The sequence below is a fragment of the Zea mays genome, chromosome 3, assembly GCF_902167145.1.
Source record: "Zea mays cultivar B73 chromosome 3, Zm-B73-REFERENCE-NAM-5.0, whole genome shotgun sequence".
In the NCBI taxonomy this organism is placed as follows: domain Eukaryota; kingdom Viridiplantae; phylum Streptophyta; class Magnoliopsida; order Poales; family Poaceae; genus Zea; species Zea mays.
In genome coordinates, this window is record NC_050098.1 from 160952711 (window position 1) to 161013658 (window position 60948).

Here is a 60948-nt window from a genome sequence, read left to right on the forward strand (position 1 = left end):
AGGAGAACATCTTTTTCTCCCCAGTCATGTGGTTTGTGCACCCGCTATCAATAATCCAGCTTGAGCCCCCGGATGCATAAACCTACAAAATAAATTTAGGCCTTGTTCTTAGGTACCCAAACGGTCTTGGGTCCTTTGACATTAGAAACAATCACCTTGGGTACCCAAACACAAGTCTTTGACCCCTTGTGTTTGCCCCCAACATATTTAGCAACTACTTTGCCTGATTTGTTAGTGAGCACATAAGATGCATCAAAAGTCTTAAATGAAATATTAGGTTCATTTGATGCAATAGGAGTTTTCTTTTTAGGCAATTTAACATGAGTGGATTGCCTAGAACTAGATGCCTCACTCTTATACATAAAAGCATGATGAGAGCCAGAGTGAGACTTCCTAGAATGAATTCTCCTAATTTTGTGCTCGGGATAACCAGCAGGATATAAAATGTAACCCTCGTTATCTTGAGCCATGGGAGCCTTGCCCTTAACAAAGTTAGACAATCTTTTAGGGACATTAAGCTTGACATTGTCTCCCTTTTGGAAGCCAATGCCATCCTTAATGCCAAGGCGTCTCTCACTATAGAGCATACTTCTAGCAAATTAAAATTTTTCATTTTCTAAGTCATTCTAATTAATTTTGGCACTAAGTTGAGCTATGTGATCATTTTGTTGTTTAATTAAAGCTAGGTGATCATGAATAGCATAAACATTAATATCTCTACATCTAGTGCAAATAGTAACATGCTCAACGGTAGATGTAGAGGGTTTGCAAGTATTTAATTCAACAATCTTAGCATGTAAAATAGCATTATCATCTCTAAGATTGGAAATAGAAACATTGCAAACATTTAAATCTTTAGCCTTAGCAATTATTTTTTCATTCTCAATTTTAAGGCTAGAGAGAGATGCATTCAATTTGTCAATCTTAGCAATCAAATTAGCATTATCATTTCTAAGGTTGACAAGAGAATCATCACTATTATTTAATTTCTCAACCTTAGCAATCAATTTATCATTTTCAAATCTAAGGATGGAAATAGTGTCATGGCAAGTGCTTAGCTCACTAGTTAATTTTTCACATTTTTCTATCTCCTGAGCATAAGCATTTTTAACTTTAACATGCTTCTTATTTTCTTTAATAAGGAAGTCCTCTTGGCTATCCAAGAGTTCATCCTTCTCATGAATAGCACTAATCAATTCATTCAATTTTTCTTTTTGTTGCATGTTTAAGTTGGCAAAAAGGGTGAGCAAATCATCCTCATCATCACTAGAGCTAGCCTCATCACTAGATGTTGCATATTTAGTGGAAGCTCTAGATTTTACCTTCTTCTTTTTGCCGTCCTTTGCCATGAGGCACTTGTGGCCGACGTTGGGGAAGAGGAGGCCCTTGTTGACGGCGATGTTGGCGGCGTCCTCGTCAGAGGAGTCGGTGGAGCTCTTGTCGGAGTCCCACTCGCGGCATACATGGGCATCGTCGCCCTTCTTCTTGTAAAACTTCTTCTTCTCATTCCTTCTCCCCTTCTTGTCGTCGCCCCTGTCACTATCACTTGATAATGGACATTTAGCAATGAAATGACCGGGCTTACCACACTTGTAGCAAACTTTCTTGGAGCGGGGCTTGTAGTCTTTCCCCCTCCTTTGCTTGAGGATTTGGCGAAAGCTCTTGATGATGAGCGCCATCTCCTTGTTGTCGAGCTTGGAGGCGTCGATGGGGAGTCTACTTGATGTAGACTCTTCTTTCTGCTCCTTCGTCGCCTTGAATGCGACGGGTTGCATCTCGGGTGTGGAGGAGGCGCCTTGCTCGATGATTTTCTTGGAGCCTTTGATCATTAATTCAAAGCTCACAAATTTTCCTATAACCTCCTCAGGAGACATTAACTTGTATCTAGGATCACCACGAATTAATTGAACTTGTGTAGGATTAAGAAATACAAGTGATCTTAGAATAACCTTGACCATTTCATGGTCATCCCATTTGGTGCTCCCGAGGTTGCGCACTTGGTTCACCAAGGTTTTGAGCCGGTTGTACATTGCTTGTGGCTCCTCCCCTTGATGAAGCATGAAGCGACCGAGCTCCCCCTCGATCATTTCCCTCTTGGTGATTTTGGTCACCTCGTCTCCTTCGTGCGCGGTCTTCAGTACGTCCCAAATCTCTTTGGCACTCTTGAATCCTTGCACCTTATTATACTCCTCTCGACTTAGAGAGGCGAGGAGTATAGTGGTGGCTTGGGAGTTGAAATGTCGGATTTGGGCTACCTCGTCCGAGTCATAGCCTTCATCCCCCACGGATGGTTCCTGCGGACCAAATTCAACAATGTCCCAAATACTAGCGTGGAGTGAGGTTAGATGGTGCCTCATTTTATCACTCCACATACAATAATCTTCATCGTCAAAAATCGGTGGTTTGCCTAGTGGGACGGAAAGTAAAGGAGTGCGTTTGGAAATGCGAGGATGGCGTAAGGGGATCTTACTAAACTTCTTGCGCTCATGGCGCTTGGAAGTGACGGACGGTGCGTCAGAGCCGGAGGTGGAAGGCGATGAAGAATCAGTCTCGTAGTAGACCACTTTCTTCATTTTCTTCTTGTCGCCACTCCGGTGCGACTTGACACGGGGAGGTGATTCCTCCCTCTTCTTGTTGCTGGACTCTCCTGATGGAGCCTTCCCGTGGTTTGTGGCGGGCTTGTCGCCGGTCACCATCTCCTTCTTGGAGTGAGCTCCAGACATAACTTCGAGCGATTAGGCTCTAATGAAGTACCGGGCTCTGATACCAATTGAATGTCGCCTAGAGGGGGGTGAATAGGCAAATCTGAAATTTATAAAGTTTAAGCACAACTACAAGCCGGGGTTAGCGTTAGAAATATAATCGAGTCCGAAAGAGAGGGCAAAAACAAATCACAAGCAAATAAGACAGATGACACGGTGATTTGTTTTACCGAGGTTCAGTTCTTGCAAACCTACTCCCCGTTGAGGTGGTCACAAAGACCGGGTCTCTTTCAACCCTTTGCCTCTCTCAAACGGTCACTTAGACCGAGTGAGCTTCCTTCCTTGATTTCCCGGGTCACTTAGACCCCGCAAGGACCACCACACAATTGGTGTCTCTTGCTTTGCTTACAAGGCTTTGAGAGTAAGAATGAGAGAAAGAAGAAAGCCAACCAAGCAACAAGAACAACACAAGAACACAAGTCGATCTTCTCACAAGTCCTAAAAACTAGAGTTGAATTGTGGACTTTGATTTGATCGGAGGCTTTGATTTGTGTCTTGGAGTGTTGTGTATTGCTCTTGTATTGAATGAGGAGTAGTGAATGCTTGGGTGCCTTGAAGAGTGGTGGTTGGGGGTATTTATAGCCCCAACCACCAAAATGGCCGTTGGGGAACTCTGCTGTCGATGGGCGCACTGGATAGTCCGGTGCGCCACCGGACACTGTCCGGTGTGCCAGCCACGTCACCCAACCGTTAGGGTTCGACTGTTAGAGCTTCTGACATGTGGGCCACCAGACAGTCCGGTGGTGCACCCGACAGGTCATGTTCACTGTCCGGTGCGCCATCTACGTCTGCTCTGACTTCTGCGCGCGCAGTCCGCGCACTGTAGCGTTGTCAGTCGACCGTTGAACTCGACCGTTGCGTTGGCGACCGTTGCTCCGCTTGGCACACCGGACAGTCCGGTGAATTATAGCGGAGTGGCTTCCCAAGTTCCCGAAGGTAGCAAGTTTGGAGTTGATCTCCCTGGTGCACCGGACACTGTTCGGTGGCACACCGGACAGTCCGGTGCGCCAGACCAGGGCAGCCTTCGGTTGTCTTTTGCTCTTTTAATTTGAACCATTTCTTGGACTTTTTATTGGTTTATATTGAACCGTTGGCACCTGTAGAACTTATAATCTAGAGCAAACTAGTTAGTCCAATTATTTGTATTGGGCATTTCAACCACCAAAATAATTTAGGAAAAAGGTGTAAGCCTATTTTCCTTTCACATGTGGCTCGACTCGGCTCGTTAGGAAGCTCGAGCCAGCTCGTTAGGCTCACGAGCCATGTATATATTTATATAACCAAAAATCATATTTTAAGTACAAAGATCTAACTTTTAATATTAAATTAAATAACCAAATATGTATTAACTTATGGATTTACAAAACCCTTATTATAATAAGATAGCAACAAGTGTCATTGTAAAATAATTTATCATCCATTCCACAAACATATAACATTTCATTGCACAACACTAACATCATATGATGCTAGAAACAAAGTTCACAAAACCATAACCAATAATCAAATATTAAATATGCAATGTAGGAATGTAGCCATGCAATAATGCAAATATTTAAGCACATGGCACATCCACACATGTCCATACCACAGATCATAACTACGAGAAAACAAGACTACGAGAGATGAGACGACACCAACAACTAGACAAACTTTTGTTGTGGCTTGGCTCGTTTGGCTCGCGATATAGCTCACGAGCTAACCCGAGCTGGCTCATTAGAGAACCGAGCTAGAATGATAGTGTCGGCGTTTCGACCCCGAGGGGTCCCTAGACCGACGAGTAAATTGTCGCTGCGTGTCCCAGTCCAGATGGGTCGGCGCGAGACGGAACACAAGGGGGAAACAATAAGGGGAATCGCGGCCTCGTGATGTCCTGCGCCCAGGGCGGATGCGCTTGCAGTAGGGGGTTACAAGCGTTCGCGAGGGAGAGAGAGAGAGAGAGAGCCTGTGCGTCAGCCCGTCCTCCCGCGCGGCCACCTTTTCGTACGAGGGCCCTGGGCCTACCTTTTATAGATGTAAGGAGACGGTCCAGGTGTACAACAGGGAGCGTAGCAATGTGCTAACGTGTCTAGCAGGGAGGAGCCAGAGTCCTATGTACATGCCGACGTGGCTGTTGGAGAGGTGTTGCTGCCTTATTCATGTGATGTCGTGGCCATCGGAGGAGCGCTTGAGCCCTGTGGAAGCACAGCTGTCGGGTGCTGTCAGATCCTTGCTGACGTCTCCTTGCTTCCGTAAGGGGCTGAGAACTGCCGTCCTCATGGAGCACGCGGGGTGCCATCATTACTTGTTTACCGGGGCGAGCCAGATGGGACGCCGGTCTTGTTCCCCGTAGCCTCAGCTAGTTAGGGGTAGGGTAATGATGGGCCCCCTTGTAGCGTGGTCGGTCCGAGCCCAAGGTTGGGCAAGGCGGTGATTCCTCTGAGGTCGAGGCTGAGTCCGAGCCCTGGGGTCAGGCGAGGCGGAGACCGTCTTCCGAGGTCGAGGTGGAGTCCGAGCCCTGGGGTCGGGCGAGGCAGAGACCGTCTCCAGGTGTCGAGGTTGAGTCTGAGCCCTGGGGTCGGGCGCGGCGGAGACCGTCTCCCGGTGTCGAGGTTGAGTCCGAGCCCTGGGGTCGGGCGAGGTGGAGCTTCCTATGGCGCCCGAGGCTAGACTTGGCTGCTGTCAGTCTCACCCTAGCGGGTGGCACAGCAGTCGAAGCGGGGCAGGCGGTGCTGTTTTCCTATCAGGTCAGTCAGTGGACGAGCACACCTTGTCGACTGAGGAGCGCGCGTCAGGATAAGGTGTCAGGCGATCCTTGCATTGAATGCTCCTGCGATCCGGTCGGCTGGCGAGGCGATCTGGCCAAGGTTCCTTCTCCGTGAAGCCTGCCTGAGCTGGGCCTCGTGCGAGTCGAAGGTGTGCTCGTTGCTTGAGGGGACCCTCGAGCGAGACGTGAATCCTCCTGGGTCGGCTGTCTTTGCCCGAGGCTGGGCTCGGGCGAGGCGAGATCGTGTCCCTTGAGTGGACGGAGCCTTGACTTGAATTGCGCCCATCAGGCCTTTGCAGCTTTGTGCTGATGGGGGTTACCAGCTGAGATTAGGAGTCTTGGGGGTACCCCTAATTATGGTCCCCGACAGTAGCCCTCGAGCCTCGAAGGGAGTGTTGGTACTCGCTTGGAGGCTTTTGTCGCACTTTTTTGTAAGGGGACCGACCTTTCTCGGTTGTATTTCGTTCCGGTGGGTGCGCGCGAGCGCACCCACCGGGTGTAGCCCCCGAGGCCTCGGAGGAGTGGTTTGACTCCTCCGATGTCTTAGCGCTTTTCGTGACGCCTCGGTCGGTCTGGTTGTTCCCTCATGCGAACTGGTCGTTGCCCGGGTGCATAGTCAGGTTCCGAGTTCTCGGGCTGGTATGTTGACGCTGTCAACGGTTTGGCCGGAGCCGGGTTTGCGAGAGCAGCCCACGAGCCTCCGCACAGAGCGAGAGGATGGTCAAGGACTGACTCGGCTTTTATCACATGCCCCTTCGTCGCCTTTCCGCAAGGAGGAGGGGGGAAAGCGCCATGTTGCCCTCGGAGGGCGCCGAACATGGTGTCTCCAGTGAGTTGCTAACGGGTGATCCGAGTGGATGCCTGTGCTCCGTTCGATAAGGGTCAGCTAGTGGCCCAGAGGCGCGCTCCAAAAGTACCTGCAGGTGATTTGCCGGACCCGGTCCCGTTTGATTGGGTCCGAGGGCTCGATGCCTCCCTCTGATGGGATTCCGTTACAGAATCGCTCCTGCTGGTCTAGGAAATGTCCTAGGGTACCTCGGGAGCATAGCCCGAGCCTCGGCCATGTATCAGACGTACTCAGAGTCATCCCTCGCTCTGCGTGCTCTGAGGCGGCTATCGAACCCTTCGGGGGGCTAGCCTTCGAACCCCTGATTAGTAGTAGGCGCGGAGCCCGAGTGCCCTGAGGCGGCTGTCGAACCCTTCCGAGAGGCCAGCCTTCGAACCTCTGACCAGTAGTGGGCGCGGAGCTCAAGTGCTCTGAGGCGGCTGTCGAACCCTTCCGAGGGGCCAGCCTTCGAACCTCTGATCAGTAGGAAGGCTCGGGGCCCGCTTCCTTCGCGGAGAAGGATCCCTTTCGGAGTATCCCCTTTCCCGGTCCCTGTAGCAAGAGAGAGAAAGGGGAAGAGGAAAAGGATATGAAATTGAACGATGTGGCGCACCTTTTTTGACACGGTCATTATGGCGGAGGTGAAGCGTCGCCCGCTTCGCCTGCCAAAGGTGTCGCCTGCCCTGCCGTAGAGTTAATGTGATGGGACGAGTGGTTGGCGGGGCAGCCGTTGTGCGTGCGTGAGCCGTTCGAGGAACGGAACACGGGCACGTCGTCTTCACGCCGTGGGAGAGGGCTCTCTCGCTGTCCCAGGAGGGGACGTGAGCCTGCAGACGATTTGACTGCTGCTTCCGCCCGCCTGCCGCCGCCATTACTGCCGCCCACTTTTGGCCATATCGACCGTCGCGCCTTCTCCCGCGGCGGACTGACCCGTGACCGATGTGCTCGGTTGGCACTGTTGGGCCATGCGCAGGGTTGCCTCGAGTCGCGGCACCGGTTCCGCAGTCGAGAAGGCGCGGTACTGGCACAAGTGGTGGTGCAGTTGCTCGCACGTAGTAACCGGCGCGCCGGTTACATGACGTGTGGGCCTGGGCCCCATGCTGGACGCGTCGAAGTCGAAATGGTGCGTCCGCTTGGTGCAGTTGCATGCCGCCTGCATGGCGGTCTGCCCTTTCACCCGCTGGTCTGGGCGAAAATGGAGGAGTGCTCGTAACCGCTGGGCAGTTACGCGCTCCGCGCGCGGCGGTTTGACTTCTTCTATCCTGGGCCAACTTGCATGACGCGTGGGACCCAGCCCCCGTGTCGTAGGGGGAGGACCTTGGAGCGTGTTGGTGAAGACTCAGTCCGCGACGGCGGAGGACGCAAGTGGGGAGAGTCGACTTTAAAAAGGGGGCGACCCTCTTGGATGGCAGCCATGCCTTCGTACTCCCCTCATGCATTGCGCCCTTCCACCTTCCGAGCCTCCGGATGGGGAGCGCCCGCGTTGCTTTCGTCTTGTTGCTGTTGGAGGAGCGCAACTTCGCGGAAGTTGGTACCTTTCAGCCATCGCTCGGCTTCAAGGATTTTCATCAGGCAGCCCGGCTGCATCCCCTCGTCGATGGTCACCCAAGACGGTGACCACCAGTTTGATGGTGGGGAGAAGCAAGCCGGGCTGCGGCCTCTGCCCCGCCCTCAGCTTCAAGGATCTTCATCATCCTTGCTGGGGAGGAGGGCGAGGCGAGCCGGGGCCTGCCTTCGCGTGGGCTGGCGTCCCGCTTCTTCCTCCAGCTTCTGGGGGTGGAAACCATCCTCCAGCTCTGCGGAGGAGGCGCCCTCCAGTCATGTCGGGGAAGGCGATCTGCTGCTGCCCAGCCAGGGTGCAACATTCCGTCCTTTGTCCGGGCGACGGTGGCCAGCCGCACCGGGGGGTCTCCCAACACGTCGTACGCCGCGAGGGTGGTACTCATGTTCTGGGATGGTCCCATTCTCGTTTTTGTGGCGAGGACGGGAGTGAGGACCTGCCGGCGCCCGCTGGTGCGGTGTTGGTGGGCAGGTGGACGCCGCCGTCGGTGCTGAGGTGGTGGCAGCTGGAGAAAGCTTCTCCGCCGACGAGACCGTCAGCGCCACCCGCGGACCGACCTCTGGCTCTTTGGCTTTAATATCTGGTTCTCGTCCCTTGAGTGGGGACACGAACGAGAGCCTTCCGGCGGCAACGTCCGTCCTGGGACCACCACTGCTGCTGCAGAGGTCGCTGGCGAGTCACCCGGAGTTTGTCGTCCCGCAGGCTCTCCGATGTGGAGGTTGTTCATACCCGCGGGAGTGGAACCAAAGTTCCGTTTGTAATGGCACCTTGAGTGTCGGTGTCTGTTCATTGCAGCTGTCGGGGCCTGAACATCTAGGTATTTTAGGTGTAATACCATGTTTTTTCCTCATTTCGAGCACTAGGACTCGCCTGTCGGCTAGCTGAACCGCTTAACCAAGTGTGAGTTGCCCTGTGCGGAAGGTGACGAGTGAGGTATCCATATCCCGGAGGCGTAGGAGTCCCTCGGCTCGGTCGGCCTTGCCGCCCGAGGCTTCTCTTGCTTAGTTAAAGAAACCCTCGGCCGCTCTGCGATGAGCCGGAGCCGGAGGCAGCAGTGTCAGCATGGACATAGGCGGAGTTGGCTCGAAAAGAAGACTTCGTCGGCCTAGGAACAGGGGACTTCCCAGGACGAGGAGGCGTAGCAGCGGCGGCCGGAGCCTGGCCGGGTCGTTCACTGGCGGGACCAACCCTGGAGTCGGGCTGCCGAGGCCATGAGCCGGGTTGATGTCCTCGGGGGACAGCTGGCTGAGGCTACGGAGCGGCCGGTTCGACCGTCTGCTTGGGCCGGTTTCCTGGAGGAGGCCCTGGCGGCAATGACCCAGGCGCGGTACTGACATTTTCCTTCGAGATGGAGATCCTCCGATCGTGTCGCCGTCCGAGGCCGGGTTGGATTCCGCCGAAGGTGGAGTCGACGCCGAGGGTGCTGCTGCTCCCCCTACTGATGTCTGATCCTGCAGGAACAGTTTATCTGTAGTGTGCGTATGTTTTTTGCGGCCACCGAGGCCCTAACATACCGTCGTCGTGTTGTAAAGCTGCGTTTCTTTTCCCCTTGTTCCGAATATTAGGACTTGTTCGTCGGTAACAGAATTGTTTATCCGAGTGAGAGTTACTTATTGCGGAAGGTGATGAGTGAGGTATCCGTATCTCGGAGGCGTAGGAGTTCCTCGGCTCGGTCGGCCTTGCCGCTTACATGTACTCTTACTCATCCGTAGGATTCTGTTATCGATATAGTCGAGAAGGCACGAAAAATCGTTTCGGCAAAAAAGTTTTCGAGCGTTAAGACTTGTTCAATCAGCGGAATCGCTTATCCGAGCGTGAGTTACTTATCGGAGAAGGTGATGAGTGAGGTATCCGTATCCCAGAGGCGTAGGAGTCCCTCGGCTCGGTCGACCTTGCCGCTTACGTGTACTCCGTCGTTTTCAGGATCCCACTATCGAAGTAGTCGAAAAGCAGGAAAGATGTTCTGGCAGAAAGACTTTTTCCGAGGAAAATTTTGACGCAGAGGGGGTTCCCCCCTTCTAGCCCCCGAGGGAGGGTCGGACTTTGCCGAGGCAAGGCTGACCCTTCCTTGATGGTTAGACTTTATTTGTGTATGTAAACGAGTTATATGAATGACTTGAAAACATCTTAAGGGTAGAAGCAACGTAGCTGTCGGATGTTCCAAGCGTTGTTGTAGACCTCGCCTTGACTGTTGGCCAGCTTGTATGTTCCGGGCTTCAAAATCTTGGTGATCATGAATGGCCCTTCCCAGGGAGGTGTGAGCTTGTGGCGCCCTCGGGCGTCTTGTCGTAGCCGAAGCACCAAGTCGCCCACCTGGAGGTCTCGGGACCGAACCCCTCGGGCGTGGTAGCGTCGCAGTGTAGTAAGGCTACGTCCCGAGCCTCTTCCAGCTGGTCCAGTGAGTCTTCTCGGCTGGACTGGTTGCTTCGGTCGTCGTACGCCCTCGTCCTTGGGGAACCGTATTCTAAGTCTGTGGGCAAGATAGCCTCGGCCCCATAGACTAGAAAGAACGGCGTGAAGCCCGTGGCTCGGCTTGGCGTCGTCCTCAGACTCCAGACCACCGAGGGGAGTTCCTTCATCCATCGTCTGCCGAACTTGTTGAGGTCGTTGTAGATCCTTGGCTTGAGTCCCTGCAGAATCATGTTGTTGGCACGTTCTACCTGCCCATTTGTCATGGGGTGGGCTACGATGGCCCAGTCCACCCGGATGTGGTGGTCCTCGCAGAAGTCCAGGAACTTTCTGCCAGTGAACTGGGTGCCGTTGTCAGTGATGATGGAGTTCGGGACCCCGAAGCGATGGATGATGTTGGTGAAGAACGCCACCGCCTGTTCGGACCTGATGCTGTTTAGGGGTCGGACCTCAATCCACTTGGAGAATTTGTCGATAGCGACCAGCAGGTGCGTGTATCCCCCGGGTGCCTTCTGCAAGGGACCGACGAGGTCCAGACCCCACACAGCAAACGACCAGGTGATGGGTATTGTTTGCAAGGCCTGAGCGGGTAGGTGCTTCTGCCTTGCGTAGAATTGACACCCTTGGCAGGTGCGTACAATCCTAGTGGCGTCGGCCACCGCGGTTGGCCAGTAGAAACCCTGTCGGAAGGCGTTTCCAACGATGGCCCGAGGTGCTGCGTGGTGGCCGCAAGCCCCCGAGTGTGTTTCTTGCAATAGCTCTTGACCTTCGGCGATGGATATGCATCGCTGGAGGATGGCTGAGGGGCTGCGGTGGTAGAGCTCCTTTCCGTCACCCAGCAAGACAAACGACATGGCGCGCCGCGCCAGTCACCGAGCTTCGGCTCTGTCGAGGGGTAGCTCTCCTCGATGGAGATATTGCAGGTACGGGGTCTGCCAGTTTCGATTAGGTGGGACCCCATTCCGCTCTTCCTCGACGCGCAGTGCCTCACCCTCGGGGGCCGAGGGTGCCTCGGGCTGAGCCGAGGGCGCCTCGGGCTCGGGCGTGTCGTCGGTCTTGACTGAGGGTTGATGTAGGTCCCGGGAGAAGACGTCCGGAGGAACCGTTGTCCGCCCCGAGGCTATCTTAGCCAGCTCGACCGCAGTCTCATTGTATCATCGAGTGATGTGGTTGAGCTCAAGTCCGTAGAACTTGTCCTCCAGGCGCCGAACCTCGTCGCAGTAGGCTTCCATCTTCGGGTCACGGCAATGGGAGTTCTTCATGACTTGGTCGGTGAGAAGCTGCGAGTCGCCACGAGCGTCAAGGCGCCGGACCCCTAGCTCGATGGCGATGCGCAACCCGTTAACCAGAGCCTCGTACTCGGCCACGTTGTTGGATGCCAGGAAATGCAGGCGCAGCACGTAGCGGAGGTGCTTCCCAAGGGGCGAGATGAAGAGCAGGCCCGTGCCCGCTCCTGTTTTCATCAGCGACCCATCGAAAAACATGGTCCAGAGTTCCGGTTGGATCGGAGCTGCTGGAAGCTGGGTGTCGACCCATTCAGCCATAAAGTCCACCAAGACTTGGGACTTGATGGCCTTCCGAGGAGCGAACGAGATTGTCTCGCCCATGATCTCCACCGCCCACTTTGCAATCCTACCCGAGGCCTCTCGGCACTGGATGATCTCTCCCAGGGTGAAGGATGACACCACAGTCACCGGATGAGACTCGAAGTAGTGTCGCAACTTTCGCCGCATCAGAATTACCGTGTACAGTAGCTTCTGAATTTGCGGGTGGCGGATTTTGGTCTCGGACAGTACCTCACTGATGAAGTAGACCGGCCTCTGGACGGGCAATGCGTGCCCCTCTTCTCGTCTCTCGGCCACGATCGCGGCGCTGACCACCTGAGTGGTAGCGGTGGCGTAGATCAAGAGGGCTTCTCCGGCAGCGGAGGGTACCAAGATGGCGCGCTTGTTAGGAGCGCCTTTAGGTTCCCGAGGGCTTCCTCGGCCTCGGGGGTCCAAGTGAAGCGCTCGGTCTTCCTTAAGAGGCGGTACAGAGGTAGGCCTCTTTAGCCGAGGCGCGAGATGAAACGGCTCAGAGCCGCAAGGCATCCCATGACCCTCTATACTCCTTTCAAGTCCTTGATGGGCCCCATGTTGGTGATGGCCGCGATTTTCTCCGGGTTGGCCTCGATGCCCCGCTTGGAGACGATGAATCCCAGGAGCATGCCCCGGGGGACTCCAAAGACACACTTCTCGGGATTGAGTTTTACGCCTTTTGCCTTGAGACACTTGAATGTCGTTTCAAGGTCAGAGAGGAGGTCGGAGGCTTTCCTCGTCTTGACTACGATGTCATCGACGTAAGCCTCGACCGTTCGACCAATGTGCTCTCCGAACACGTGGTTCATGCACCTTTGGTATGTCGCACCCGCATTCCTCAAACCGAATGGCATAGTAATGTAGCAGTACATGCCAAAAGGTGTGATGAAGGAAGTCGCGAGCTGGTCGGACTCTTTCATCCTGATTTGGTGATACCCTGAGTAGGCATCGCGGAACGATAGGGTTTCGCACCTAGCAATAGAATCCACGATTTGATCGATGCGAGGCAGAGGGTAGGGAACTTTCGGACATGCTTTGTTTAGACCAACGTAGTCTACACACATCCGCCATTTCCCGCCTTTCTTTCTCACAAGCACAGGGTTGGCTAGCCATTCGGGATGGAATACCTCTTTGATGAACCCTGCAGCCATCAGCTTGCAGATCTCCTCGCCTATGGCTCTGCGCTTTTCTTCATCGAATCGGCGCAGAGGCTGCTTCACGGGTCGGGCTCCAGCTCGGATATCCAGCGAGTGCTCGGCGACATCCCTCGGTATGCCAGGCATGTCCGAGGGACTCCACGCAAAAACCTCCGCGTTCGCGCGGAGAAAGTCGACGAGCACTGCTTCCTATTTGGGGTCAAGCTCGGAGCCGATCCGGACTTGCTTGGAGGCGTCGTTGCTGGGGTCGAGAGGGACAGACTTAACCGCCTCAGCTGGCTCGAAGTTGCCGGCGTGGCGCTTCGCATCTGGCACTTCCTTGGAGAGGCTCTCCAGGTCGGCGATGAGGGCCTCGGATTCGGCGAGGGCCTCAGCGTACTCCACGCACTCGATGTCGCATTCGTACGCGTGTCGGTACGTGGAGCCGACGGTGATGACCCCGTTGGGGCCCGGCATCTTGAGCTTGAGGTAGGTGTAGTTGGGGATGGCCATGAACTTGGCGTAGCATGGTCTCCCCAGCACTGCGTGGTAGGTTCCTCGGAACCCGACCACCTCGAACGTGAGGGTTTCCTTTCGGAAGTTGTAGGGAGTCCCGAAGCAGACGGGCAGATCGAGTTGCCCAAGGGGTTGGACGCGTTTCCTGGGGATGATCCCGTGAAAGGGCGTCGCGCCGGCCCGCATCGTGGACAGATCGATCTGCAGGAGCCCGAGGGTTTCGGCGTAGATGATGTTGAGGTTGCTGCCTCCGTCCATGAGGACCTTAGTAAGCATGACGTTGTCGATGACGGGATCAACAACGAGCGGGTACTTTCCTGGGCTCGGCACGCGGTCGGGGTGGTTGCCCTGGTCGAAGGTGATGGGCTTGTCAGACCAGTCTAGGTAGAATGGCGCCGCCACCTTCACCGAGCAGACCTCCCGGCGCTCTTGCTTGCGGTGCCGAGCCGAGGCGTTCGCCACTTGCCCACCGTAGATCATGAAGCAGTCGTGGACCTCGGGGAACTCCTCTGCCTTGTGATCCTCCTTCTTGTCGTTGTTGTGGGCTCTGCCACCTTCCGCCGGGGGGCCGGCCTTGTGGAAGTAGCACCGAAGCATGACGCACTCCTCAAGGGTGTGCTTGACGGGACCCTGATGATAGGGGCACGACTCCTTGAGCATATTGTCGAACAGGTTTGCGCCTCCGGGAGGCTTTAGAGGCTTCCTGTGCTCGGCGGCGGCGACAAGGTCTGCGTCGGCGGTGTCGCGTTTCGCTTGCGACTTCTTGTTGCCCTTCTTCCTCGCGCCGCGCTGAGCGGACGCCTCGGGGACGTCTTCCGGCTGGCGCCCCTGAGGCTGCTTGTCCTTCCGGAAGATGGCCTCGACCGCCTCCTGACCAGAGGCGAACTTGGTGGCGATGTCCATCAGCTCGCACGCCCTGGTGGGAGTCTTGCGACCCAGCTTGCTCACCAGGTCACGGCAAGTGGTGCCGGCGAGGAACGCGCCGATGACATCCGAGTCGGTGATGTTGGGCAGCTCGGTGCGCTGCTTCGAAAATCGCCGGATGTAGTCCCGCAGGGACTCTCCTGGCAGCTGGCGGCAGCTTCGGAGATCCTAGGAGTTCTCAGGGCTCACGTATGTGCCCTGGAAGTTGCCGACGAAGGCTTTGACCAGGCCGTCCCAGTTGGAGATCTGCGCAGGAGGCAGATGCTCTAGCCAGGCTCGGGCGGCGTCGGAGAGGAACAGGGGAAGGTTGCGGATGATGAGGTTGTCATCGTCCGTTCCACCCAGCTGGCAAGCCACAGTTCCGGCCTTGTATCCCCCTAGTACTTGGTGATGGTAGTCGGGGTTCGGAACCGGGTCGGGAACGGCGCCCGTCGTATGGCCCGACTGAAAGCTTGCGGACCAGGTGGTTCGGGCGAGGGGCTCCGATCCTCCCCGTTGTCGTAGCGTCCCCAACGCCTGGGGTGGTAGCCTCGGCGCACCTTCTCGTCGAGGTGGGCTCGACGGTCGCGGCGGTGGTGCTCGTTGCCGAGGCGACCCGGGGCCGCAGGCGCTGTGTTCCGCGTGCGCCCGGTGTGGACCAAGGCTTCCCGCATGAATCGGGAAGTCGCGGCGCGATGCTCCGGGGGGTACCCCTGCCTTCGGGAGGAAGAGCTTTCGGCCCGTCGGACCGCGGCATCTTCCAGGAGATTCTTGAGCTCTCCCTGGATACGCCGCCCCTCGGTGGTGGATGGTTCCGGCATCGCTCGGAGTAGTATTGCTACTGCAGCCAGGTTCTGACCGACCCCACTGGAAGCCGGGGGCAGCCTTGCCCTGGCATCGTCGGCGATGCGGTGCTGGACGTCCTGGGCCATATGACGCGCTTCTCCGGCCGGTGCTCCTCCTGCCCACTCCTGCCCGATATTTTGCCGGAGCTGCACAAGTTGTCCTGCTTCCTCGTCGAGCCTGGCCTGCATCTCGCGGATTTGCTCGAGCTGTGCGTCCTGACCCCCCGCAGGGACTAGGACCACAGCTAGCTCCCGAAGGATGTCAACGCGAGGCGCAGGCCTAGGGGGATCGCCGTCCTTCGGCATACCAAGGTGGTTGCCTTCGTCGAGACCCCCTAGATCGACGTGGAAACATTCGTGACTTGGGCCACAATCCTCGTCGTCAAGGCTGTGGCCATCATCGGAGCAATCGGAGAGGCAGTAGTCACATGCGGTCATGAAGTCCCGCATGGCACTAGGGTCACCGAGCCCAGAGAAATCCCAACCAGAGTCGGGCTCGTCATCTTCCTCGGAACCCGGGGGCCCATAGGTCGAGACGGCCGTTAGTCGGTCCCAGGTTGACCACATATGGTACCCCGGAAGGTTTGGATATGCCTTTATGAAAGCGTCCACCAAAGCGGGATCGCTCGGTGGGTCGAAGCTGAATCTAAAAGGCAAAGGATGGGAAACGGACGGTACCTCTTGATCGATGGATGGTGACGAAGTCGCGTCAGGGACGGACTGCACCGTTATCTCAGGCACGAGGCTAACGCCCAGCAAGCCCTTCGCGAGCGTGCTGGCGTCGTCCGTCTGCTTGGGGTTGGCGTGTTGCGGGGAAACGATGCTCGTCTTCATCTCAGACGCGAGGTCAACGCCTGACGTGTCCCCCGCTGGGGCACCGGCGCCGTCGACTCGCTCGACAGCCGACGAGGTGCCACCTCCTGCTTGGCCATGGTTGCCCTGCCTCCTCCTCCGTCGGGGGGGGGGGGGGGGGGGAGGTGACGGGACAGACCCGGATGTTGCTCTTCCGCCACGTGGGGAAGACGTCGTCGATTCCACCGCCGGCGGGCGGGCTGACGACCTCCATTGTCGTTGTCGCGCGGCGGAGGAAGGAGTATCATGTCGTAGCTGCCGTCGAGGGACATGAACTCAAGACTCCCGAAACGGAGCAGCGTCCCGGGCTGGAGAGGTTGCTAGAGACTACCCATCTGGAGCTTGACGGGAAGCTGTTCGTCAACACACAGCAGGCCCCTACCTGGCGCACCAACTGTCGGCTTTTCGACCCCGGGGGGTCCCTGGACCGACGAGTAAATTGTCGTTGCGTGTCCCAGCCCAGATGAGTTGGCGCGAGACGGAACACAAGGGGAAACAATAAGGGGAATCGCGGCCTCGTGTTGTCCTGCGCCCAGGGCGGATGCGCTTGCAGTAGGGGGTTACAAGCGTTCGCGAGGGAGAGAGAGAGCCTGTGCGTCAGCCCGTCCTCCCGCGCGGCCACCTTTTCGTACGATGGCCCTGGGCCTTCCTTTTATAGATGTAAGGAGAGGGTCCAGGTGTACAACAGGGAGGGTAGCAATGTGCTAACGTGTCTAGCAGGGAGGAGACAGAGTCCTATGTACATGCCGACGTGGCTGTTGGAGAGGTGTTGCTGCCCTGTTCATGTGATTTCGTGGCCTTCGGAGGATCGCTTGAGCCCTGTGGAAGCACAGCTGTCGGGTGCTGTCGGATCCTTGCTGACGTCTCCTTGCTTCCGTAAGGGGCTGAGAACTGCCATCGTCATGGAGCACGCGGGGTGCCATCATTACTTGTTTACCGGGGCGAGCCAGATGGGACGCCGGTCTTGTTCCCCGTAGCCTGAGCTAGCTAGGGGTAGGGTAATGATGGGCCCCCTCATAGCATGGTCGATCCGAGCCCAAGGTCGGGCGAGGCGGTGATTCCTCTGAGGTCGAGGCTGAGTCCGAGCCCTGGGGTCGGGCGAGGCGGAGACCGTCGTCCGAGGTCGAGGTTGAGTCTGAGCCCTGGGGTCGGGCGAGGCGGAGACCGTCGTCCGAGGTCGAGGATGAGTCCGAGCCCTAGGGTCGGGCGAGGCGGAGACCGTCTTCCAAGGTTGAGGTGGAGTCCGAGCCCTGGGGTCGGGCGAGGCGGAGACCGTCTCCCGGTGTCGAGGTTGAGTCCGAGCCCTGGGGTCGGGCGAGGCGGAGCTTCCTATGGCGCCCGAGGCTGGACTTGGCTGTTCTCAGTCTCACCCTGACGCGTGGCACACCAGTTGGAGCAGGGCAGGCGACGCTGTTTTCCTGTCAGGTCAGTCAGTAGAGGGGCGAAGTGACTGCGGTCACTTCGGCCTTGTCGACTGAGGAGCGCGCGTCAGGATAAGGTGTCAGGCGATCCTTGCATTGAATGCTCCTGCGATCCAGTCGGCTGGCGAGGCGATCTGGCCAAGGTTGCTTCTCCGCGAAGCCTGCCCGAGCTGGGCCTCGGGCGAGTCGAAGGTGTGCCCGTTTCTTGAGGGGACCCTCGGGCGAGACGTGAATCCTCCTAGGTCGGCTGTCTTTGCCCGAGGCTGGGCTCGGGCGAGGCGAGATCATGTCCCTTGAGTGGACGGAGCCTTGACCTGAATTGCGCCCATCAGACCTTTGCAGCTTTGTGCTGATGGGGGTTGCCAGCTGAGATTAGGAGTCTTGGGGTACCCCTAATTATGGTCCCCGACAGCTAGCTTGGCTCGCTACAATATTAAAACGAGCTGAGTTGAGCCGAGCTACTAACGAGCCGAGTCGAGCGAGTTATCGAGCCACGAGTATTTCATCCAGCCCTAGTCTGAATAGATCAGAATTCAGGGTGGCCGCTAAACATTAGCTTACGAAGATAAAAAGACAATAAAAACTGAAAGAAGAGGAAAGCATGCACGTTGGCGAGCCTGTTCAATAGCCCACCATCAAGTCTGATATCGAGTATCCATTACCATCTCTAGTTGGCTAGTTGCTTCCTTGTTAGTATGGTTGAAAATGTTAGAAAAAATCCGGTAATTTTTCGATTTTGTTAAGGCTAGTTTGGGAACTACATTTTTTTAAGGCATTCTTATTTTCCCAAGGGAAAATGAACTAATTTCTCTTGGGAAAATGAAAATCCCATGGAAAACAGGATTCCAAAACTAGTACTTAACCATAATTTTTTGCCCATTCTCGAATTTAACGGGATATATGGGAAACAACAAGAAAACATGATAATGGGTTATGAAAACGGCACGGTAAAAGGTGAGATATCTTACCGACCGTTTTTTGTTTTTTTAGGAAAATCCGATAAATTCCTGTATTCATGAAAATATGGTAATTTGTCTTATTTTCAAAATTTTGGTGATTTCTCATATTTGGGAAAATCGTCTTATTTTTGACAAGTAAATAATTAATGTTAGTATGATCGTCTTATTACTTATTGGTAGTAGTCATTTCTTAAACAAACATTTCATAATAGATTTTATTTATACATCATGCAATTTAAACAATTTGCATCGAAACACTTTTCATTGTAAACATCAAGTAATTTAACTTATGTATAGCATGTTTGAGACTTGTGTATTGTATGGTTAAAACTATTGAGTGGACATGTATGATTAATTGTGTGTGGTTAAGACTATTTATTATGTATTTATGTGATTGTAATTGTTTTGTGGATGTAAATCTCTACTACTTATTAAGGCAGTAAGAGGTAGGTTGTCATTCCGTGTTCTGCCATTCCCATTCCCTATTATGCCTTTCCGATTCCCGCCTCCCCGCACAGTCCATTTTCATCATTCTTTATTCTGCCTTTTCGATTCCCTCCTCCCCACACAGTCCATTCTCATGTTCGGTCATCATTCCCTATTTCCTTTCTCATTCCCGCTTCCCCACAAAGCGCATTCTCATTCCCACATACATCCCACGCCTAGCTAAAATTAAATTAAAAAAACACAAATGACCCAAGTGGATTCGAACCCGCAACCCCTCAAGCAAATGTGCTCGTAGCTACCACTACACCACATGTATGTTTATGTCTACATCTATTATAGTAAAAACATATACTACATCTCTCCCTAAGCCCACCTGCTACCCTTGCACAATGTGTAGTAGTAGATAAGTATCACCTAGATTATTAAATTATATTTTTGGATTGAGAGAGTGGTATTTAAATAAGAGCCTTGCATGCAATTTCTTTTGTTTGAATAATGTTTTCAACTTAAATTTCTTTTTTTGCATATGTAACATTTATTCTCTGTAATATTTTTCCATGAAACTGACTTATGAGTCATTTTCATAAACCAATGCCAAAGATGAATCCATGTTTCTTACTTGTAAACCCCGAACAAACACCACTAGCACGAGGCGCTCGCGTTGGCGTCACTTATCGACGACGAGAAGAAGGTTGGCGACTGCCAGTTCGACCTCTAGAAGCAGTCCTACGTAGTCGCATGCGCCGCTGTGTACAGCAAGCTACGACGCAGCCACCGCTTGGACGCGGTCCAGAGCGGCTGCACCACGCTGTCCTTCGTCAAACAGGGGGACCTCATGGTCGTCGCCAATGCCGACGACTCTCGGGTTGTTCTGGGCACTGCAACCGACGACGGCGCGATCACGCCGTTCAGCTTATCATCCACCTGAAGCCCAACCTACCACGTAAGTCGCTACTGACCGGCCATGAATTCTTGTGCGTTGGGATGACGACCATTGTTGTTGTTGTGTGAGTGTCCTCGAACAAGATGTATGTAGAGGAGTAGCACATCTGGTATGGTGCAACGACCAGGTGTACTACCTCGCTGATGAGCCCGGGATGCACTTCATTTGGCAGCCCAGCCAAGAGTCATCGGTACTCACCATGTCGCACGCGTTCGACGACTACTATATCAAGGATTGTGGCATCATCTCGGCGCCAGAGGTGACACAGAGGAGGACTGTCGGGGCCCATAATTAGGGGTACCCCCAAGACTCCTAATCTCAGCTGGTAACCCCCATCAGCACAAAGCTGCAAAGGCCTGATGGGCGCGATTAAGGTCAAGGCTCAGTCCACCCAAGGGACACAATCTCGCCTCGCCCGAGCCCAACCTCGGGCAAAGGCAGCCGACCCCGGAGGATTCACGTCTCGCCCGAGGCCCCCTCAAGCAACGGACGCACCTTCGGCTCGCCCGAGGCCTAGTCTTCGCAGAGAAGCAACCTTGGCAAGATCGCCACGCCAACCGACCGTATCGCAGGAGCATTTAATGCAAGGATCGCCTGACACCTTATCCTGACACGCGCTCCAGTCGACAGAGCCGAAGTGACCGCAGTCACTTCGTCGCTCCACTGACCGGCCTGACAAGAAGACAGTGCCACCTGCGTCGCTCCGACTGCTGTGCCACTCGACAGAGTGAGGCTGACAGTAGCCAAGTCCGGCCTCGGGCGCCATAGGAAGCTCCGCCTCGCCCGACCCCAGGGCTCGGACTCAGCCTTGGCTCCGGAAGACGACGAACTCCGCCTCGCCCGACCCCAAGGCTCGGACCCAGCCTCGGCTCCGGAAGACGACGAACTCCACCTCGCCCGACCCCAGGGCTCGGACTCAGCCTTGGCCTCGGATGACGGTCTCCGCCTCGCCCGACCCGGGGCTCGGACTCGACCTCGACCTCGGAAGACAGACTCGACCTCGACCTCGGAGGAGCCTCCGCCTCGCCCGACCCAGGGCTCGGACCGACCACGTCACAGGGGGGCCATCATTACCCTACCCCTAGCTAGCTCAGGCTACGGGGGACAAGACCGGCGTCCCATCTGGCTCGCCCCGATAAACAAATAATGATGGCGCCCCACGTGCTCCATGACGACGGCGGCTCTCAGCCCCTTACGGAAGCAAGGAGACGTCAGCAAGTACTCGACAGCCCCGACAGCTGTCCTCCCGCAAGGCTCCAGTGCTCCTCCGACGGCCACGACATCACATGAACAGGGTGCCAAAACCTCTCCGACTGCCACGACGGCATGTACTTAGGGCTCTAGCTCCTCTCTGCTAGACACGTTAGCACACTGCTACACCCCCCCCATTGTACACCTGGACCCTCTCCTTACGCCTATAAAAGGAAGGTCCAGGGCTCTCATACGAGAAGGTTGGCCGCGCGGGACAACGGGCCGGCGCATAAGGCTCTCCCACGCGGACGCTTGTAACCCCCTACTGCAAGCGCACCCGACCTGGGCGCAGGGCAACACGAAGGCCGCGGGTTTCCCCTTTACGCCTGTCTCTTCCCCCTTCGTGCTCCGTCTCGCCCCGACCCATCTGGGCTGGGACACGCGATGATAGTTTACTCGTCGGTCCAGGGACCCCTCGGGGTCGAAACGCCGACAGTTGGCGCGCCAGGTAGGGGCCTGCTGCGTGTTGACGAACAGCTTCCCGTCAAGCTCCAGATGGGTAGTCTCCAGCGACCTTTCCAACTCGGGACGACGCTCCGTTTCGGGAGTCTTGAGTTCATGTCCCTCGATGGCAGCTACGACATAATACTCCTTCTTCCGCCGCGCGACAGCGACAATGGCGGTCGTCAGCCCGCCCGCCGGCGGCGGAAACAACGACGCCTTCCCCACATGGCGGAAGAACAACATCCGGGTTTATCCCGTCACCTCCCCCGCCGACGGAGGAGGAGGCGGGGCAACCATGGCCATGCAGGAGGCGGCACCTCGTCGGCTGTCGAGCGAGTCGACGATGCCAGCGCCCCGACGGGGGACACGGCGGACGTTGACCTCGTGTCTGAGACGAAGACGAGCGTCGTCTCCCCGCAACACGCCAACCCCAAGCAGACGGACGACGCCAGCACGCTCGCGAAGGACTTGCTGGGCGTCGCCCTTGTACCTGAGACAACGGTGCAGTCTGTCCCTGACGCGACTTCGTCACCGCCCGTCGACCAAGAGGTACCAACCGATTCTCATCTCGTGCCTTTTTGGATTCAGTTTCGACCCACCAAGCGACCCCGCTTCGGTGGACGCTTTCATAAAGGCATATCCGAACCTTCCGGGGTATCATATGTGGTCAACCTGGGACCGATTGATGGCCGTCTCGACCTACGGACCCTCAGGTTCCGAGGAAGATGACGAGCCCGACTTTTGTTGGGATTTCTCCGGGCTCGGTAACCCCAGTGCCATGCGGGACTTCATGACCGCATGCGACTACTGCCTCTCCGATTGTTTTGATGGTAGCCGCAACTTCGGCGACGAAGCCTGCGGCCCAAGTCGTGAATGTTTCCACGTAGATCTAGGGGGTCCTGGTGAAGGGAACCATCCCGGAGAGCGGCGATCACCCTAGGCCTGCGCCTCGCGTTGACATCCCTCGGGAGCTAGCTGTGGTCCCAGTCCCTACGGGGGATCAGGACGCACAGCTCGAGCAAATCCGCGAGATGCAGGCCAGGCTCGACGAGGGAGCAGGAACACTTGAGCAGTTCCGCCGGAACATCGGGCAGGAATGGGCAGACCAAGCTCCGGCCAGAGAAGTGCGTCATCTACCCCAGGGCTTCCAGCACCGCATTGCCGACGACGTCAGGGCAAGGCCGCTACCGGCTTCCAGTGGGGTCGGCCAGAACCTGGCTACATCGGCAATACTACTCCGCTCGATGCCGGAACCATCGACCACCGAAGGGCGGCGTATCCAGGGAGAGCTCAAGAATCTCCTGGAGGATGCCGCGGTCCGACGGGCCGAAAGCTCTTCCTCCCGAAGGCAGGGGTACCCCTCGGAGCATCGTGCCGCGACTTCCCGATTCGTGCGGGAAGCCTCGGTCCACACCGGGCGCACGCGCAACACGGCGCCTGCGGCCCCGGGTCGCCCCGGCAACGAGCACCACCACCATCACCGTCGAGCCCACCTCGACGAGAGGGTGCGCCGAGGCTACCACCCCAGGCGTGGGGGACGCTACGACAGTGGGGAGGATCGGAGCCCCTCGCCCGAACCACCCGGTCCGCAGGCTTTCAGCCGGGCCATACGACGGGCGTCGTTCCCGACCCGGTTCCGAACCCCGACTACCATCACAAAGTACTCGGGGGAGACGAGGCCGGAACTATGGCTCGCGGACTACCGACTGGCCTGCCAGCTGGGTGGAACGGACGATGACAACCTCATCATCCGCAACCTCCCCCTGTTCCTCTCCGACACCGCTCGAGCCTGGCTAGAGCATCTGCCTCTGGGGCAGATCTCCAACTGGGACAACCTGGTCCAAGCCTTCGCTGGCAACTTCCAGGGCACGTACGTGCGCCCTGGGAACTCCTGGATCTCCGAAGCTGCCGCCAGCAGCCAGGAGAGTCTCTCCGGGACTACATCCGGCGATTCTTGAAGCAGCGCACCGAGCTGCCCAACGTCACCGATTCGGATGTCATCGGCGTGTTCCTCGCCGGCATCACCTGCCGCGACCTGGTGAGCAAGATGGGTCGCAAGACCCCCACCAGGGCGAGCGAGCTGATGGACATCGCCACCAAGTTCGCCTCTGGCCAGGAGGCAGTTGAGGCCATCTTCCGGAAGGACAGGCAGCCCCAGGGTCGCCAGCCGGAAGACGTCCCCGAGGCGTCCACTCAGCGCGGCACTAAGAAGAAGGGCAAGAAGAAGTCGCAAGCGAAATGCGACGCCACCGACGCGGACCTTGTTGCCGCCGCTGAGTACAAGAACCCTCGGAAACCTCCTGGGGGTGCCAATCTCTTCGACAAGATGCTCAAGGAGCCATGCCCCTATCACCAGGGGCCCGTCAAGCACACCCTTGAGGAGTGCGTCATGCTTCGGCGCCACTTCCACAAGGCCGGGCCACCTGCGGAAGGTGGCAGGGCCCACAACAACGACAAGAAGGAGGATCATAAGGCGGAGGAGTTCCCCGAGGTCCACGACTGCTTCATGATCTACGGTGGGCAAGCGGCGAACGCCTCGGCTCGGCACCGCAAGCAAGAGCGTCGGGAGGTCTGCTCGGTAAAGGTGGCGGCGCCAGTCTACCTAGACTGGTCCAACAAGCCCATCACCTTCGACCAGGGCGACCACCCCGACCGCGTGCCGAGCCCGGAGAAATATCCGCTCGTTGTCGACCCCGTCATCGGCAACGTCAGGCTCACCAAGGTCCTCATGGACGGAGGCAGCAGCCTCAACATCATCTACGCCGAGACCCTCGGGCTCCTGCGGATCGATCCGTCCTCGGTCCGGGCAGGCGTGGCGCATTTTCATGGGATCATCCCCGGGAAACGCGTCCAACCCCTCGGACAGCTTGATCTGCCCGTCTGCTTCGGGACTCCCTCCAACTTCTGAAGGGAAACCCTCACGTTCGAGGTGGTCGGGTTCCGAGGAACCTACCACGCAGTACAGGGGAGGCCATGCTACGCCAAGTTCATGGCCGTCCCCAACTACACCTACCTCAAGCTCAAGATGACGGGCCCCAACGGGGTCATCACCGTCGGCCCCACGTACCGACACGCGTACGAATGCGACGTGGAGTGCGTGGAGTACGCCGAGTCCCTCGCCAAATCTGAGGCCCTCATCACCGACCTGGAGAACCTCTCAAAGGAGGCACCAGACGTGAAGCGCCACGCCGGCAACTTTGAGCCAGCAGAAACGGTTAACTCCGTCCCTCTCGACCCCAGCAACGACGCCTCCAAGCATATCCGGATCGGCTCCAAGCTCGACCCCAAATAGGAAGCAGTGCTCGTCGACTTTCTCCGCGCAAACGCCGATGTTTTCGCGTGGAGTCCCTCGGACATGCCCGGCATACCGAGGGATGTCGCCGAGCACTCGCTGGATATCCGAGCTGGATCCTGACCCGTGAAGTAGCCCCTGCGCCGATTCGACGAAGAAAAGCGCAGAGCCATAGGCAAGGAGATCCACAAACTGATGGCTGCGGGGTTCATCAAAGAGGTATTCCATCCTGAATGGCTTGCCAACCCTGTGCTTGTAAGGAAGAAAGGGGGAAATGGCGGATGTGTGTAGACTACACTGGTCTAAACAAAGCATGTCCGAAAGTTCCCTACCCTCTGCCTCGCATCGATCAAATCGTGGATTCCACTGCTGGGTGTGAAACCCTGTCATTCCTCGATGCCTACTCAGGGTATCACCAAATCAGGATGAAAGAGTCCGACCAGCTCGCGACTTCTTTCATCACACCCTTTGGCATGTACTGCTACGTTACTATGCCGTTTGGTTTGAGGAATGCGGGTGCGACGTACCAAAGGTGCATGAACCACGTGTTCGGAGAGCACATTGGTCGAACGGTCGAGGCTTATGTCGATGACATCGTAGTCAAGACAAGGAAAGCCTCCGACCTCCTCTCCGACCTTGAAACGACATTCCGATGTCTCAAGGCGAAAGGCGTGAAACTCAAACCCGAGAAGTGTGTCTTCGGAGTCCCCCGAGGCATGCTCCTGGGGTTCATCGTCTCCGAGCGGGGCATCGAGGCCAACCCGGAGAAAATCACGGCCATCACCAACATGGGGCCCATCAAGGACTTGAAAGGCGTACAGTGGGTCATGGGATGCCTTGCGGCTCTGAGCCGCTTCATCTCGCGCCTCGGCGAAAGAGGTCTGCCTCTGTACCGCCTCCTGAGGAAGGTCGAGTGCTTCACTTGGAGCCCCGAGGCCGAGGAAGCCCTCGGGAACCTGAAGGCGCTCCTTACGAACGTGCCCATCTTGGTGCCCCCCGCTGCCGGAGAAGCCCTCTTGATCTACGTCGCTGCTACCACTCAGGTGGTCAGCGCCGCGATCGTGGTCGAGAGACGAGAAGAAGGGCATGCATTGCCCGTCCAGAGGTCGGTCTACTTCATCAGTGAGGTACTGTCCGAGACCAAGATCCGCTACCCACAGATTCAGAAGTTGCTGTACGCGGTGATTCTGACGAGGCGGAAGTTGCGACACTACTTCGAGTCTCATCCGGTGACTGTGGTGTCATCCTTCCCCCTGAGGGAGATCATCCAGTGCCGAGAGGCCTCGGGTAGGATTGCGAAGTGGGCGGTGGAGATCATGGGCGAGACAATCTCGTTCGCCCCTCGGAAGGCCATCAAGTCCCAAGTCTTGGCGAACCTTGTGGCTGAATGGGTCGACACCCAGCTTCCAGCAGCTCCGATCCAACCAGAACTCTGGACCATGTTTTTCGATGGGTCGCTGATGAAAACAGGGGCAGGCGCGGGCCTGCTCTTCATCTCGCCCCTCGGGAAGCACCTCTGCTACGTGCTGCGCCTCCATTTCCCGGCGTCCAACAACGTGGCCGAGTATGAGGCTCTGGTTAACGGGTTGCGCATCGCCATCGAGCTAGGGGTCCGACGCCTCGATGCTCGCGGCGACTCGCAGCTTGTCATCGACCAAGTCTTGAAGAACTCCCACTGCCGCGACCCAAAGATGGAAGCCTACTGCGACGAGGTTCGGCGCATGGAAAACAAGTTCTACGGGCTCGAGCTCAACCACATCGCCCGACGATACAACGAGACTGCAGACGAGCTGGCTAAGATAGCCTCGGGGCAGACAACGGTCCCTCCGGATGTCTTCTCCCGAGACCTACATCAACCCTCAGTCAAGACCGACGACACGCCCGAGCCCGAGAAGGTCTTGGCCCTGTCCGAGGCACCCTCGGCTCAGCCCGAGGCGCTCTCTGCTCGGCCCGAGGGACCCTCGGCCCCCGAGGGTGAGGCTCTGCGCATCGAGGAAGAGCGGAATGGGGTTACGCCTAATCGAAACTGGCAGACCCCGTACCTGCAATATCTCCACCGAGGAGAGCTACCCCTCGACAGAGCCGAAGCTCGGCGACTGGCGCGGCGCGCCAAGTCATTCGTCTTGTTGGGTGACGGAAAGGAGCTCTACCACCGCAGCCCCTCTGGCATCCTCCAGCGATGCATATCCATCGCCGAAGGTCAGAAACTATTACAAGAAATACACTCGGGGGCTTGCGGTCATCACGCAGCACCTCGAGCCCTTGTTGGAAACGCTTTCCGACAAGGTTTCTACTGGCCGACCGCGGTGGTCGACGCCACTAGAATTGTCCGCACCTGCCAAGGGTGTCAATTCTACGCGAAACAGACCCACCTGCCCGCTCAGGCTCTACAGACAATACCCTTCACCTGGCCGTTTGCTGTGTGGGGTCTGGATCTCGTTGGTCGCTTGCAGAAGGCGCCCGGGGGCTACACGCACCTGCTGGTTGCCATCGACAAATTCTCCAAGTGGATCGAGGTCCGACCCCTAAACAGCATCAGGTCCGAACAGGCGGTGGCGTTCTTCACCAACATGATCCATCGCTTTGGGGTCCCGAACTCCATCATCACCGACAACGGCACCCAGTTCACCGGCAGAAAGTTCCTGGACTTCTGCGAGGATCACCACATCCGGGTGGATTGGGCCACCGTGGCACACCCCACGATGAATGGGCAGGTAGAACGTGCCAACGACATGATTCTGCAAGAACTCAAGCCGAGGATCTACAACGACCTTAACAAGTTCGGCAAACGATGGATGAAGGAACTCCCCTCGGTGGTCTGGAGTCTGAGGACAACGCCGAGCCAAGCCACGGGCTTCACACCGTTCTTTCTAGTCTATGGGGCCGAGGCCATCTTGCCCACAGACTTAGAATACGGTTCCCCGAGGACGAGGGCGTACGACGACCAGAGCAATCAGACCAACCGAGAAGACGCACTGGACCAGCTGGAAGAGGCTCGAGACATGGCCTTACTACACTCGGCGCGGTATCAGCAGTCCCTGCGACGCTACCACGCCCGAGGGGTTCGGTCCCGAGACCTCTAGGTGGGAGACCTGGTGCTTCGGCTGCGACAAGGGCCATTCGTCATCACCAAGGTTTCGAAGCTCGGGACGTACAAGCTGGCCAACAGTCAAGGCGAGGTCTACAGCAATAGGGCTGGAAAATTAGCTCGAGGCTCGCGAGCCGGCTCGGGCTCGAAGCGGCTCGGCTCGGCTCGGAGCGGCTCGCGAGCCTCGAACGAGCCGAGCCGAGCCGAGCCCCTTCTTCGAGCTTGTTTTTGCAGCGAGCCGAGCCGAGCCGGCTCGTTCCAGCTCGTGAGCCTTGCAAAAATGATCATTTTATGGAATAATAATGAATATTAGATAGTTTTATGGATAATAGCTCATTTTTAGTCTTTGATGATGAATATATTACAAGTTATAATTTAATTAACTCATAATGTAGAATGATGATTCTATATTTCAAATCTATATAATGTTAATTCACCAAAAAATGCAACGATAAATACCAGAATATGGCTCGCGAGCCGAGCTGAGCCGAGCCTCTTTCACCAGCTCGTCGAATGGACGAGCTGAGCCGAGCTCGTTCAGGCACCGAGCCGAGCTCGGCTCGGCTCGTTTCCAGCCCTATACAGCAACGCTTGGAACATCCGACAGCTACGTCGCTTCTACCCTTAAGATATTTTGAAGTCGTTCATATACCTCGTTTGCACACACAAATAAAGTCTAACCATCAAGGAAGGGTCAGCCTTGCCTCGGCAAAGCCCGACCCTCCCTCGGGGGCTAGAAGGGGGGCACCCCCTTCGCGTCAAAATTTTCTTCGAAAAAAGTCATTCTGCCAGAACATCTTTCGTGCTTTTTGACTGCTTCGGAAAATGGGATCCCAAAAACGACGGAGTACACGTAAGCAGCCAAGGTCGACCGAGCCGAGGGACTCCTACGCCTCCGGGATACGGATACCTCACTCATCACCTTCTGCGATAAGTAACTCACGCTCGGATAAGCGATTCCGCTGGCCGAACGAGTCTTAACACTCGAAAGCTCTTCTGCCGAAACGATTTTTTGTTCCTTCTCGACTATGTCGATAACAGAATCCTACGGACGAGTAAGAGCACACGTAAGCGGCAAGGCCGACCGAGCCGAGGGACTCCTACGCCTCCGGGATACGGATACCTCACTCGTCACCTTCCGTGATAAGTAACTCTCGCTCGGACAAACAATTCTGTTACCAACAGAGAAGTCCTGATACTCGAAACAAGAAGAGAAGAAACACGGCTTTACAACGCGACAACAGTATGTTTGGGCCTCGGCGGCCGCAAGAAACATATGCATACTGCAGGCTCAGACGTCGAAAGAGGGGGAGCAGCAGCACCCTCGGCGTCAACTCCACCTTCAGCGAAGTCCGACCGAGCCTCGGACGGCAACACGGTCGGAGGATCTCCGCTCCGAAGGACGACGTTAGCACCACGCCCGAGCCATCGCCGCCAGGGTCTCCTCCAGGAACCTGGTCCGAGCAGACGGCTCGACCGGCCGCCCCGAAGCCTCAGCCAGCTGTCCCCCGAGGACACCAGCCCGGCTTGTGGCCTCGGCAACTCGACTCCAGCGTCGGTCCCGCCAGTGGACGACCCGGCCAGGCTCCGGCCGACGAAGTCTTCTTTTTGAGCCAACTCTGCCTCTGTCCACGCTGACACCGCTGCCCTCGGCTCCGGCTCATCGCAGAACGGCCGAGGGTTTCTTTACCTAAGCAAGTGAAGCCTCGGGCGGCAAGGCCAACTGAGCCGAGGGATTCCTACGCCTCCGGGATACGGATACCTCACTCGTCACCTTCCGCACAGAGCAACTCACACTTGGTTAAGCGGTTCAGTTAGCCGACAGGCGGGTCCTAGTGCTCGAAATGAGGAAAAAACACGGCTTCGTGCCAAAAATACATACATGTTCAGGCCCCGACAGCCACAATGAACAAGACACCGGCACTCAAGGTGCCATTACAAACGGAACTCTGGTTCCACCCCCGCAGGTACGAACAACCCCCCACGTTGGAGGGCCTGCGGGGCGACGAAACCCCAGGTGGCTCACCGCCGCCCGAAGAGCAGCAGCGACAACGACCTCCGCTCCGAGCGGCCGAACGACAGCAGCGATGACCTCAGGGCGGATGCTGCTGCCATAAGGCCCTCTCCCACGTCCCCACTCGAGGGGCGAGGACAAGCAAAAGGCCGTAGAGTTGGAGGTCAGTCCGCGGGCGGCACCGACTATCTCGTCGGCGGAGAAACCTCTTTCGGCTGCCTCGGCGGGATGTGGCACCGGAAGCGGCCTCGAAGCCGCTCGGGCCGGAGAGCCAAACACGCGGCAGCTGCCAGCGCCACGAACGGCGAACGCCCTCCCCCCCGATCACTGAGGGAAGGAGCGGGCCGCTGCCCGCGCGGAGACAGACCCCAACTCGGCGCACTCCCCTCCCTAGCACTGATGATGAACATCCTTGAAGCTGAGGGAGGGGCAGAGGCCGCAGCCCGGCTCGCTTTTCCCCACCATCGAACTGGTGGTCACCGTCTTGGGTGACCACCAACGAGGGGATGCAGCCGGGCTACTTGATGAAAATCCTTGAAGCCGAGCGATGGCTGAAAGGTACCAACTTCCGCGAAGTTGCGTTCCTCCAACGACAGCAAGACGAAAGCGCCGCGAGCGCTCCCCATCCGGGGGCGCGGAAGGTGGAAGGACGCGATGCATGAAGGGAGTGCGAAGACATGGTTGCCATCCAAGGGGGTCACCCTCCTTTTAAAGGCGACTCTCCCCACTTACGTCCTCAGCCGGCGCGGACTGAGTCTTCTCCAACACACTCCAGGGTCCTCCCCCTATGACACGGGGGCTGGGTCCCACGCGTCATGCAAGATGGCCCAGGACAGAAGAGGCCAAACCGCCGTACGCGGTGCGCGTAACTGCCCAAGCGGTTACAAGCGCTCCTCCACTTTCGCCCAGACCAGCGGGTGAAAGGGCGGACCACCATGCAGGCGGCATGCAACCGCACCAAGGGGGCACGCCCTTTCGACTTCGACGCGTCCAGCATGGAGGCCCAGGCCCACATGTCATGTAACCGGTGCGCCGGCTACTACGTGCGAGAAACTGCACCGCCACTCGCGCCAGTACCGCGCCTCCTCGACTGCGAAACCGATGCCACGACTCGAGGCGACTCTGCGCATGACCCAACAGTGCCAACCGAGCACATCGGTCATTGGTCAGTCAGCCACGGGAGAAGGCGCGACGGTCGATACGGCCAAAAATGGGCCGGCAGTAATGGCGGTGGCAGGCGGGCGGAAGCGGCAGTCAAGTCGTCAGCAGGCTCATGTCCCCTCCTGTGACAGCGAGAGAGCCCTCTCCCATGGCGTGAAGACGACGCGCCCGTGTTCCGTTCCTCGAACGGCTCGCGCACGCACAACAGCTGCCCCGCGAACCACTCGTCCCGTCGCATTAACTCTGCGGCAGGACAGGCGGCGCCTTTGGCAGGCGAAGCAGGCGACACTTCACCTCCGCCATAATGACCGCGTCAAAAAGGTGCGCCACGTCATTCGATTTCGTATCCTTTTCCACTTCCTCTTTCTCTCTCTTGCCACAGGGACCGGGAAAGGGGATACTCTGAAAGGGATCCTTCTCCGCGAAGGAAACGGGCCCCGAGCCCCCCTACTGATCAGAGGTTCGAAGGCTGGCCCCTCGGAAGGGTTCAACAGCCGCCTCAGAGCACTCGGGCTCCGCGCCCACTACTGGTCAGAGGTTCGAAGGCTAGCCCCTCGGAAGGGTTCAACGGCCGCCTCAGGCCACTCGGGCTCCGCGCCCACTACTGATCAGGGGTTCATAGGCTGGCCCCCGAAGGGTTCGACAGCCGCCTCAGACGCAGAGCGAGGGATGACCCTGGGTACATTCGATACATAACCAAGGCTCGGGCTACGCTCCCGAGGTACCCTAGGACATTTCCGAGACCGACGGGAACGATTTTGTAACGGAATCCCACCAGAGGGAGGCATCGAGCCCTCGGACCCCGTCAAAAGGGGATCGGGTCCGGCAAGTCACCCGCAGGTACTTTTGGAGCGCGCCTCCGGGCCACTAGCCGACCCCTAACGAATGGGGCACGGGCGTCCACTTGGATTACCTGTTAGCAACTCACTGGAGACACCATGTTCGGCGCCCTCCGAGGGCAACATGGCGCTTTCCCCCCTCCTCCTTGTGGAAAGGCGACGCAGGGGCGTATGAAAAAAGCCGAGTCTGTCCTTGACCGTCCTCTTGCTCTGTGCAGAGGCTCGGGGGCTGCTCTCGCGAACCCGGCTCTGGCCAACCGTTGACGGCGTCAACATACCAGCCCGAGAACGTGTGACTCGACTATGCACCCGGGCTACGGCCAATTCGCATGAGGGAACAACCAGATCGGCCGAGGCATTACGAAACGCGCTAAGACCTCGAAGGAGTCAAACCACTCCTCCGAGGCCTCGGGGGCTACACCCGGCGGGTGCGCTCGCGCGCACCCCCCGGAACGAAATGCAACCGAGAAAGGCCGGCCCCCTTGCAAAAAAGTGCGACAAAAGCCTCCAAGCGAGTATTAACACTCCCTTCGAGGCTCGGGGGCTACTGTCGGGGACCATAATTAGGGGTACCCCCAAGATTCCTAATCTCAGCTGGTAACCCCCATCAGCACAAAGCTGCAAAGGCCTGATGGGCGCGATTAAGGTCAAGGCTCAGTCCACCCAAGGGACACGATCTCGCCTCGCCCGAGCCCAGCCTCGGGCAAAGACAGCCGACCCCGGAGGATTCACGTCTCGCCCGAGGCCCCCTCAAGCAACGGACGCACCTTCGGCTCGCCTGAGGCCCAGTCTTCGCAGAGAAGCAACCTTGGCCAGATCGCCACGCCAACCGACCGTATCGCAGGAGCATTTAATGCAAGGATCGCCTGACACCTTATCCTGACGCGCGCTCCAGTCGACAGAGCCGAAGTGACCGCAGTCACTTCGCCGCTCCACTGACCGGCCTGACAAGAAGACAGCGCCACCTGCGTCGCTCCGACTGCTGTGCCACTCGACAGAGTGAGGCTGACAGCAGCCAAGTTCGGCCTCGGGCGCCATAGGAAGCTCCGCCTCGCCCGACCCCAGGGCTCGGCCCCCGTCTCGGCCTCGGACGATGGACTCCGCCTCGCCCGACCCCAGGGCTCGGACTCAGCCTCGGCTCCGGAAGACGACGAACTCCGCCTCGCCCGACCCTAGGGCTCGGACCCAGCCTCCGCTCCGGAAGACGACGAACTCCACCTCGCCCGACCCCAGGGCTCGGACTCAGCCTTGGCCTCGGACGACGGTCTCCACCTCGCCCGACCCAGGGCTCGGACTCGACCTCGACCTCGGAAGACAGACTCGACCTCGACCTCGGAGGAGCCTTCGCCTTGCCCGACCCAGGGCTCGGACCGACCACGTCACAGAGGGGGCCATCATTACCCTACCCCTAGCTAGCTCAGGCTACGGGGGACAAGACTGGCGTCCCATCTGGCTCGCCCCGGTAAACAAATAATGATGGCGCCCCGCGTGCTCCATGACGACGGCGGCTCTCAGCCCCTAAAGGAAGCAAGGAGACGTCAGCAAGTACTCGACAGCCCCGACAGCTGTCCTCCCGCAAGGCTCCAGCGCTCCTCCGACAGCCACGACATCACATGAACAGGGTGCCAAAACCTCTCCGGCTGCCACGACGGCATGTACTTAGGGCTCTAGCTCCTCTCTGCTAGACACGTTAGCACACTGCTACACCCTCCATTGTACACCTGGACCCTCTCCTTACGCCTATAAAAGGAAGGTCCAGGGCTCTCATACGAGAAGGTTGGCCGCGCGGGACAACGGGCCGGCGCATAAGGCTCTCCCACGCGGACGCTTGTAACCCCCTACTGCAAGCGCACCCGACCTGGGCGTAGGGCAACACGAAGGCTGCGGGTTTCCCCTTTACGCCTGTCTCTTCCCCCTTCGTGCTCCGTCTCGCACCGATCCATCTGGGCTGGGACACGCGGCGGCAATTTACTTGTCGGTCCAGGGACCCCCTGGGGTCGAAACGCCGACAAGGACCGACAACAATGACCACTCGCCATCGTCGGGTAGCTTTTGTGCCGGTCTGACTTTAATTCTCTTCGCAAACACACACTTGTCTTTTTGTTTAAGCAAGCGTGTATGGTGGTACGTGCCTTATGACTAAAGATGTATGACGGAACTTCTACCGACAGGTGTGGCACGTGTTCTCCAATGATGAGACCATGTAAATCGTGACATATATCGAAGTCTGCATGATACTGATAGTTGCAATATAGTAGTGAAACAACTAAATTAAAATAATAAAATTTATGTATGGCTAGGATCACAAATGTATTATGAAACATTTTCTTATATATAGTACATGGGGAATGGAAATCGTAATATAAACATAATTGGTGTAGTAGTGTAGTGGTATAGGAGGGTATGCGCGAGAGAGAGGTTGCGAGTTCGAATCTCACCATTTACAAAACATATAAGTTTGATTCAAAATAATAGTGAAAAATGATAGGGCAACAGGTAAGGTAATAGGGTAGGGTTGGAGAGTTGTTCCTAGAATTTAAAAAATGTTTTGCTGTTTTTTTTAATTTTTTCGATTCTTAATTTGCCGAGTGTTTTTTGACACTCGGCAAAATTTTGCCGAGTGTCCGAAAAAAAGCACTCGGCAAAGAACCCTTTGCCGATGAAATCTTTGCCGAGTGTTCTTTGCCGAGTGTAAAATAGCCTTACGCGATTCCGGTAGTGATAACAATATAAGACATATTTTATATATAAGTTATCATGGTATTATATATTCTCGTTGCAACGTACGAATACTCACCTAGTGAACAATTATGTGTGGTTAGGACTCTTTTATTGTGAGTATTTCCAATTTAAGTTACCGTTTTCCGACCGAATCCGAGATATTTTATCCAGATTTATCTATTTTTGATATACGGGAATTTACGGACTTTTATCCGTCTTCGACTTTCCTGTTTTTCGACTACAACCGAACTAAAGTTTATACGGGTGACAACCGTGAGTGGGGTTTTTTTCGACCGTTTTCACCTCTGCTTGTGAGGCCTTTCCAAGCGCCGCCTTTAGATGCATCGCCAGTGCCACCGTAAAGGCCCCAATGTTGTCGTCGTTAGATGAAGAGAGGCGGCTCAAACCTCTCTAGCTAACGTACTGCCTGCAGCTGCTAGCTTAGTCATGTCCAGATTCAACACGACCATCAACCTATGCCCCGCTCTCTACTGCATCTCTATATTTCTGTACTGGTACGCAACGACATGCATTATTAAGCCAACAATGCATTTCATTTCAAGCCTATAGGTTTGTAAATATTTGAAAGCTACGTTTTTTAAGTTATTAAGATTTGAAATTTGAAACTTTTATTTATCAAACTCTTCTGCAATAATATTAGTTTTCCAGAAAGTGTATTTGTGTGATATGTAATTGTTCAGTCTAGCATATATGATGTAAAGTAGATTGCATTGATTGAGATCTTCCGTGACATTACATTTCACTGAGTACTGTACGAGCGACCTACGAGCTCAGCTGTGCCCGTTGGACTTACTACGTCACGCGTGCCAGACTGCCAGGCAGGTTGCCGTGTTACTGTGCATATATATACGTACACGGTACACGTGCCCCGGCAACGCGCGAGTACCGGGGGCGTGCCTGGGACGAGGTACACTTGATGCTCACTTGCTCAACATATGCAGCTCCATTAATATTAATATATATATATATATATATATATATATATATATATATATATATATATATATATATATATATATTGCATGTGAATTGCGACGCACCAGTACGTACACATCACACACGGCATGCAGCAGCAGCAGCAGGGTGATCACGAGCCGACGAAAGGGCACGGCGTAGTACTTACTCCATACTATATATTAATGTATGCGTGTGGATGCATGGACGATGATGGGGCAGCGCCTGCTGCTCCATTGCACCCCGGCCGTTTACCGTGCCAGCAGCCACACACAGGCCACAGGGCATGCAGTGCAGCATCCATGTACTACGTATAGTACATGCGCTCAGCTAGCTCAGGCACACGGGCATGGCTTGGTCTCCGCGCCGTGCCAGCAACGATCGACGACGGACATGCATGTGTAACGCGCCACACGTACGTGCCTTACGTTACGTTACATAGTACCTGCATACATGGGCACTGAGCAGTGATCGTGTATGTATAAAGAGTCGTACCACGCTGCACATTGAGCAGCACTGTACTGCATCTGGACTGGAGGGATCCTTTGGCTCGATCTCCGGTCGCCTGCCACCTGCATGCGCCATCACCAGGCGTTGGCGCAGTGCCCGGAGTGCGTGGCCGTGGCATGGCAACCACAACAGTGAATGAACCCAACCCAGTTCTCTATCTCTCTCCCAACCGGGTTCAAAGTACACACAGGAGCAAGATCCGGAAAACCCAAAATCATGGATCATGGCTAGTTTGACAACCTTATTTTTTTAAGAGATTTCATTTTCAAGAAAAACTAGTTTATTTTTTAATGAAAAAATAAAAATCATTTAGGGAAATAAAGTTGTCAAACTAGCTCTGAACGGAGAGAAATGAAGACGGATCATTTAAGGGTGTTTGGAATAGCTCCAGGTTCCAACTCCCTAGTGTGGAGTTGTAGTTTACAATATCAATTTAAATAATTTTAAAAATATTTTTAATCTAAATAATAAGCGAAATAACTTATCTAAATGTATTTTTAAGGCTTATAGCTCTAGCTTCACGATCTAGAGCACCTAATAACCTTCTCCACCAACTTTCCTAGAGCTACCTATCTCAAACATGGCCTTACTCTTTCTCTAGCGCAAGGAACAGGGAGCCAAATTTGAAGTCGGTGTCGAAGCTTCACAGAACAAGACTTAAATGTAATATGTCAATCTAGAAATTAAATATACAATTCTTAGAAACTTAAGACAAACACATTTAAAAATGTCTTCCAATTTCAAATGTTTTAGGCGTTCGTTACGTTTGCGTAATGCATGTCTCGTTTTCGACTTGTGTTGGCTGGGTGCTGTATTTCTTTGCTCCTCACGTACGCTTCGATATCCTGAGCGCTTAATTAAATAGGCAAGCGTTGGATATATAGAATGGATCATGCCATGGTACAGATGCAAAAGGCGGAAAAGCAAACAAATTCTAGAATAATATAGTCATTAACTCTATTAATTGACCCAAGTGGCAAAATAAATCTATCCACACATGACGGTTATATAAACAATACCACCGTACGTCATGACAGCTCCAGAGTCCAGACGGCCCTTGTTGGACCTAGGCGTCCCAACGGCCCCAAATGGCTCCCAAATCCCCCACACAACACATTTAATATACATGTGCCTATAATTTATTTGATCTAATTAAATTAATTATAGGCTATGCCTAGAGATGGCCAAACGGGCCGCCCGGCCCGGGCCCGGTGAAGCCCGGCCCGCCAGGCACGAATAGAAAACCGGGTCAGGCCGTCTAAGCACAAGGACTCAATTTTCTGTTCGAGCCCGGCCCGTTTAGCACGAAAAAGCGGGCCGAAAAGCGGGTTATGCGGGTCGGTAAGCACATTTTAGTGTAAAAAACAGGCTTAGAGGTAAATGGGTCATGCTTGGCTAGTCCACCGTGCCTAATTTCCTGTCCAAGCCTGGCCACTTATTCGTGCTGGGCCGGCCCAGGCCCGCATAGAACCGGGCCGTGCCGGACTCGGACCGGGACCAAACAGCAGGCTTCGTGCCGGACTCACGGGCCTCGTGCTTATTGGCCATCTATAGCTATGCCTATGTTTAGGGCCTGTTTGTTTACCCCCATGGATTATATAATCTGGATTATTTTTAGAGGATTATATAATCTGGCTTATATAATCTGGATTATATAATCTGAGTAATCCTGTTTGTTTACCCAGATTATTTGAGTTGTTAATAGGATTCTTTTGTATGAGGAAGGCAAGAATGCCCTCTATATTTGTACTAGGTTGAAACTCATATATGAAAAAAAATAATTCAATTGACATTGGCAAATATTGCATTAGTAATATTATCACGAAAGGCATTCATGTCACCTTCTTCATCCCCAAATTGACTAGTACTAGGCGCAAAAACGATTCGGTGGATTATAATGGCAATGGTGGGTAATTTATAGGAAACTTGAAAGGGTAGTGGGGAAGTGGGAAAAAAATAATCTGAAATAAGCACCTCCTCACTTGCTTATGGATTATCATAATCCAAGGGATTAGATTATATAATCTGGGCAAATAAGCTGGACTGTTTGTTTGCCTCTTAGGATTATTTAATCCAGATTATATAATCTGGGGGTAAACAAATAGGCTCTTAATCTAACAACCCCCACCGAAAACTAGGACCTATTTCCTTTTCATTATCTTTAAAGCCGGACAGAACGACCCCAACTAGCCTTTCCACATCTTCACAATTTTGTGTGTGCGTTCGATCCTTCATCTACTTCTTCAATCTCCAGCGCAATAACTCTCTAGATATTTCTGACGGGCGTTTCGTCTTTTCTCTGTTGGCTTCGTTTTTGGAGGACTTCACATCTACTTAAATATGGTCACACGCAGGTTTTCAAACACGGTTGAACACGCGCGCAAGGCGCACACAATACACTAGTATATAATGATCTCAGTCCTCAGAAATTTGATATATATGCCGGTGTTTCGAATGAGACTATTTAGTAGAATCTAGGTTACACTTATTCACAACTGAACAATGAATTATGTCTTAATTAACAGTTTGTGCAAAATAAGTTTCACCTAGGATGTGCAAAATAAGTTTGACGTAGGCTCTTTACTATACTAGGTTGCCAAAGACACCCCTGTAGTTGGAGAATAGAAGTCAAACTCTATGGTCTTTACGGACGACGGAGACGGAGGGAGAGAAAGCGAGCGAGACAAGTGGTGGTAGGAGTACTCTCGATGGCTCGGTGGTTGCAATGAATATCTCCATTAATCCCTCTGCATCTGAATTCTGATCCAGGTAAGGTAGCTAGCCTGTATATGCGTCGACAGCAACAGCATCGAGTGTGGCCTTGACTTTTAGTTTCTTCTTCCAATTAAAATCCATCATGGCCACAGAGGCACAGACTCACCAACGAAATCAAGCTAATAGGTTGGGGGATTGATTACCGCTACGTACTGCTAGGTCTGACTTGAACTATGCATCCTTTTTCTGCTCTCTCTCTCTCTCTCTCTCTCTCTCTCTCTCTGCAGGCTAGTATGTGAGATCCAGTGAAAATCTCCTGTGCCGTACTATATATACGCGGTAGCTATATATAGCTTACAGTTATGTGGCAGATCGTCCGTCCTGTCCTCATGATCAGTTTAACTGCATTTGAGGTAGCTAGCAGTATATTGCATGCATGGGGCCGGGTGATGAGTACCCGGCTCAGCTGCCCCCTTGTCTCAGGCCGGCCTCGACGATCTGACTTGGCTGCGTACGTACTAGCACGGAGCCGCGTTAAATTGCCACGCAGCAAGCAATTCTGAACCCGGCTCATCGAGCTGGCCACTGCCTGATGCATGCTTAGCTTGGTCCTTGCCATCATTGCAAACGAGAGACAAAGATCGAGGTACAGAGGAGGAGCAGGCTAATGATAAGCTTTTGCTTAGCTTGGTCCTTTGTTGCCATCATTGCATTGCATTCAATCGAAATCGAGCCATATAAAAGTACTATATGTATATGTCATCTGCCTGCTGCATGTTTTTCAGCTACGATCGATCGAAGCAGCGAGAGACTGCTGATACCTAGAGAACGAACGAAATGTAGCAGAAACATATGCGCACGACGATTCAGCCGGCCGGCCATGCATCGTCAGATCACTGGACCCTGGGACGATGAGCGAGCGAGGGGCAGAAGCCAGAAGCTATACATGCAATGCTCACACACTCCTGCGTGCGCTTCATCATCAGTCGCTTCACACACGGACGACACGGCATGCACGCACGCAATCAACTATAAACAGTAGTATGTAGTGTCACATCGCGTGCATAATGCGTAGTAGGAGATAGACCAGATGCTGCTGCTGTCGTAGCTAGCTGTGCCAAAAGCCCAAAACCGTTCTAATCATCTGCCCTGATAGGAATATATGGGGCCTGAATCACCTTATCGACAGGGAGCTAGCTGTACATGTTGAGCTATATATATATTTAGTATATGTATTTAGAGCCCTGGGCTCTGTTTAACTATAGAAAGCCTCAACCACGTACCGACCAGGTGCGCAGACCGCACCAGACCCTTTTTGACTTATTATACCTAACTGCTTACGACAAATTATAATACGAGTTATGCTGATGTGTGTAACAATTTATGCAAAATCTATGGGTCATTGCGTAGATTTCGTCCCGCATATTACGTGCATAGGGCCCACGATCCCACCCACGCGCTCGCAGTTATCCAGTCTCACGCCGCCACTATAAAAACACCCCTGTGCCACCAGGGATTAGGTTTTAGTGGCGGCGGCGGTTCCCTCGGGCGTGCGAGCGCCGGTGATCCTGGGGGCCAGCAGCGGTGCCGCCCCGAGGCAGGCGACCGACGGCGGCGCTCCACCAGGAACGAGCGACAGCGACGCTCCCGAGGCGAGCGCGCAAGCGGCGACGCCGTTCTCGAAGCGGACGGACAGCGGCAGCACACCCTAGGCCCGATGGCAACGACGTTTGTCCCGTCCGTCTTGCGATGGCCACTGCCGCTGCCGCTCCAGCGTCTGTGGCGTCGTCCCCTGCGCAAAAGGCCAACAACAGCAGGAAGGCGGTGGTGTCTGGGATGACTGGGTATGAGATGCTCAAGCGCGTCAAGGAGTCGGCGGCGCTCAGGGACATCCTCGTCGTCGTCATGTCGTCGGAGAACGTGCCCACCCGCATCACCCGCTGCCTGGAGGAGTTCGACCAGCGCCTCGCCGTAATTTAGGCCCTATTCGTCGTCACGAAATAAATTGATGATGTACGCTAAAATTTTTACCTATTTACGTTGTTTTGGTTCACGTTTTACCCTGAAATTTGACCGAGCTAGAATCCGTGCACGATCGAACGTGCGCAATTTTCACGCCGTAATTTTTGGGCCCCATTCGTTGTTACGAAACATGCCTATAATTTACGTAAATTTCGTATTCATTTACGCTATTTCTGTTCACGTTTTATGATTAAATCCACCTGAGCCAGAACCCTAGCACGATCGGCTGCACGCGATTTTCATGTCGTAATTTTGGGCCCCGTTTGCTGTTACAAAACTGATATAGGATTTACGCTGTTTTAGCTCACGTTTTACGCTGGAATCCGCCCGAGCCAGAACTCGCGCACGATCGGCTGCACGTGATTTTCACGCTGTAATTTTGGGCTCCGTTTGTTATTACAAAACAGATATAGAATTTACGCTAAATTTCGTACTCATTTACGATGTTTTAGCTCACGTTTTACGCTGGAATCGGCCCGAACTAGGACCCGCGCACGATCGGCTGCACGCGATTTTCACGTCGTAATTTTAGGTCTCGTTTGCTGTTACAAAACAGATATATGATTTAAGCTAAATTTCATACTCATTTACGTTGTTTTAGCTCACGGTTTACGCTGGAATCCGCCCGAGCCAGAACCAGAACCACATACTGCATGATTTATGTTGTCAAGTACATGTCATTATGCAGTCGTAAACGCTTTCCACATTGTCATATTCGTTCCACGTGATTCGGGCGTCAAAAGATTCCTTTATGCATGGTTTACACATCTTTATCCATATATATATATATATATATATATATGCATTCGTATATTACCTTACGTCTATCATCCTGGATTCTTGGCTGTCGACTGCATGGTTAACGCAAGCACGCGGAGTGCTGGGTCGACCGCGTCCTGGCTAGGACTTCCATTACCTCTTCCTTATATATATATATACACGTGTATATATATATATATATATATATATATATATATATATATATATATATATATATATACGTATATATATACACGTCTATATATATGTATATATATACGTGTGTATATATGTATATATATATATATATAGCAGAAGAAGCATATTGGCAAAATATATAGCCACTATATCTCTACTACCTATTTAGACGATAAGGGGTAGGCTGCACCATTCCGTGTTCTGCCATTCTCATTCCGTCCTCACTGTAAAGCTCATTCCCATTCCCAGCTGTCTGTCTTTCTCATTCCCCCTCCCTGCAAGCTAAAATTAAATTAAAAAAACAGGCTCCAAGGGGATTCGAACCCGCGACCTCTCAAATAAATGTGTTTGTAGCTACAACTACACCACATGTGTGTTTACGTCTATATCTATTATAGTAAAAACATATAATACATCTCTTCCGAAGGCCACCTGCTACCCTTGCACAATGTGTAGTAGTAGATAAGTATCACTGAGATTATTAAATTATATTTTTGAATTGAGGGAGTAGTATTTAAAGAAGAGCCTTGCATGCAATTTCTTTTGTTTGAATAATGTTTTCAACTTAAATACTTTTTTTTGCATGTGTAACATTTATTCTCCGTAATATTTTTCCATGGATCTAACTTATAAATCATTTTCATAAACCAATGCCAAAGATGAATCCATGTTTCTTACTTGGAAACCCCGAACAAACACCACTAGCACGAGGCGCTCGCGTTGGCGTCGCTCACCGACGACGAGAAGAAACTTGGCGACTGCCAGTTCGACCTCTGGAAGCAGTCCTACATGGCCCATGCGCCGCTGTGTACGGCAAGCTCCGGCGCAGCCGCCGCTTGGACGTGGTCCAGAGCGGCTGCACCGCGCTGTCCATCGTCAAACATGGGGACCTCATGGTCGTCGCCAATGTCGACGACTCTCGGGTTGTTCTGGGCATCACAACCTACGACGACGCCATCACGCCGTCTAGCTCATCATCCACCTGAAGCCTAACCTGCTACGTAAGTCGCTACTGACCGGCCATGAATTCTTGTGCGCTGGAATGACGACCATTGTTGTTGTTGTGTGAGTGTCCTCGAACAAGATGTATGTAGAGGAGTAGCACATCCGGTGGTGCAACGACCAGGTGTACTACCTCGCTGATGAGCCCGGGGTGCACTTCATTTGGCAGCCCAGCCAAGAGTGATCGGTACTCACCATATCGCGCGCGTTCGACGACTATTATATCAAGGATTGTGGCATCATCTCGACACCGGAGGTGAGCAGAGGTGGACCGACAACAATGACCACTCGCCATCGTCGGGGTACCTTTTGTGCCGGCCTGCCTTTAATTCTCTTCGCAAACACACACTTGTATTTTTTGTTTAAGCAAGCGTGTATGGTGGTGTGTGCCTGATGACTAACGATGTACGACGGAACTTCTACCGGCAGGTGTGGCACGTGCTCTCCAATAATGAGACCATGCAAATCATGACAAATATCGGTCTGCATAATACTGATGGTTGCAATGTAGTAGTGAAACAACTAAATTAAAATAACAAAATTTATGTATGGCTAGGATCACAAATGGATTATGAAATATTTTCTTATAACAATATAAGACACATTTTTTATATAAGTTATCATGGTATTATATGTTCCCGTTGCAACGTACGGGTACTGACCTAGTATAAATATAATAACATAGAAATGAACCTCCAAAACACCTAAACCCTAAACCCTAAACCCTAAACCCTAAACCCTAAACCCTAAACCCTAAACCTGATCATGTCAATTAAGAAATCACGTGTCTTGCTTTATGTGGACGTATACGCACACAAGCTAGGCCATATGCATGATTTGATGCCATCTCCTGTTACTTTCACGCTGCAATTAGTCTTTTGGGCATCCCATCATGCCTGCCATGAAAGTATATATGCCTATATAAGTTGCATGCATGGTGGGGCCTTATTGGATCGGAGGGAGTAATGCTTTGTAGACCATACTAGCTAGTACTTAGCTGCTACTTTAATTTGTGGCACGTTGTTAGGTGTGCAGTGATGCTGGAAGGAACATTCTTAATTGATTCTGTCGTAGTGGCCGAGCTGCAGTACGTGCAAGTAATCCGTAACCACGTGTCATATATAATTCGACTAGAGTGCCTGCTTCGAAGTAGTAAAGCTCTAGGAGGGAGTACGTCTCTATCAGCATCAACTTGGGCATTAAGGCTCGTACGTGTACGTGTGCGCTTAATCTCTTATGACGTGTGCTCAATGCAAATGTGTTTGCCGTTGTCTCGAATGCATGGATTCAATGAGGCCCGCCCCGGCCAATGCGCACCATATGCATGCACTTTTTGTTGTCCCCCCTCTAAAAATCCAAACACCATCGAGACAAAAACAAGATGGTACACGGCCATTATATTCTCAATGAGATCTAGTTTTTCATACCCATTAAATAAATACGGTGAAATACCACTACGCTTGGTGACATGAAAGTGTAATCATGAGGAGAGATATATAGAGAGAGTTTGACGGGAAAGTATAGAGTTTCATACATGGCCGTGAAACTCGGTATACAAGGTTAATTATATAGTTTAAATCTGATGTGTCAGTATTAGAAACATTGCATGAAACTCACCGCTGAAAATGACCTATACTATAAACTGGTGTGTGTGTATAGGAAACCAAGGTTAGATCCATGATTTTTTTTCTGTAGCAACCTAACCTAAGTACTTGGCATGTCCGTTTAATAATTAAAAAAAAGAATTATGAAAAGACGCACGTTCGACAAATGGTCTTGGATCCACTACATACACCAGATAGATGTGTTGAATTTGTAGCCTCGTATCCTCATCATATGGATGCTTGTGAAAGCAACAAGCAAGGCTTTAGGAATATAATGATTAGCAGCATGATTAATTAGCGCTAGTTAATCTGTAGCTATCCAGGGCCTTTGTTTGGAAGTGAGGTCGCTAGCTAGCTTTAGCATCAACATGTACTTTAAAAAGACAAAGCGGTCGTATCAATGAATAAACAAATTGGGGACGCGCGGCCAACTAACAAAAACACCCATCTCTCTCTCTCGTTTCCCCTTTTTCTCTATATACGTAGTACTAAATATACACACACACACACACGACTGGCCCAAGTTTTTTTTTCCAGAAACTGGTGGTTTAGTTCCCGTGCTTTGTCGTTGTTCCTTCCCTGAGAAATCTGGTCCCAACGTAACGACACACACCAAACCGGTTGTTGGCCCTACCCTACAGGACCAAACACCCACTGCTCTTGGATGGACGGAGCTAGGAGAAAAGAGCAGGGAAGAGGACACGCACAATTACAAATGGTGTAGCTAGCCAGCCCAATAATTAATACGATTATTTAACCAATAATGCCCAAAGCATGCATGACGAATAAAGGCGCGTGTGCATGCACTACCGAAATTAAGGGCGCGGGTTTTAACATGACAAGCTAAACGTGATCGTGGTCGAGCTCGAGCGAGAAAAGAATACTTACATGTAGATAACGTTGTCTTTCTCGCGGAACAGATCGACAAACAGTTACAGTACGCGCACTATCGTTGTCTAGTAGTACTACCGTCTTTGTCTTGAAAAGACTTTAGTTCGTTCGTTCAAAAAAAAACTTTTGTATTTAGTTAAGATATCTAAAGTTTATCTGTTTCTTTTATTAAAAGATCCAATACAGAATATAATGATACTTATTTCATATCACTATAAATACGTGTACGTGTGTTATGTTTTTTTTTTGTATATAGAATCTTGGCCTAATTTCACATCATTTGATGACTCTCGGTGTACTATGTCGTCAGAGCTAGTTGTATTCTCTTCCGCACAGAGAATAAGAAAACAAACAAACCAGGAAATTCAATTCTATTCGTAGGGGATTGGCGACCCAACACTTCAATTATGCATGACTACTGCTTAGGGCATGTACAACCTAGACACAACTGCACGGTACTTCAAGTATAAGACACAACTAAAACACAACATAATACAGTGGTCATGTCTAAAACATGTGTCTTACCATATTTATTGTACCAATCAGAGCATTCAATAAATTAAAGTGATCAATCAGATAGTCTCCTGTCTCGAACATCAGTGGCGGACGCAGAACAAAATTCTAGGTGGGGCCGATAGCGCAACACTAGACTAGATCATAAATTTAGATTAATGATAATAACATGAATATTAAATGATAATCTAGTGTTCCCAAAAGGATATGAATACCAAAAAACCTTTTTGGCTCCCGAAAGGAGAGCTAGAGGGAGAAAATAGGTGGACTGACTGAGGACGAGGCACTAGGGCGGAGCAGCCGCATCAGCGCGTCGTTCCGGTGAGTCATCGAATTTGTCGTGAGATAGCGTTGGTGAGACGACGACAAGTAGGAGGAGCGAGTGCAGGAGGCAAGGTAGCGATAGATGATGGTGACGGCAAGCGACACCCATTGTCGTGTTGCAATGGCGCGGTGGCACTCTAATGAGTTAGCGAGGGACAGGTGATGCCATGATCCCACCAACAGCTTGCCCATGTGCTGTGCATACTAGGAGGCAAAATATCAACGTTGTGTGTAGGATCCCGACGAGTCGACGAGCCGATGAGTGATGAGAAGGCAAAGTGCGCAGCAGCGGGCGGGTTAGGTCACCTACTTACTGGTCAGTCGATGACCGAAGAAGCGAGTGAGACACGAGTGGGCTTGCGCTAGGGAAGAGAATCAAATGGCTCAGATGAAAAGTGGACTGAGTAGTGAAGCATCGAGAGAAAAATAGGTCAAAACCTTGTTTTCATTAGATCTGTCCACGCTAACTATACAAAAATTTGTTTATTTTGGTGTGTACCTAAACCTAGGTATAGGGGGTTAAGAAAAATTGAGATGGGGTCATGGCCCACCTTGCCCACCCCTTGGATCCGCCCCTGTCGAACATAGAGTTATGACACTGTGTCTTCGTCAAAATACATGTTTTGAGATTTTTTACATTCACCCTTTTAGACACACTCTAACATACAACTTAAGATACATATTGTACATGGCCTTAGGAGTCATGATGGATGTTGGTTTCTTTTAAAACAAAATGAGGAATACTTGCTTGCGGTCCCCTGGACATCTCTTATCAATTACGACTACAAAGTAAGTAGTAGTTTCATTTTCCAGAAGCATGTACGTGCCATCCCAAATCATCAAAATCCGTTTTATCTTTTTACTGGATTCAGACAATAATTAATGTATGTGTTATAGGTTCATAATATTCATATGGACATAAAAATCAATGGGCGGGCATAAAGAGAAGAGAAACTGATGAACTTCCTCCTTGCCTCCAACTCCAATCCCCCGGCCTCTCGCAATTTTTTAGTTAAAATTGCATGCCTTGCATGCAAGGGACTCACAATCATCACGCGCGCCAGTGAGCAGCCACCCAATTGGCGCGAAAGAAATTGCAAAACTGTTAGAGCTTGTTCGATTATTTCCAATACAGATGGATTAGATGTGATTGAAAAAAAGAGAAGAAATTTGACTTGTTTGGATTTAAACCTATCAAGTTCCACTCAATTCACATGGATTAAAAAGAAAGCAAGCTAGCGTACCGCCTGCAACTAGTTATAGTAGTGAACAAAACCTCCAACGTCCCCGCCGGAACGGTGTCCTGTCATGCATATGCATGCCGCGTATCGTGACGTGCTCCAAGATGCATGCGCGCGCGCGCGCGCCGGGTTCACACATTCGCCGGAGGACGACAGGGACACGACGCGAGCGGGAGACGACGACGGCGACCCGCCGTCGGCCGGCCACTTGGTTGGATTGGATAACGAGCGAACCAGCAGCCGCAGTCCCGCGGATAAGCACGCGCGGAGGCAGGCGTGAAATTTTGTGGAGAGGTGCAGTGGCGGCACAAGTATACGCACGCCGTGAGCAGGCGTCGTCGTGGACACAGGGATCGTGTCTGATCCCGCGCGCGTCTGTCCATCTCGGATAGTAGATGGATGGGATCATGGGAGTAGGATTCAACGACTTGCATCCGCAGCAGCCCCCTTCTTTAATTTTTTTTAATGCGTGCATGGTACTGGAACGGACTACGTGTGCAGCCGACGTACCATCTCAGAGTCAGAGGAACAAGTTACAAGAGCTTGGTGGCGTCGTGTCGTGTGTTGTTACGGCTCCATCGGCTTTGCTTTGCCTTTTTTTGCTTTTTTGCTTTGCTTTGTTGCGCTTTTATTCGCACCACCATCCAGCTCTCCGTACGTCCCCCCCGGCAAGCGGCAACCTTATCCACCAAAAAGACGGAATCCAGCGCTGCACCTGCACCCATCCACGTATCACCGACCTACCTACTAGCTACTTGCACTGTTGCAGCACCGCCGCTCGCCGGCGTAAAAGCATGCCTCTGCACAAAGCACGAGAGAGGCAGAGAGCTAGCCATCCAGGTCCCGATCGACGGCGCCGCACGCACCACAACCATCTCGTCCGTCTGCCGGCGGCGGGGACACCGAACACGCGCTCAAGCACCCCCCCCTCCCCCCGTACGTGCCGTGCATGGATGACGCACCACGTCACGTCACCACGAGGACGGCCGTGGCCGTGCGCCGCCGGACGGAGGCCGAAGAAGGAAAGGACATTTCCCCGGCCATGGGCCGGGCGCGGCAGCCACGCACTTTCTCAGGCAAAAAAAAAAACAGCGGCGGCTGCTGGTGACTGGTGCATGCTGCACAGTGCGCGCACACACAGAGGGAGGGGCGGCCGAAAAGAAGAGGGAGGGACGGCCGAAAAGAGAAAACGACCGCTGCACGGTGTGTCACGCTCACGCGGCCGCAGCAACAGCATGCATAGCGATGGCGTGTGGTGTGGTGTCATCCCAGCCGGACGGGGGGCGTCACGTGCGCCGACCACCCCCCAGAACGCTGTTGATGATGTGCTACCGATTTTTCTGTGGATAAAACAAATTATATATAAATAGATAAATAAATAGATAAAATTTCGGAACCTAGCGTGCATAAGAGAGGGGGAAAAAAGAGGGCTGATGAAGGGGCCGGAGCGCGGGGGTGTGCAAATTATGCAGCGGCGGGGTCAGGTGGGCGCTAGCTAGCCTATAGTGCCGTTTGGTCCGGGCAAAAGGGGAAGTTAAACGAGGAGGAAAGGAAAGCAAAGCAAAGCAACAACCTCTTCCTGTCACTGTCACGGCACCCCTGGCCTGGACAGGATAATGGGAGCGGGATGCATCTGAATCTAGCAGCAGCAGCAGCAGATGAGGCCACGCCAAAGCTAGGCATCCATGCATGCATGATTGTTCCACTCACACTGCTTTTTAATTTCTCTCGTGTGTTGACCCTGACCTGATCTGTCGTCGTGGATCCTGTCCTGTTCGGTCGAGGGACCAATAATAACATCTCGCTGCCTCCGGGCTCCTATAGTCCTAGCTAAGCTAACCAATCCATCATTATAGTATCTATATTTATCAGCTGAGCTAGCCAATTTCGAAAACGCTTGCAAAAAAACTGCTCGGTCTGGAGAATTTTGAAACCGCCGTGCATGGTCAGCGCCAATCAATCTGCACTTGTAGCTAGCACCTCGCTTAAAATCTGGGAGGGATCGGAGTCCATGCACACGGAGTACGCAGCAGCAGCATACGTAGCCTTCCCTTCTGGTTGCGCATGTGGTGCCTTTTCAGCGCCTTTTTCTTCCCCCAAACCCAAGTAGTAATGGTGAGGTAAAACTCCGCGTTAATTGGCGTGCAGTGAGAGGATAAGTTTCTGCACAGTATAGGCGCGCAGTTACTATACTTTTTACTTTTAGGATCTTAAGCTGCAGAGGGGGCCGTTGATCCTATGGTATTACATACTCCTAGTACTGTAGCAGTACTAGCAGTAGCTTTTTATTTATGTCTCTTCTACCTAGAGTAATCTAGGGTCTTTGTGCGCCAAAAACCAAGGAAGGAGTACAAAGCTGGCCGTGGCGAGCTGAGAACGCCTATATTGATGGCGGTAGTAATAATTGCTGTGTGTTGCCTTGATACCAGCGTCTGTATATACCGATACACAACTGAAACGAAAGCAGTCAAAATTGGATGGTGAATCGGATCAGACGACAGAGGCCGTGTTTGGTTCGGCTTTTTTCTGGCCAGCTTTTCTGAAAAGCTGGCTGTGGGGAAAAGCTGGCTGTTGGGAAAAGCTGGTGGTTAGAATTTAGGTGTTTGGTTCGGCAGCTGTGCAGAAAAGCTGTTCGTCAGAATCTACGTGTTTGGATACAGATTCTGAAATTGCAGATTCTCTTAGAAAAAAACGAAAAAATGAAACCCATAACGCAGATAAAGGTAATAACAAACTAATTAGTGGAGTTGATTACATCATAAGTACCGTTACAACTGCACTAAGTTAACTACGACACTAATGCATTTGCAATTGCATCTCGAAAATCACTCATGTCTAACTCATCAGATGTGCTAGTACTACTCTCACCTGCAGGTACAACATGACTTAGGCTATTAGGTCCTAAGTCATCAAAATCTCTATCGTGTAGAGCACTATCTCTAATGAAGTTATGCAGTGTCATACATGCAATAATTATCTTCGATTGTTTCTCAAGCGAAAATGAAGGGAGACTTAATAGAATTCTCCACTTCATTTTTAGCACCCCAAATGATCGCTCAATAACATTTCGCAGCGATGAGTGCGCATAGTTGAAAACTTCTTTACTCCCAATAGGTTGCCTCGCATTTTGCCATTCCGTAACGTGGTACTTCTGACCCTTATAAGGTGCAAGGTACCCCTTTCTATTTGGATAACCCGAATCGACAAGATAGTATTTACCTGCATACAATCAAAATACAAATGTTACGGACATATGCCATAAAATATTACTGTACTATACTAATGAAAAAAATATTTTTATACCTTCCGGTGGATGGGGGAACCTGTCCGCATAAGTAATTAAAGTATCATGTAGTACTCTTGTGTCATGTACGGAACCTGGCCATCCTGTCACCACAAATGTGAACCTCATATCGAAGTCACATACCGCCATTACATTCTGCGACGTGTAACCGTGTCGGCCAATATATTTCGCTTGTTCCGAAGCCGGCACTGCCGCTGGGAAGTGACTACCATCTATTGCGCCAATGCAATCCTTGAAGTGTGGCCAAAACCTCGCCTCTCGCAAACGTTGATGAATCTCCACAAAATTTGGGTCTTTTGGCTTGATTGTGTCAGATGACATCTTATAAAGTGCATTAAGGACATCACTATACTTGCGGCTAATTGTTTCCAAAGAGTGACCAAATTTATTTCTGATCTGCCTAAACGATTGTGGTCCCCCACATGCCCACAAGAATATGCCAAGAGCTTCCATAGTACTGACACCCCTACTTGGCAGCAGCCCATAATTTTGTACCAATGTGTCATGCAATCGTCGAAAAACAGTTCTTCGCATCCGAAACATGTCATAACAGTCGTTACTAATCTCCAACGTTCTTTGTACCCATTGAATACCAGATTCGACCAATGTTCTTCTAGGAGCCCGACTGAAATGACCGCCCCAAATATCAACAGCATAAAGAGCAACAAGGAATTCTGCATCTGTTTCGTCATTAGATGTGTCTGCATCCATTTCATCATCAGATGTCTGTGCATCTTTGTCATCATCAGATGTGTGTTCAAAACGGTCACACATCTGCATGCAGACAACCAAGAGCTACAATTACATATGTAAGCACAGTTTATAAACACATATTAAACAAGCAGAACAGTTTACAGTCATACGAAATTGTTCACAGATTCACATAGGTAACAAAGTTACAACTCTGATTATTGTCATACATGTTCAACTCGAATATGTGGAAAACTGTTTCAAAGCGAAAATGATACTAACGAAAACTGACACGACAGGACTCATTACGCAGACACAACTGACATACTCAACAAATACGGCTGAAGGTGTCCGATGACAAACACAACCAACGATAATAGTAAACATGTACGACTCAGTTGTCCGACGTCCACCTGCTAGTTGCTCTTTTTAGTTTCTAACTCGTAAGCATTGCGAAGCCAAGCGATTCTTCCTTCCTTTGTCTCCAAGTTTGCAAAAACATCTCTATACTTCTTATGAATCAGAAGATGCGTGGCAAACAAATGTATTTCGCTCCCTTCAGGTGATCCATCTTCCTTCACTTGCATCAGCTGCTTTTTAATCTCTAAGCGAACCGGGTCATTGTCAGAAGAGGTAATAGACTTGTTTGTGGTAACTGAGCGGGACTCAAAAGCCGCCACAAGTCTTTTCATGTACTCTTCCCTCGAATCTTTTTTCTTCTTTGGTTTAGGGGAATCATGTCGCAACTTACGCTTGCCAGTAGCATTAGTGCAGGGGTCAGGTGTGCTGTTTTCACCCCCACCTAAAGTGTATTCCAAATGATCATCAGAAGAAGAATTAGCATCCTCGACGCCGGGCACCAGGGTTCTTTCATTTGTGCACACAATTGGTCCAAACATAACCTTTAGCTCGTCCTCATTCTCTAGGGGGGCTGTTTTGAACATAATACAGCCTGGCATTGCCTGCACCAATTCGTAGTCCTACTTTTAGATGGCCAATTCTAATGTTACTCTAGGAAAACAAAGATGAACTTACTTCATTTTGCTTGGCCCACCACTCATCTGGGGCACTGATTGAACCAGTATGAGGGTCTCGACCAAGACCTGTAGCCCTATCATTCAGAGTTTTCCACTGGGTGAACATTCTCTTCAACGAATCCCACCTATTCTTCATTTGATCCCTGGTGTAAGTGCGCCCAGTGCGTTCCTTAAACTTCCTTATGAGGTTAGCATACCCTTCGGCATTTAGGAATTGTTGTGGCCTGTTCCGAGCATTTACCTCTTCTACACAAATTTCTGTGTAAATTTTTGTTGCTCTACTATCCCACTTTGCAATAACTTTGCCGGACTTGTCCATCTAGTGCATAAGAAGTGTATAGTGTTCAAAATCCGTACTGTTTTCGGATTAAAAACAACAACAAAGATGAAGAATATACTGGCCATATTATGTTCACATAATACCATAAGTACTAAGATTCCAATTTGCATAATTACACAACGAGAACCATAAATAAACTGGTACTGGAGACAAAATGACAGGGAACACATGTACACGAGCCCATGAACCAAAAGAACTAACTGATTCCCTGTTTCCCTACGCACTTAGTGCACAAAAGCTAACGGAGTCAACCATCATGTTTTTGAAACACCTAACTCGAAGGTTCACTCCCTTCTACCTTAAACATCGTTGTCACTAAACGAAGGCATCTGATCGGAGTCATATTCAACCCCCCAGAAGTTTTGGAAATGCTCAGCAAAGTCCCAATGTGGAGTCAGGTCGTCGTCAGCGGGGGGTGGTGACGACAAGGTAGAAGGTTCATAGCTGCTGTCAACCGGGATGTTAAAGTTGTTCACGATGTCCAAATGCTCTTGCAACACCAGAGAGTCTTGCTCCAGCATGCAAGCTATCTCCTCCAAAGCTACACGTAGTTTGGTAGCATCAAACGAGGTCAATCCGCGCCCAGGACGGATTGTTTCCCTCGCTACGGAAAATATCTTGTCCGAAATCTCTTGCATCCTTCCAATTGCCTTGTCGGCTATGGAGTCAGCTGAATCCATCTGATGTGGATTTATTAGGTCGTTAGTATAGCAGATATGGGGACTATGTACACAAATTTGGCTTACTTTTCCAGGGCCTAGGCTATAGCAAACATTTACTACTAACTTCTGTACTTTTCACACTACAAACACAGTTTGAATGGAGTAAACAAAAAACGTGAACATATGAACAATTACTGCTTAACATACACAATGGTAATGATAAGAAGGGGAAAATAAATGTGAACATCACCTTCGTTGGAGTGGAGATTCTGTGATGCAACAGAGAGACAAACAGGTAACACCCCGAGATCTGAACATCACATAAACATGATTTTCGTAAACTGTATTGTGCGAAACAAACAAAGAACTAGTCCTGGAACAAGTACTAATGTGTATGAGAGTACCTTGCTTGCACTGCAAATTGGAACCTAAGACGAAGACAGCGAGTTGATAAGGGCAAACTGCAGGCAACATTGAACATACAATTAGCTAGTGCAACCATCGCTACCCTATTTCGTCCAATGAATTAACTGCAGATTAGGCGGCCTTGTACTCAATTAAAGGGTACGACGAACCCTTGCTACACTACCGGAAGGGGGAGGCGAGGGTTTCGATCGATTCGAGCACCACCGTACCTGTGCAGATGACGACGCAAAGGGTGGAGCAGAGGAAGCTTGACGACGGACACACGGCGCCGGTTTAGGTGCGGCAACCCTACCAACTGTTTACTGTCAATGAACGACGGTTGCGGCGGTGGTGAATGAGATGGTACACGGACCGAGGAGAGAGATCGTACCTGCGACGACGACGACGGGGGGAGAGCTTCTTTCGCGACGGGGATGAGGCTGGGTCCTCGGAGCGCGGAACCTACGGAAGATGGAAATGAGACGCGTCGTAGGATAACCGGCGCGGCGGAGGTTCGCCGTACGTACCACGATGCGGGGAGGAGACGGAACGCCGGCGGCGCGATGGGTTCGCGGCGGCGGCGCGATGGCTTGGCGGCTGCGGGGGACGGTCGCGTGGGCTACAACCCTAGGGAAGTGGGCGCCGCTTCGAACCGAAGCCAAGTGACGGGCGCTTCAGGCGTTAAGTGCGCGGACGGCTTCCAGCGGAAGCGCGTGGTGGAGAAGCGGCGCGAGAAGCGGCGCGTTTGGCTCCAGCTTCTGCTTCTGGCGGCCAGAAGCCGCCCGGAAGCTGAACCAAACAGCCGCAGAGGGATGGAGACGGAGACATAGGGATGCTGGAAAGGAGGATTACCTTGCGTGGCGGCTGTGACGGTGATTCGGGCGGGGCGACAGCTGCCCCGCGCGACGACGGCGGTACATCTAGCGTTGACGTGCTCGCATACGGGGAGCAGGAGTCATCGAGATCGAGTACAACCCAGCTGTCCTCTCTAGGGCTGGACAAAATGCTCGTGGCTCGCTGGCTCGCTCGTTTCATGGTCAGCTCGGCTCGGCTCGGATCGGCTCGTTTGAATTTTGTCACGAGCTGAGCTGACATCCTAGCTCGATTCGTTAACGAGCCAGCTCGGTTCGTTAATGAGCCAGCTCGCGAGCTAAACGAGCTACCATATTCCAATAAAACGAACTATATACATATCATTTACAGAATAATTGATGAACATGTTATATATATGTGAGGTGTCTATGGTCTATGAATTAAACCAATGATTAATGAACTATGTCTATGTGTTAATTTGGTCTATGCAAATATAATTATAGGTTAAACTGATAAACATGTATATGAATTGTGAAGTAATGAGTGATGAATTGTGCTAATTTGATGTTATATTGATGTGATTTGTGAAACTATGAATATAATTACTATTTTCTATTGTTAAATTAGTTTGAAATTAACTAAAAATAATTATTATGCACATTTTATTTTTTTCCTGCTCTGGCTCGCGAGCTAAACGAGCCAGCTCGAGCTCGTAAACGAGCCGAGCCGAGCTGACTATGTGGCTCGTTACCTTAACGAGCCGAGCCGAGCTGGCTCGTTAGCTTAATGAGCCAGCTCGAACTCGGACGATCCGAGCCGAGCTGGCTCGTTATCCACCCCTAGTCCTCTCTAGAGTACGTACTCCCTCTGATTTTCTATTAGTTGTCGTTTTGGATAAGGTTCGAGTCAAACTTATAAAATTTTGACTACAAATAACTATTTCGTTATTTAGTTTTGGAACCTAATATTTATATGCACCAATTTGTCATAAAAAGTATTTTTATAAAAATATAAATGTATTAAGAGTTCATTTATATTTTAACAAAAAATATTGGTCAAAGTTATATTTTGGAGACCGTGTCGTTGTCCTAAACGACAACTAATAGAAAACCGGAGGGAGTATCCTCTAAGGGCACATATACCATAGCAACACGGTTCTCCAAATATTGTTGAAAAATTACTATTGAATACAAATGATGTATCTGAAGTCTTGTTTCTTATTTAATGCTTCGTAATCTTTGTATTAATGCTCCAGCCAACAACCCCACAAGACACACGTATAGAAATCATATCGTTCCTTCGTCTTCAAATGCGGTCAAGGAACGGGGTGCTTCAGTATTTTTACAAATAAATCCATAAACACCACTTAAAGAAACGGGTAAGTAAATGGCTCTGTACATGCCCTAAGTACCTGTTGGCGCCGATCTAGGCGCTAAATACCGAGAGATGAACTGTCTGGCGGTGCGCTCTACGGTGGCGCATACAGTCTGTGATCTGGACACAAGAGCGACTCCTTCTCTACGTATGTCCAAATGGTTCGCGACCGACACATAAATTTTTCTTCTTCTTCGCAGTAGACTCAGGAGGGACCTTATCAGGGAGGAGAGATCCTAGCATGTGTCTTGGAGTCGGCAAACCACCCAAGACGTATCTAGTCGACGTAGAGCCGAAGCAAGGTGAATATTCGAGGTAGAAGAAGGCTAAACTAGGGCTATACTCCTAATGTTTTGGGTAAAAAATGATAAGTAGAATCGATTAGATCGATTGTGGGGGTTCAATCGACCGTAACCTTTGATTTATATAAAAGGGGAGGTCTAGACTTATTATTAGTCGAATTCCGAGCTAATCCCGCGAAAATCACTAACAAATCCAGCAAGACCCGAGGAACCGTAACTGATTCTGTGCACACGCGGACAGTACTCCGCGCCGCCACCATGGACAGTCCGGGCTACACAAAATGGTGCTCAACGGTATCCCTAGGTATCTCGTAATTATCTAGATTTTAATTAAGTTTAATTTATATCCATTTCGATAAGGACACGTATATGACTATGAGCCGTACCGGAGCGTGTCGGTACTCCTTACACGTTTGGATACGGATACATACGAGCTCTTTTCGAAAGTATCCAAATATAGTATTGTAATTGATTGATTACCACAGTAGTACTTGTAGAGAGAGAGAGAGAGAGAGAGAGAGAGAGAGAGAGAGAGAGAGGCCGGGGGGCGTGTTGTCAATGCCGCTGTGCAGTACTGCAGTGTGCACGTACGCACGCGTGTTAATTTGGAACTGCGGGGGGTGAGATGGACGGATGGGGAGGAAGAAGAAGAGGACGTTGAATTAATGGTGTTCTGTTATTGTCACGGCGCGCCTAAACTTTGCCGTTGGACGCGTATCAGGTGAGAGGTTACTGCGCCATTGATGATTACTGGTGAAACAAGGAGAAATCCCAGGTGGATCTTGCTAGCTAGCTTACAGAGTATGGCTGAGGCTGCTGCCGTCCGTACCCGTACCTGCACTGCACTGCATGCATATGCGCTCTCTCGCTCGGCTTTACGGATGGGGAATTGGGGAGTGCTGTTACGGCGCGGCGGTCGCGGAGATTACGGATCTGGCGTGCGCATTAATAAGCGCCTGCTCCTAGAGCTCCCTTGCCGGTCGGCAGCTAGTCGGAGACGGTGGCGGACCCCCTTGGGCCCGGCCTTCCTTTTGTTTGCTTCGCTTGACCGGTCGGAAGTGCTGTTACTGCATGCATGGTGTCGTGGCGTGGCCTGGGAGAGGAAGGAGAAGGACGACTCCTCATGCACGCCGCTGTATGACTGTTGTATCGTGGTCGATGGCAGTGCTGCAGGGTGGTGTGGTGCACCAGATTAACAAGCAGAGCACAGGCGAGGCAGGAGCACGTACGGAGCACATGAGCATGCATGCATGCGCCAGGCGCTACCCCTCGCTAGCTAGCTAGTAGCAGTCAGATAAGTGGAACGTAGTTTAGGTTTCCTCTCGCTCGCTTCCATGCCATGCATGCCTGAGCCTGATGGAGGCGAGGGCGGTGAGGGACCGCCGGCCGCCGGACAGGTACGTAGCTAGGCAGCGCGAGCTTGGTTTGTCGGCACATGTCACGGCGTCGTCGTCCCGGCCGGACTGGAGTCACTGCATGCGGAACGAAGCATGCTACAGCCTACAGGCCTACAGCTAGCCTGCAGGAGGGAGCTCAGACTCAGAACGACTCGGAGTCGGAGCGGGTGCATGATCCACAGCACTAGCTAGTATACCTTTCTTCCATCTATCGCTTTCAATCTCTCCATCTCTCTCTCATATAATTGGGGGATGGACGCGGATCGGAGTGGCTGCCCGTCGTCTTCTCCTTCATTCGCCGCCACCTCGCTCCACCCCGCGCCTGCGCTACAGCACTAGGGTACAAAATGAGCTCGATCGGTCAGGCATGGGCCGCGTCTGCACTCTGCACCTGTTTTTCAGGAAACGAGGAGAGTGCACGCGAGGGACTAGTGAGAGAGAGACAAATGGTATATAAGGATATCTCTATTAAGGTACTCTAAATTTGATCATCTAGAAAATATTCTCCATCCTTTACTGTATATATCTCCACCGTCCCAAACAACGTCCTATAAATTTCATACTCTATAATATTAGAAAAATACTGCCGGCTGCCGGACAATAGCTAAACAAAAACCGTACTATTATTTACAGTACGAGCATGTGGTTCAAGGACAGGCATAATGCTGCTTGCATATGCACTACGCTAACCGAATCGTGTCAGCGCTAGATAGTGGTGTTGAATAATTACACAAATTCCAGTTTAAATTCCGAATATAAATCATGACCAAATCAGAAGAACTGAAATAACAAGCCAAATCAGATGATGCGTACTGATTAGACTTACTGATAGATGGCACGCGCCGGAATCAGCAGGGTCGACGATGTCGAAGTAGCGAAATCAGCAGGGTCGACGAGGTCAGCAGATCACGAGCAGTCGCGTGAAGACGCTTCCCAAAAACCTTATTCACCCTCTCCCGGTGCAGGATCTAGAAGACGAAGGGTTCCGGAGACCTGCTCTCCTGATCGCAGATGCACCTCTGCGGTCGGGACGAAGGGAACTAAAAGGCGGCTCAGCTATGAAGAGAGGCGAAAGCGAAATGGGATCTGGGATGATATGGAGGCTGGCTGCCGGGCTCCTTTTATAGGGCCAAGTCCGCGACCCCGTGCTTATCCGCCCACGAAAATCTCGCAATCAGTTGAGATTTTATAGCGATCGGTTAGGATAAGCGTAACAGCCAAGAAACCAAAAAATCAAACGACAAAAGGTAGCCGCGCCCCCGCAAGGCGAGGGGCCGAATTTCGGCGGACCATTCACGCGCATGTCGTGCGCCCGCGCCCTTCGCCCCACCCCGGCCCGGCCCGGCCAGGCGAGGCGAGCGAGCGCGCGCGCGTGTGGCTCTCCACACTCTCTCCTCTCATCCATGACTTGGTGAGTGAGTGTGGCTTCCATATTTAAGCTAGCTCTACTCCACTAGAACTAGCAATATGGTGCTATTGGTTCCACCAATTCCCTAGCCATCCACTTGTATGGGCTTTTGAGATTTTCCTAGGATTTATTAGAATTTCTTTATTGGGCCAAGCCCATAAATTCTAACAATCCCCCACCAGATCTCAAATGCCCATCTGCAGTTTTCGCCACTGTTCACTACTGTTTAATATACTAGTTTTTCAGCAGAGACTGTTAAGTTGAACTTCCGCCTAGAACTCCAAGCTACACCAACCCACAACTTGGACAATGGACTATGCCTTGAATTGCAAGTTTTGCGTGAATGGGTTTCACTTGAAGTCATGACCAGTACTTGGCTACCAGTAGTCCCCTTCTCGGGTGGAGCATATACGTCGTACTCCAAGGTCTCTTCATGAGTTTACTAGAGATCACCCAAATCTCATAGACTGCGACGTTAGACAGTCTAACTCATATAGGTGTGTTCTTTCAAAGAATGTTCTGCAGGACAACATCTTCGCTAGTACAAGCCAACAGAACACATTAAGGCATAAAGCCAACCTGCCTTACAACATTTGAGAGTATTGCATCTTTACTTAGAGAGGGTCAAAGGTTACTCTCCTCAGTTCACCAATGGCTTGTTCTTCCCAGGACCTAATTCACGGGATCTCCGATCACATAGACTGGGTTCCCACCATGGCAACTTTATTCGGGTCTCATACCCATCTCTCTCGATGCGATTTCTATCACATTACGTGGTAGTCCCTTGGTAAAAGAATCTGCCAGATTTTTATCTGTTGAAATATAAGTCACACTTATAACTCCGGAGTTTCTCAACTTTCTGACAGACTTCAATCGTCTTTTGACATGTCTTGATGACTTTCCATTATCCTTAGAACTCGTCACTTTAGCAATCACTGTCTGATTGTCACAGTTCATAAGGATAACTGGTATTGGTTTCTCAACCACCGGCAAGTCCATCAAGAGTTCACGCAACCATTCTGCCTCAACGGTTGCTGTGTCAAGTGCAGCTAGCTCGGCTTCCATGGTTGACCTCATCAAAATGGTCTGCTTGCATGACCTCCATGACACCGCACCTCCACCAATAGTAAAGACATAACCACTGGTGGCATAAAGCTCGTCTGCATCAGATATCCAGTTCGAATCACTATATCCTTCAAGTACTGCATGCTGACCAGAATAGTGAATTCCATAACTCATTGTACCTTGCAGGTAGCGCATAACCCGCTCAAGTGCATGCCAATGATCAGTCCCGGGGTTTGACATGAACCTGCTCAATTTGCTCACAGCAAACGAGATATCGGGCCTTGTTGCACCAGCAAGATACATGAGTGAACCGACAATCTGAGAGTATCTCAATTGGTCTAAACCAATTCTCTTGTTCTTTCGCAGTGTCACACTGGGATCATAAGGTGTTGGAGAAGGTTTGCACTCAGAGAAGCCAAATCGCTTCAAAACCTTTTCAACATAGTGAGATTGCGAGAGAGTAATCCCACCATCTGCCTTAATCAGCTTGATGTTTAGAATCACATCAGCTTCTCCCAGATCTTTCATATCAAAACTCTTTGATAGAAAAGACTTGACTTCATTGATCACATCAATGTTTGTGCCAAATATCAATATATCATCAACATATAAGCACAATATAACTCCTTCGCCCCCACCACAGCGATAATATACACACCTGTCTGCCTCATTAATGGCAAAGCC

At 52.1% G+C, this 60948-nt stretch overlaps 1 protein-coding gene across 1 annotated transcript; it reads right to left on the minus strand.

Annotated features, from left to right (window-relative positions):
• Positions 1-51857: 51857 nt before the first annotated feature.
• On the minus strand, positions 51858-54175 carry LOC103652321 (L10-interacting MYB domain-containing protein-like). The gene is made up of 5 exons (XM_020551150.2): positions 54136-54175; positions 53905-53961; positions 53751-53810; positions 52497-52817; positions 51858-52423 (listed from the first exon to the last, which is right to left on the minus strand). The coding sequence occupies exons 4-5, from the start codon at positions 52815-52817 to the stop codon at positions 51878-51880; spliced, it is 867 nt and encodes a 288-aa protein (XP_020406739.1). The 5' UTR covers positions 53751-53810; positions 53905-53961; positions 54136-54175; the 3' UTR covers positions 51858-51877.
• Positions 54176-60948: the final 6773 nt, after the last annotated feature.

Coding starts and splice junctions, on each gene's coding strand:
- LOC103652321 (XM_020551150.2), bottom strand. CDS start 52,817: ATGGACAAGTCCGGCAAAGTTATTGCAAAGTGGGATAGTAGAGCAACA. Junction 52,424..52,496: donor GGTGGGCCAAGCAAAATGAA/GTAAGTTCATCT, acceptor GAATTGGTGCAG/GCAATGCCAGGCTGTATTAT.